Source organism: Helianthus annuus, chromosome 6 (assembly GCF_002127325.2).
Source record: "Helianthus annuus cultivar XRQ/B chromosome 6, HanXRQr2.0-SUNRISE, whole genome shotgun sequence".
NCBI classification, from domain to species: Eukaryota; Viridiplantae; Streptophyta; class Magnoliopsida; order Asterales; family Asteraceae; genus Helianthus; species Helianthus annuus.
Genome location: NC_035438.2, coordinates 57,057,424 through 57,129,512, shown reverse-complemented (window position 1 = coordinate 57,129,512; position 72,089 = coordinate 57,057,424). Strand labels below are relative to the sequence as shown.

The following is a 72,089-nucleotide window of genomic DNA, read 5'->3' as shown; positions in this document are numbered from 1 at the left end:
CAGTTGTGTGAGAGATAGAATTTCGTGAGAGCTTTAGGGTTTGGACGAAATTGAGTTTGTTAGGGTTTTGGATTGATTGTAATTCGTGAGATTGATAATCAATAGAAAACCCGGTTTGATTGAATTGCTGTTTCTGTTCATCTACTTGTTTTCTGCTTATTCTGATCAAGAGGATTCCGCACTCTTGATTGGAAAGACGATTCTGTGAAGATCCATACACATCAAGGGGACCTACAACTTGGGGAAGTTTGAAAAAACTGTCCCTAAGAAACATGTGGAGAAGAAACAGGTGAAAAAACCCGCGCGGGGTCGCGGTAAGGAGAAAACTGAGGGTTCTGTCGCCCCTCCTTTGGTGCCGCAGGCCGCAGGTATCTATCGTTCTTGTAACCGCAGATATACTGATTACGTGGTAGTATCTGACACCCTTGAGGGTTTGGGTGTTCCAGGTGGTGGCGCGGCTGCAGGTGGGGCTACTGCGGGTTCCACACTTGCTGGTGAGAAGAGGAAACCCGAGCAGAAAGTTGCTGGTGCTGGTGAGGTGAAACGTCAGAGGTTGCAGGCCAAAAGGTCCACTGGGCCGACGCAAAAGAAGCCTGCGGTCACTGCTGGTAAGTGTATAACTTTTGCAAGTGTTTTGTATGCACAACTTGTGTTCTGATAGTTATTGCTTTCTTTGTTTTGCAGAACCGCAAGATAAAGATTTTTCTATCTTTGACGCTCCTTCGTCTCCCCCGCGTACCACGGCTGCGGATGCGGGGGTATCGAAGGAATCTGCGACACCTTTTGGTAAGGTGGTGCCTGATCCGACCGTGCAGGCGGAGAAGACTGTGGAGAAGGTTGCGGCCCATATTTTTGATACCGTTGATTCCTCCAACAACCTGATATCTCCAAATGATGCTGATGATTTGGATTTGAGGTTTTCTGATGCTGGGAAACAAAAATCTGGTGCTGAGCCGTAGAAGTCTCCTGCTACTGAGAAGGTTTCTGGTTCTGCTTCTGGTGGTGCGGGTTATGATGGGCCTCCGATTCAGCCTGGGGAGTCAGAACTGGAGTATTATTACCGCACCTATACACAGGATCGGAGTACGAGCTATCACCGACCCCCCTGGACTGTTATGCAGGGGGATGATATTTCGAATGATCCTTCTGCTTGCAAGGAGATTCTGGGTGGCCTGGGCACCCCATTTGAAACTGATCGTGCCCGTTCCGCACCCCGTGAACTACGCATCAACCAACTTTCCACCATGCTTGTGGGAAGTTCCATAGTGGCGAATGCCATTTTGGAAGATTACAAGGTGTTGGGCCGCAGGGAGGAGGAAGCTGCACGCTTGCGGGCCGAGGCGGGGGAGTTGGTGAAGGTTGCTCGTGCGGGTGCAGAGCAGCTTGAAAAGGATAGGGCTGCTTTTGAAAAGCAGAAACAGACCGAGGAGTAGGCTGCGACTGCTGAGCTTAAACAAGATCGTACTCTTGCTAAGTTACTTTCTGGTGAACGCAAGAGTTGGAAAGTATCTTGGGCCAAACAGAATGAAACATTGTTTCGCGTTCGTCAGGAGTTGACGAATGCCAAGGCAGCGAATGCTGCTTTGGGCAAGGAGAAGGCCGCGGCCGAAGCGATTGCTGTTAAGGCCGTGGAGGCAGAGGCCCGGTTGGCAAAGGCGCTTGAAGGGGCCAAAGAGGCGAGGGCCCGTGCTGCAAAGGCTCTTGAAGAGGCCAAGGAGAGGGAGAGCCGTGCTTCTAAGGCTCTTGAAGAAGCGAATGCTGAGCGTACCCTTTTGAATCAGGTTGTTGGCAGCCTTCAGGTATGAGTTGTCTTTTCTGTTTGAACTTTCCTTCTGTCTTTCGAATATGTTTAATAATTTTGTACAAACTTTGTTTCTTGCTTTCGAAAGGCTGAGGTGCAGACTCGCGAGGCCCAGCTTGCGGAGACTACTGCCCGCATGACTGTAGCTGAAAAGTGGGCTAACGAGGCTGTCGAGGCTAGAGATGGGCTTACCTCTTTGTTTAACCAGCTTGAGACTGACCGTGAGTGGATGCGGTGTCACGGTATTGCACATGTAAGTATCTGGTGCCTTTACATTTACTTGAATTAGCACGTGATAATGTAATTGCCCTTTGGTGCAGATTGTTAAAGCTATCATGGACGCGCCTGAGACCGTAACTGGTATAGACTTGATTAAGCAGCGTGCCCGTGATGCTGGTTTTAAAGTTGGTTATAACCGCTGCATCGGCCATATAAGCGTCTTGTCTAAAGGCGGCTAGACTAATGAACGGTCCGGGTTTCGTGATGTGGACACCGAAGCGCTTCTTAAGGCGGCTGTTGCATCATTTTATGACATGTCGCTCTCTTCTGTTGAGAGGCTTGATGAATGCTTAGAGGCAGCGGACTATGTAGACCGGTTGCGGATGCTATATGCCGATGCGGAAGAGGAAAATACTGCTGGTGACGGCCAAGATGGCGCGGGTACCAGTGGTACAAAATAGGACTAGGTTGGCCTGCGTGCCCCTTTTTGTTTTCCTCTTTGTATATGTTAGAACTTCATGTAAATCCGTTGTGCACCACGTGGGTGCATGAATTTTTTGAATATAAAGTTTAACTGTTGCTCAATTTGTACAAGTGTTTTTACTTCTTGCATGTTTGAACGTGTGTATACGGAACTCTACCCGTTGTAAACGGGGTTGAGTATACTCTATACCTTTGTCGCATGAGTATTAGTCAATTCCGTCGTTTGCCCTGTTAGGGTTTAGGAACTGTGTAAGTTTTGTAAAAAACCCGTGTGTGTATCCGGCCGGATAGACACTTAATGTTTTGCCTTTGCTGGCCTATTACAATATTTGTGTGTGGTTAGCACTTTGTGTAGGTATCGCGAATGAAGATTTTGCCAATCTGTTTTTGCGGATACCGCAAAGTGGAACACGCATTTGTAATAGTAGTAACAAACAATATTGTATTGAATTGCTCGTTTATTTATTTGCAAATGGCCTGCGGCCCGATAGGTTACATGGAAATGTAAAGAACATGGCTTACATGTAGCAGCGTCTAAGCTGTTGTGCATTCCATGTGCGTGTGATAATTTCTCCTTCTAACGTTTGTAGTTTATACGCGCCTTTGCCCAAGACCTCTTTGATGAGGTAGGGTCCTTCCCACTTGGGGGCAAGTTTTCCTAGGCGCTCAGCGTTAGATGCTTCGTTATCGCGAAGGACGTAGTCTCCCGGGTTAAATGTACAAACCCGCACGCGTGAATTGTAGTATTTTTCAAGCTTGGTTTTGTACTTGGCCTCGTTGATGGCAGCGTTTTCGCGTCTTTCTTCTAGGAGGTCCAAGTCAAGTCTGCGTGCTTCATTGTTGGCTATTTTGTTGATAGCCAACATTCGAGGTGAAGGAAGACCTACTTCCGCAGGGATTACCGCTTCTGAGCCATAGACCAGGCTGAAGGGTGTCTCCCCGTTGCTTGTTTTTGGGCTTGTTCGGTGAGCCCATAAGATGCTTGAGAGTTCATCGACCCAGCCACGCCTGGTTGTTCCCAACCTTGCTTTGATGCCTTCGACTAAACTTTTATTGATACTCTCAACTTGGCCATTCCCTTGCGGGTGTGCCACGGAGGAGAATATGTGTTCAATATGTAGTTCTTCTAGCCATTTTTGAAATTCGTCAGCAGCAAAGTTGGTGTCGTCATCGGTAACGATGCACATTGGTAGACCGAAACGGCAGATGATGTGTTCCCAAATGAATTTCCTTGTTATCATAGCAGTGGTTGAGGCAAGTGGTTTTGCCTCTACCCATTTTGTGAAATAATCGACAGCCTACTATGATAAATTTGACCGCACCTGGTGCGTCTGGGAATGGTCCGACCACGTCAATTGCCCATTTTTGAAAGGGCCATGCGGTGGTGACCGAGATCAAGTTGTTCTTGGGGCGCAAGGTCTTGGGGGCATGCCGCTGACAATTAATACACTTGCGCAGTTCTTTGATGGCATCCAGGTGAATGCCGGCCAGTAATACCCAGCATTCATGATTTTAGCCACTACCATGCGTGGCGCTGCATGTATGCCGCACATTCCCTCGTGTATCTCTCTGATGAGGTATGTGGCATCTTGGGGGTCGACGCAGCGTAGGAGTGGGCCCAGGTATGATTTACGGTATAGGATACCATCTCCCATTTGATAATGGCACGCCTTGTTATTGCAACTTGCGTGCCTCTGACTTGCTTTCGGGAGTCACATCTGATTGCAAGTATGCAATGATTGGTGTCATCCAGGATGTTGTACCGTACTGGATGACATTGACTTGGCGCAGGGGTACTGAGGGATTCTGCAGAATTTCAATGCGTATCTCCTTTGCCAAGTGTTGGAAGCTGGTGGACGCGAGTTTTGACAGTGCATCCGCGGATTTGTTTTCACTTCTGTTGATATGACGGATATTGAAGGAAGTGAATTTTGATTTTAGTTGCAAGGCTTGCTCGAGGTAGAGGATCATGATATCCCCTTTTGCGGTATACTCACCGCGCACCTGCCCTGTAACTAACAAGGAGTCGACGTCTGCTTCCAGATGTTGTACGCCGAGCTTGACTGCTAGACGTAGCCCTGCCAATAGAACCTCATACTCTGCCTCGTTATTTGTGCTTTTGAAATCAAGGCGGATTGCATAGGTAAGCTCTTGGCCATCGGGGCTGACGAGTCACAGACCTGCGCCCGCACCTTCTTCATTGGACGCACCATTGGTAAAAAGTGCTCATATTTCTGAAGAAGGTGGTAGTGATGTAGGGTTTTGTTCTTCCTCGCATTCTTGGATGCTATTTGCCGGTACCTCGGCGACGAAATCTGCCAGGACCTGGCCTTTGATTGCGGAGCGCGGCTTGTAGTTTAGCGTGAGTGCGCCCAGCTCGATTGCCCATTTTGCTAACCTCCCAGAGATGTCATGTTTGGATAGGATCGGGTCGATTCTGTAGTTGGTTAACACCGTGATGACGTGATTTGCGAAGTAGCGTCACAACCGTCTTGATGCGTGTATTAGTGCTAGTACCAACTTTTCCATTGTTGAATATCTTGTTGCTGGGTCGTTGAGCATCTTGCTGATGTAGTAGATGGGTGTTTGAACTCCCTCCCGTTCCACTATTAGTACCGCACCCACCGCATTGTCTGTGGCGGATAGGTATAATATAAGTGGTTTGCGGTTAGAGTTGGGAGTTGTATCAAACACTCCTTCATTTCCCGGAAAGCATTTTCAGCCTCTGCGGTCCATTGGAATTGTTCTTTCTTTAGACAGTGTCGCAGGGTTTTGATGAAAGGATAAGACTTAGCTGCATGGTTAGCTAAGAATCTGTTTAGTGCGGCTAGCCTGCCGGCTAGTCGTTGCATCTCTTTCATTGTTGAAGGCGATGGCATGCGCTCGATCGACTGAACTTTTTCCGGGTTTACCTTGAATCCATCTTTGGTTACGATGAATCCAAGGAATTTGCCTTCTTCCATTCTAAACGAGCATTTCCCTGGATTGAGCTTCATATTGACGCTTCGCAGAGTTTGGAATGTTCTTTCGATATCAGTGAGCATGGTATCTTCTTCCATGCTCATGACGACTAGGTCGTCCATGTAGATTTCGACACTTTTGCTGATTTGCCTGCGGAAAGTGTCGTTCATAAGTTTTTGGTAGGTTGCGCCCGCGTTGCGCAACCCAAACGACATTTTTGTATAGCAGTAATTTCCGGTAGGGGTGCGGAATGCCGTTTTGTCTTTATACTCGATTGCCATTTGTTCCTGGTGGTAGCCTTTGTAACAATCGAGGAAGCACTTCCATCGAAATGGTGCGAGGTTATCGACCTTTTCGTTGATTTCCGGAAGTGCGTAACAATCCTTGGGACAGGCTTTGTTAAGGTCTTTGTAATCAACACACATGCGCCAGCCCCCGGATGGTTTTTCTACCGTGACCGGGTTGGACAACCAAGTCTGGTACTTAACTTCCCGCAGGATGCCTGCGGAGAGCAGTTCTTCGACCTGCTCATGCATCGCCTAGTTTTTTGCGGATCCAAGGTGGCGTTGTCCTTGGATCACCCGCTTGATACCTGGCAAGGTATTCAAGAAATGTTGCGCAATTTCGCGTGGGACCCCGGTCATGTATGCGGGTGCCCACGCAAAAATATCTTGATTCCTGAAGAGAAGCTGCTTTAGGTGCGATCTGGTGTTGGGGGACAAGGCGTGGCCCAACGTGACCTTTTGTTCTGGGTATCTTGCGTTGAGAACCCATTTTTCTGGTTGGTTGTTGGGGGTCGACCTTGCTATCTTGGTCGGACGCAGTTCGTCCGACGTCATAACTTCTCGGCGTGCATAGATTATCGCGACCCCTGTTTCGGTTGGGAAACCGATTGCAGAATGGGGTACGGACGTAATCATGTTGAAATCACCTTGGGATTCTCTCCCAAGGAGCACATCATATTTGGAAGTATGATATACAACCATGAAGTTTACCTCTTCTATTCGTGTGTGCCTTCCGCTGGTGAGGCGCACAGGAAACGTAATTTGGCCAAGGGGAAAGACAGTTTCCCCTGCGAACCCGGCCAACGGGTAATCCACTGCTTGCAACCGATCTTTGTCTTCCTAATCGAACTGGTTGAAGCACTGCTCGTATATGATATCCGAAGTACTGCCCGGGTCGATGAATAATCGCTCGGTGCAGTAATGAGCTAGTTGGCCTGTAATAACGACGGCGCCTCGGACTTTTGGGAAAACGACTTACTCGTCTTTCCAGTCATTGTCCGGTCTTCTCGCCGCCTTGCGCAGCCTTCCTTTGCCTCCGTTGATCATATGGGTTGAGGCCACATACATGGTCCTCTTCCCTGAGGAGGTGCCCTCGCCATGGGGGGTGATGCGTTTGGTGGCTTTTTACCCACCAGGCAACAGGTGTTGCAGCTTCCCCTCCTTTAGGGCTCGCTCAATCTCCAGTCGGAGACTGATGCAGTTGTTTGTTGTGTGGCCCGAGTCCTTGTGATACTCACAATAGAGAGTGAGATCTTGATTTTTCTTGGACTTCATTGGTTGGGCCGGTCGCAGGTACTGCACGTCCGTAAGAAGGACTTCGCTTGGCGACCTAGTGATCTCGGTCCAGTTGCGGTTCCGAGATTCTTTCTTTGATGCCCGGTTATCCCGTTGGGCGTTAATTGTTGCCCTTGCGTCAAACTGGTTGGTACGCGGGAAATAAGGTTTGGAATCGCTGCCGCGATTCCCTGTAACCCGGTTGCGCTTATTGTTGCGCTTGGGCTCGTAGCGGGAAGTTTGGCCTTCCGCTTGGGGCTGTGCCTTTGCGAGGTGCGGTTTAAGGGACTGCTGAGTCTGGGCGTATGTTTTGACCGCAGTCATGACATCTTCCCATTTCTTCGGCAAGCCGTCTTTGCCAGAGATAGTCATAACCATCTGTTCATCTCTGACCGCTTTGATGAAGTGGTTACGTGCCATTTGGTCAGCCACGTCGCCTATCTTCAGGCATTCTTTATTGTATCGGACGACGAATGCTTCGAGGGATTCGTCTTCCCTGCGCCAGATATTCATGACGTCCATCGAATCACGTTCGTGACGTCGCTGCTGGCTGAAATGTGCGAGGAACTTTGCATGTAATTCCTCAAATGAGGCCAGTGATCCTACTGGCAAAGAATCGAACCAAGCCCTGGCCAGACCCGTCAGGGTCTGGGGGAAAAATGACACCAGGTGGGCTCATCCCACCTGCCGTTGCCCCCTGCGCCCATGAAAATGTTCATGTGATCGTCCGGGTCGGACGAACCGTTGTATTTCCCAATGTTGAATGGGAATTTTGTGGTGGTGACATGGGCGTGTGCGATTCTTGGGGCGAATTTAGAGTTTTCGGCCGCGGCTCTTGGCCTGTAGGGTTTGTTCTCGGGGCGCTTTGCAGCGCGGATGTATGTGTTTCGGGGGTGAGTGGGAGGAGAATAGTTGCGTCCTCCCGGTCTGCTGCTAGTGGCATGAGCATCCCCGCAATATGTATGGTCGTCCGGGTCGGTACGGCCATATCCTTCGTGTTGGGGCTGCGGTCCCAGCCGACTTTGGATGCCGGAAACGCGGTGGACTGTGGATTGCCGCCTGTTATCGCCTTGGGGGCCAGGCGGCTTTGTATTGGGCCTCTGTTACGAGACCCATATGAGGAATCGTCCTCATTAATTGTGCGGACCTCACAGTAAGAGGATTCGCGGTCTTCCTGCCTGCTTCTGGAGGTTGTACGTGAGGGTGCCCTGCCGTCATATTGTAAAATACAAACCGCAGGTGTATGTGGTGCCGGGGTAGGCCCGGCTTGTACTTGCGGTTCAGCGCAAGCTCGGTTGTATGTTGCGGCCAGCAGGGCTGCCTGCTGGTCATACCAGGTGTGAGGGTCTATGTCCGAAGGGATCATAGATACGTACTGTGATAGGTCGTGTCCGAACGTTAGGGATGGACCCCTTTGCGTTGATGTGCCAATGTGGCCAGGATTTGGGATTGGAGGAGTGATCCTCGCAGTCCCTGAGTTGGTGGGGTTTAGGTTATCCCCAGTAGTGTTGTTCGGACGATCAGACATGATCTTTTGAGAGGGAGATGGATGGTTAAAAAAGTGCTAAGAGTAGCGGTGGGCGCTAATGATGAAACAATGGTTAACCGGGCAGGGTTAACACACTGATCTCTTCACAACTCTCTCACTACTACTACTATCATACTTTGCTTCCCAAGCAGACTACTGATTCTCACGCCGGAGAGTGGTAACAAGGAGCACCCCCCACCCCATCCTCCTTGTTGCGAGTCACGGTTTGTTTCCTTGTGCAGGCGATCCAGCCAGCGATCCTCGAGAGGAAGGGATTAACCCTTCTTGACGAGACCAGTGTGTTAACCCTGCCTGGTTAACCATTATTTCATCATCCCCTTATAATACTTTGCAAAATGCTTGAAATATAGCGCAGCCCTCAATACAAATATGATGAAACATTGAAAAATGCTAATCATGTGCTGTTGAAGAAAAGATTCTCTAAAGGGAACACACCGAAAGTCGAACCGTCATCTCTCTGCTGAATGGAAGTTCTGACCTGAGCTCTCACGGTTTCGCATTTAACCCTTTTACAGATATCATCTAGGTATACTCACCTGTAAGACTGAATATTGGGATCTGGATACGGGAGTACATTCAAGTGGTGGGACACGCGATTAAGTTTAAGTTCTTAAGACACTAATATCGTATCTCGAAGCAGTTGAACTTTGTGTGAAAATTTAAGTGGATCAATATACTGACAATCTAAGTGAATTGTTTAGAACTTAAAATGAAATAAAGCTTAACGGTGTTAGTGATTTGTCTCATAAACTGATACGATCCTCTTACACAAACTCACAAAAATATTGTCTGTAAATATTTCTTTACTGTATTTCATTTCTTTTATATGAAAAATCTCAAAAAGATTTTCAGTGTGTTTTGGCATAAAATTTTTGAAAAATTAAAAAATATTTTCGACAACTGGTGTTGAATAGCTGATTTTCAAAATTCCAAGTGCTAAACATGATGACATTTCGTGAAGGGAAGTTTATGTTTAAAAGGTTTTAAAATGATTAAATCATTCTTTCAAGTGGTTCATCAGAAAGAGATCTACAGGTGGTGTCTGTGATTGTCAAATCTTAAAATCATAAACCTATGGTTGTGGTAGAGACAATGCAGGTTTAAAATTTGAGAGAAAGCTAGGTTCCGATACCTTAAGATTCTGGAAGCCAGGTGACGATCCTGATGTCAAGCATAACTCGAAGGGGAGCCTGTACAAGCAAAGAGCCAGATACTGATCTAGTGAGCCAGGTTTCAATTCTGGAACTAAATGATCACACACGATGATGATGCTGATGAACTTAAGGAATCAAGAGATCTGATTAAGAGAATTGGAGAGAAGATAGAGCCATGTTCTGATCCTGATTCTGAAAAAGGCATGATTAAGAAGGGGAGTCTGTTTGGTGCTGATAGAAAAGAGAGCAGACAGACTGATAAAGACTGAAGATGCAAAGACTCGGCATACAGTAGACTCGTCAACATCTGAGGGGGAGTCTGTTGCTGCATACATCTGTCGACTTAGTCTTGTATCGAGTCTTGCATTGTTCATGGCACAAAATTCGAGGAAAATGATCAAAAAACTAATTCCGCATGAAAGTGATTAATTCCGCACGAAGGAGTCAAGTAGTAATTCCGTACGGAATTACTTATTTCCGTGTGAATGTATTTCCGTATGAAGCATGTTTCATACGGAATTAGTGTGCCTATATATAGTTCTAATCTCGTGTCAGTTGGTACGAAATTAACTAGAGTTTTTCCAACGGCGAAGCTCTGTCGAAGTGTCGTCTTGCTGTAATTGTGTTCCAGAAAACGACAGTTTAAGTGAAGATTTAGCTGAATTCATGCATTATGTCTGTTTCCGCCTTTCATAGTGTATAGAACGTCTCTGACCGACTCAATTTGGGTCCGACAACGATCCTACAACGTGATTATCATGTGAGGGCATTTATGCCTTTTTAATTTTTTACACCCAAATAAAAACCAATTTTTTTCAACTACAGGTCAACACATCCTGCATTTGCCCTAACCCACTTAAACTTCAGATCTGAACCTTCATCAAAATTCGATGTTTTAGATTATTTACATTGGTTAGTTTAGGGAATGGAGATGGGTTAAATGCACGGAAACAATGGAATGATAGAGATTTGCAGATGACTAAAACCACCATGAGGATAACAAAATGTTTGTTGTAGCGGCTGAGTAAATGGGTTTTATTTCTCTATTCTTTCTTCTTTATCTTTCCGGTGATGTTTGCCGGCGAGTCTTCCAGCCAAACGATGGTTATCGCCACCGGTGAAACGTCTTCAACCAGGGCCTCCGATCAACCATGTCGCTAGAAACTGCCTCTAGCTAGACCAACATCTGAAACCATCTTTATTATTATTATTGTTAAATAAATTGATAACTGAAATGTGTTGCCTTTTATTTTTTAGAGGAGCAAGTGGCGGCTATGTTAAGAAAGCTTTGAAACTGTTGTTCAATTTAGGTTTGGATGATGATAATAAGATGGGTTTGGTGGCTGAGGGTTGTTAAGATCTGGAACCGGTGGTCCTGGGGTTGGTTGGAGATTTGCTGGTGGGATTTAGCGGTGGTGGCGGCAGATTTGGTGGTGGTGGTGGTTTGGGTTGGTTGGTGAGGGGAGAGAGAGAACTGGGTGGTGGTGATGGTGAAAGAAGAAACGAGAAAGGGAAGATATGAAGTAGGTTTTTAAAATTAGGTTTTAATTTTTCTTTAAATAAGTTGGTAAAATGACTAAACTATCCTTAACTAATCAAACTTAACTGAAAATTTTAACCTAGTTAGTGTTAAAGGACGTACTGTGTAATGGGTTTTACAAATAAAAGATTGTGACTGTAATTATAGAAGTTAAAGGGTATCCATTGCAATTCGAGATAAACAGAAAGGACGAAAACTGTAATTTACCCATTAACTAATCTAAATACAACATAAACTTAACTAATAACTAATAACATAAACAACCCGGGATTAACACTATGTTCCCGAGTTTCATTTAACAGGGGGAGGAAAATGAATTAAGAGATAAAAGGAAGGAAAAGATGTGATTTTTTTGTGTTCCCGAGTTTAATAAAAAGTACAAATCAAATATTTTATGTGTTTCCCGAGTTAGGAGGAAAAGAAAAGAAAGGAACAATTTTACCATTATACCCTTTAAACATAAAACATTTTAAGTAACCTAAAATATGTCATGACATAGCGACTAATGTAAGGCTGAGCAAATGAGTTAACTCGACCCGGCCCGGATTAAACCCGAACCAACCCGAAACTGAAAATTATGAGAAAACCATAACCGAGGACTAGACCTGTATTAACTGTGTGAAAAAGTAACAACATTAATAACAAGAGTACGTTTTTACAAGGATTTTGAAGTTTCAAAAGAAATTATACTAATTGAATCTAACCGAAATGATTAATTTAAGAGTCTCATAACATAACACATTCCAACAAATTCCCTGCATTTCACTCAACATATTCCAATCTCCAATCATCTGGTCCAGCAATGAAACAGTGAACCACTTTAGATAGGTATACTGTTTGACCAACAAATTCGAATAACTGTGAAATAATGCAAGAACCACTATACGAAACAACAAATTAAAAGAGGAAACAAAGAAACCAAGTTATCAAAAAAGAAAAACTTTACTAGATAAGTTCAAACAAACAAGAAACAAATAAAAGGTCAAATAAACAAGAAACAAATAAAAAGGTCATAAACGTACTAAGTTATCAAACAAGAAAAACTTTACTAGATAAATGCATCCTTGAGTCCTTAATTACCTAAACCCATCATACCTCTCAGCAAACTCAACTGTATATTAGGAGAACAACTAAATAATGATCTCGCTTTAGCTTGATTCTCCACCAAATAATTGAAAGCCAGTGGTATTTCTTGAGGTTCCAAACCCATCAGTTCCAGTTCTTTAATAATTTCTTCACCTGTGTACTCGAGATGATGAACTCTTTCAAGTATTTTATTGCTTTCCTAAATAATTTTATTACCTTCAGCGATACCATTAGCTATGCTTCCAACACCATTCATAATCATTGAGGTTAAACCATCATCTTCTTGTTCGACTTTTCTTTTTCTACTCTTATATTTCTTTGCACTAGAAGACTGCTCGGGTAGAGAAGACGTAAGATCAACCACATGAACATCATCATCAAGATTGTATTGGCTCTTTAGAGTTGCATCATTGGCAACTAAGAATTCATCCAATTCTGGAGGTGTTTCTGTGTTAATGCCATCATCCTTCTGCAATCGGGCATTTCTTTCTTTAGCAGTTTCAGCTTGTGCACCTAATGCCCTATCCTTTGCAAATAGTTCTAGCATTTCATGATAGTTTGTGACTATCTTCGTCTTCAATGCTGCAGCTTTTGTCTTTGACTATTTAAAAAAATCAAAATAACTAGTAGTACAGACGATAATCTAAATATTGTAGTAAATAATTATAGCACTTACGTCTATTAATTTTTTCTAGACTTCATCCTTCACTTCAATTAGTTGAGTTTCAGGATTCCATGAGAACCCACTTAATGACGTTCCCTAAAACATATCATACCAGGCAGAAAAACGGTGTTTCAACGTCTTTAAACGATTCTTCAAATGAGCTTTGGTAAAAGTCATTTAAAGATTTGTGCTAAGCTCCGCAACCATATTTTTGTATGCTTGTGGAGTAAAATTTCCACCAATCCTATAACCATTGATCTCTTGCGTTATCATGGATTGTATGAATGCATTATCCATAGTTTCCGTCCACATCATGTTTTCTTTCTCACTGGTATTTTCACTGACGTCATGTTTGCTCATGATGAATTGCGATCTGCAAACGTAATAATAGTTAATAATACATTTTCAACAAGAATACATTATTAGAACAATTATAAACTTGCAATTGGTAAATGTAATATTATTTAATAATACAAAAACCAAATAACATAAATAATTTCAAACACCAATCATCAATACAATGTCAAAACAAACTACTATAATGTACTATTCTAAAATTGTTGGTGCGTATTCCGTATGTCCGCCACTGTGCTAATAGGCTAGTCAGAGCGTGTGTTGAAAATTGTATAGAATAGTACGAAAACGGACAAGGTTTTGTATGTAACAAAGTCCATTCGGACGGATGGAGTCCATCCAAACGAATGGACATACCTGATTCGTTCATTTACAGCTCATTCGTCCCTATAGGTTCTTTGATTGTTAAAGTTCTTCCGGACAGATGGAGTCCATCCGGACGGATGGACATGCGGTGTTCCGGACGGATGGGCTAATATCTATATACAGGGATGAGGTGTTCCTCATTTGGACAAGCTTTTGGTTCCCTGAGAGGAAATGTTGTCCAACTGGTTTCACGGGTATGTAACTTCAAACATTGAATATAAACCAGATTAAATTGACTTGTTCGGAGTCGATTCTACTTCTACTCCTTTCTTATCAATAATACTTCACCGAACTGGTTATCTCAGGACCAAAACTCCGTCAAACTTGTCGGATCCTGGAATCTTTGTTTTGTACTTTGACACGAACATGTGTTCCATCAACTGCCCCTATGCAATCCTTGAAAAAAGGATAAAATCTCTTTTTCTCTTGAATTTCTTTTAGGGACAATATCACCTTTAGGTTGTATAAATGACTTTTTAACGATAAAATCGCTCGCAGAACTCTATAGAAGCACCGACTAGTTGTTGATCTAGAACGGCAGTATATCCAAGAGGCTAACCTATTTCTCATGTTATTACGTGCAATATGCAAAAATCTTGCAACTTGTTCTTCAACGGACATTCATTGAGTAGCTTGAAGACCACAGTCATGCTTTAAGATATTGCACAATGTCATATAAGCTCTCACACTCATACGAATAAGTTCACGACATTTAGCACTGTTTGAAAGGTCACGTAACATCTCTTCTCTTATATATCGTCGTTGTAAAATTACATATCTAGCAGGTATATTAGCATGTTTTTTGGTAGACAGTCTATGTTGTGTAATGAAAGCTAGCAATAAGCAAATTAGTCCAGCTGCTTGCAAATGTCTAGCTCGCACAACATGAATTATACGGAGTATTTGATCATCCATAGAAAAGTCCCAAAATTCACTTTAAAAAGAAAAACAAAACATCTCTTTAACATAATGCATCATACAATTACATTGTATCGTACTAACTAGTCATACATACAATACATAGGACTTACAGAACATAGAGATGAGCAAAACCAAAAAACACACATAAAAAACATGTAGAAGCCTAACAAACACTTTTAAAATCTATGGATAGATATTTCGAACTCTAGAATGCATTGCCTTTAGGGATGTTCAAGGTCCGGTTTTGACGGTTTTTGTATCAAGTCGTGAACCAACCGTTAGTAACGGTGTTTTATTCTTAAAAACTGAAACCGAACCGTTCAAACTTAAAACCGAAACCAAATCGTTAGTAACGGTTTTTTATTCTTAAAGATTCCAATCATTTCTGGTCCACCAGAATAATCCCAACCATTCTAATTTTCCTTTTAGTACTCCATTATATTTCTCTACAAATTTGTCTCCAAAGAGACTGAGAGACCCATTTTTTTCTCTGTTAAAAACATTGTTTTTTTATGGAATGAGAGAAGGTGTTAATCAGAGACACGAGAACCAATTAATCTGAGAAGAACAGAAAAAAAAAATTACCCATTTGACTGTTTGTCTCTCTCCTTCTTGTGTGTTCTTACTAGGTGGGTAATCACAAATTTATAATCTTTCAATTCGGTGTTTTTGTTTTCTCATTTGAATTTCAATCCTTTAATTTGTATGTATTAAAGTTACAATCTTTATGTCTTTTTTGGGGTTTTTTAGATGATCAGTACATAGCTTTCGTTTTAATGAAGTGCGATAGTTGATCAGATGGATCTTTATTTAGATTTTGTTTTTGGGTCAAGATTTTGAAATTGGGTGTAGCTAAGAGAATCAAGATTCAAGAAAATGTTTTGATTGACATTTTGCAATTGCCCATTTGGGTGGATTATAAAAATCGTTTCTTTAAAAAAAAAACTATGGATTATCAATTACTAATTTTTCATAGAAACTACTGTATTCATATAAGTTTCTACGGTACAGTTCATGTTTCAGTGTGGTATATTAGTACCTTTTAACGGTGGTTCTGCGAGAGAGATCCGATGGCGGTGGCGAGTGGTGGTCGGAGTTTGGGTGGTGGTGTCAGAAGTCAGAGAGTGAAACTTGGGTGAAGAGAGATGGGAATGAAAAAGTTGCGCCAAAATTTATCTGTAAAATAACTGAAGGTGAGATTTATTAAATACGAGGGTAACTTAGTAATTGTCAAAATTTTCTCTCATAATCTTTCCAATTTTGGAGGATAATAATACGTACAAATTTTCTTCTCTTTTTCCTCCTTTTCCCTCCCCTCCCCTTCTTTCCTTAAAAAATCTCGGGAACATGATTTTTTTCATATTTTCATCTTTTTTCTTTCATCTTCCTCTGTTAAATGAGACTCAAGAAAATGGTGTAAATCTTCAAATAGGATGGTTCTGTTTAAGTCGCTAGTGAATTCTCATTACCATTTGACATTAGTGGATCTAGTTGAATGATGATATTATAACTACAATTTTTTCAACCGAAAGGAACTTGAGAACTTACAGAACGTCCAATTTGGACCACTCATTTTTTATATCTTAAAAACTAAAAATAAATAAAAATGGCACAAGGATAAAGTCTGAATTTTCTCTCTAGTTAAATATTTGATTGTATCATCTCAACTTTTATCTTTCTGGTTAAATAATTTGTTAATTTGTACATATATTTACATTAGTTCCCTCTTCCGTTATAAAATTTATTCATTTATACATATATGTATAGTGTGAGGTTCATTGAGGAACACTACAGCGGCGTTGGAACCGGCTCGTCGAACCCTAACTAGAATCTCTTAACCCTAAACCCTAAATCATAACCTCTAAACCCTAAAACTAAATCCTAAAGCTAAACCCTAAAACCATATCATTTTTCTCCATAGTTAAATAATTTGTTAATTTGTAGATATATGTACACTATCATTAGAACATGTATGTACATTATCAAATGATATTCAGAACAATTGGTTCCTTCAATGTACATATACGTGCTACACGCGTTTAAGTTATGACGCGTGTTGTTGATATTGTTGAAACGTTCGACTCCAATAAGTGTTTGACCTCGTTATAGAGTACGTTGTGCATCGACAAACGATGTCACAAGTGCGATTTCTTCCTCTTCGATCCAATGCACCATGTTCGGTTTTTTTTCTTTTTTTTTTTTTTTGTGTGTCGGTATGGGTGAAGAAGAATGGGAAAATATGGTTTGGGGTTAGGTATTTATAGGTAAAAAATGTATTTTTTTTTTTTAAATTTAGTTTTGCATACCTGCTACCCCCAACGGCTACATTGAACCAGCCAACCATGGCCCACCAAAATCAATCCCGAGCACTCTTGGGGCTACCCCCATGGCCCCCAGAATCAATCCCGAGCACTCTCGGGGCACCCACTAGACAAACGGAGTACTCCGAGAGTAACCCGAGTCCACCACCAATTCCAGAGAAAACCCAGTAACCCACCCGCCCGTAGACGCGACAGTGAAATTACCGGTAAAACCCGTTTGGCTCAAGGATCTAACCCAGGTTTCCCTAGGTCTCCTATCATTGACCACCAGTGCTTCACTCTGCACCAAGTGAGAGTTGAATATGCATCTCTAAAAAAAAATACAAGTTTTTCACTACTTGATCTAGAGACCATAGCAGTCTAACATATAGAGTGATTGGAAAAAGGTGGTTGTCCTGAATGTGGTCTTCCTCGTGTTCCTCATCATTGTCTACTCTATTATCCACTCAACTCAGGTGGTCCATTACATGTAGCCTAGAGTATCAATGATGTTTCTTAAGTATATATTTTTCTATGATGTTTTGTATTTTTCTTTTTTAATTATTCATTATTCAGTACAGTCACCCACCCAAAGCGTTAAACAAACACATATTTCATATAGCACAAAGTTGGTCAAAGGGGTGAGAAAGGTCATTCTTCATAGTCATTCAGATGTTCAACCAAACAACACTTTACTAGCTTAACACTTACTGGTTCAGAGTCTCTTACCCATTCGGACCTCTTACCTTTTACTAGTTCAGCACTTACCGAGGTTGCCAAACAACCCCTTAATTTCTAGAGTAAACAATTTCTTTATTCATCACATATCTTCTAACAGGTAAATGAACCGATTTTTAAAACACTTCAAAAGTGTTGTTTTTCAAGGATTTACAAACATTTCCAGTCCATTTGTCATGCTGTCATTGGCGGCCACAGCCCACACACCACAGCCAATGTTATCGATCCCCACCAGCCACCTCGGGTCGAGTGTCTGTCTACCTCCTATCATCGCCTACTTCCAGTCACCACTCATTGTCACTGCATTACCTAATTAAGAGTTGAGACCTACCACCACCCTTAATTATGACATAAATCTTTAATAAAATTGCTTTTGTTAATGACTTGACAATTTAGCATAAGATTGATACTTCTGTTTGCATTACTATAACCAAACAATGATCATCTCATTTCAAATCAAAACTATATTATAAAACTCATGATTTTAGTTGCGAAATTAAAATCACAATTCTATTGACATAGAAACAACAGAGAGATAGGTAGAAGCTTATAAAAGATCCATACATGCCTATGTTATTACATAGAAATCAACAGTAAACTTACAATATAAACCTACCTACATAAGAACAGCCATAAAACCTAACTGTACATTCAACCTATGGCCCTCTAGCTACTATAAATATGTACAAAAAGCAGCGATGAGCGTATTCCAGAACATTAAAAAATACACAAACCAACAATAACAATTATGGAATCAGATGTTAATGAGAGGTGGCACACTTACAGATTACAACACATGGTAGATGTGAGTTCATTCTTCCTCATCCTGATTGGTATCAAATTTCACCTCCACAGGATGCACTGGGGAAGTATCTGCAGTTACCACTTACGAGTTTTAGTGACAATACAATATCTACATTATGAGATTCTTGAAAATGATTTGCTTGATACTTCTTATCGAGTGTTACTGAAATTGTTGGTTGATTTCTTAAACTTATCTAATCTTCAGCATGGTTGTAAAAATCCTGACTAGCCTCCGATTAGTCGCCAATTAACATTAATCAGAAGTTCACCGATTAATGACCAATTAATCGCTAGGCGGTCAATGGCGTTTCTATTCTGGACAAATTTTGGCTAGATCCCGGCGAAATTTCGACCAAACCTTGTAAATTCCTGCCAATTACTTTAAAAAATTGGGTCGATGAGGGGTTAAAACATGTCTTCTTTTAAAAACTACATATAAAGAGGGGGGGGGGTGTATAACTAAAAATTACCTATAAAAATCCCAATCCAATTAATTCCGATTAATCTCTGTTAATCCTGATTAATCGCTAGTCGGTACACCACCGACCGACCAACGCCTACCGATTCTTACAACACTAATCTTGAGATTCTAGACTTAACTTGATGACATTACAATCTTAACACAATGCTTCTCCGCATGTAAACGTCCACAGTCACACCTTTAGTGGCACAAAAACTTGCACTTTGAATCGAAATTTCATGAAACTGGCTTTAATTTAGAGGGGTACAAGTAAATCAAATTTCAAACTATTAAATTATTCAAGTTTTGAATTTTTAAAGCTGAATTCGAATACGAATCATACTTGAAAAACTCGATTATAACTTGCATCCGATTCGAAATTAGATTCAGCTCAAATTCGAATTAACTCAATTCCATTCGAATACATCGCAAAAAAAAATATATATTTATTTTAATTCTATTTTCAAAACTACTACTACAACCTTGGTTTAAAAAAGTGGTAAGCGCACAAATACGATGAGGTCTAAAACCGAGGCGCAAAGCGCAAAAGCGGTGAGCTTTTCGTACGCAAGGCGCAAAGCGATTATATAAATTATTTTATATCCCATAGGTTTTTAGCATCCCCTACCTATGATTTAGCTATAATTAAGCTTTATATATGTTTCAAAATGACAAAACATAAACGTACAGCATAAAAAGCCTGTTAATCAACACTCATCTGCAAAAAACCAACCCATGTACAAAAGGCGCGCGCCTGACCTGCGCCTCAAGTCAAATTTTAGCCTAAAAAGCGTGCCTCACCTACGCCTTTTGTACACGGTGTGCCTTATGTCACACAAGGTGTTTTGGTTTGCGCCTTAGGTCGCCTCACGCCTAGCGCGCTTTTTTAAACAAAGGCTACAACTTGAAATTTTCTTAACAACAACAACAACAACCATACCCAGTAAATCCCACAAATAGCAGAACTATTGGTAGGGTCTGGGGGAGGTGGGATGTAGGCAAACCTTTCCTCTATCCTAAGAATAGAGAGGCTGCTTCCTAAGAGACCCCCGGCTCCAAAACAACCAACAGGCAGATAGACGAAAGATGGATAAGTAAATAGCGTAGCAGTAGTCAGGTAGATCATCAGCAAGCAACATATAGGCATAGATACAAGAAAATCATCATACGTTGGCCCACCTAAAGTGTAAAAGAAATCTAACCCCCCTTCCCAAGAGAAAGCTAGGACACGTCTATACCCTCACCTACAAGTCCTTAACCAGCCAAATCTTCAAAACTAATAAGCCATCAAAATGTCAAATGACCAAAATGATAATCGTAACATCCAAAATACAAATTTAAACCAGCCAAATGATCTTAAAAAATCAATATAAAGTGACAGAACCCCACATCAAAAACATTCAAAGTGACAACATCCAAATCAAAAGTTCATTCCAAGTGACCAAATGTTAAAACTTAGAAAACTTTTTAGAATCAAACTTTTCGCTATGTTTCCAAAAAGCGCCTACGCAACTAGGCACCGCTACATGCCAAGAATCATCTAAAACCCCTAAATAACCCAGAAATCAACCTAAACCCACGCAAAACAAGCCTAGAACATGTCTAAAACCCCTTAAAAAGATATTCTTTCCTATACGCCTGGCTGCGCCTAAGCTCCGGACTACGTCGAAGTGCGCGAAGATACTAACAACTCATATTCTAATTCACAATTTGAAAACAAAAACATCTAAGGTTCCAATATACAATTCCATAACTAACAAATCTAACACAATTCAAACCATTTATATTCAAACAGATTAAAAGAATAATATGAAACGAAACAAATCAACTACCTTCAATAAAATAAGCAGAAGAAGGCCAACCACGAGACGAACCAACCGCCATAGCCTCATCATCCGTCAAGGGATTCGCAACCTTCTTCAACACTTGAAACAAATCATGACGATGAGAAGGAGGAGGAGGCACCCAATACGACGATCCAGGAACAAACGGAAGCCAATCGGGAGCCGATTGCCGCACAATAATATTATGAATCGCATCTTCCAGCTTTCGTAGCCCTAAAACCTCCACATCTGATTCCGATTCCAGATCGATTTCGATCAGTTGTGATTTTCCGGGTCGGGTTGAGAAGCGGTTTGGTTTGAAGATTTGTAGGGAGGTTGATGGTGTGGTTCGGATTAGGGTTTGGGAGAGGAACCGAGCCATGGATTTTGGTGTGTGTGAATGGAGATTTTGGTTTTGGTGAATGATCAGTGGGATTGATTCATGTTGATGGATTGTGTATTTATAGAACAAGTTAAGAGTTCTTTTATTACCCCCCTCGGTTTTATATAAATTGACAACAAATTCAGCCTGAAATGAGAACTTGATCTAAGAGCATTCTCTCATTCAATCCATCAAATTATACATACATTCCACTAAAAAACAACTCATATATCAATATATTTTCACTAAAAACAAATATTTTTCTCTCTCCTTTTCAATTAAATAATATTATCATTACATTTTTTTCTTTCCTTCACTCACAACCACTTTCAATATATATTAAAAAAATTATACTGGGTGAACAGTGTCCCCCCAAATATACAGATGAACAGTAACATTTTCTCTCTCCTCCACTCACAACCATTTTTTATACCCTTTATAATATAAAAACTACCCCTCACATGTTTTGATGGTTTGGATGAGAATGCTCTAAGTCATTTGGAGGTTAAGTTAATGCTAGTGTGTAAATGACTAAATGGTGTAGATAACCGCATGGGCGCAGCTTAATTAGGGTGGGAGGGGCGGTTGACCCTCCGAACTTTTCGCTCAGTAGTGGAGAGTATGTAGTTTTCGTATAGAATATTTTTGGTAAATACGTTTTCGACCCCCCGATTCTATAGAAATTTTTGGGTATATTTTCGACCCCCTGTCAGAAATCTCAAGCTTCGCCACTGGATAACCGGGCTAGTAGCTTAGCGGTAAAGGTTGTTGATCCCATATAGAGATACCCAAATACTTAATATGGCAAGTGATTTCAACAAATAGGAAAATATTGTGCGAAACTAGAAATCAAACTTTCAAGAAACAACTTATAGAATTTTTCAAGTGTATTAATGACTTTGCAAAAACAAAGTTATTGGATATTACAAAATGAATACTCAAATAATTCTAAGTGAAGGGTAATGGAGTTTGTAGTGTGTGTATTGAATGCTAAGCACAACTCATTTAACCTCCTGGGTTGACATCTCTATTTATAGAGAGTCCAGATCTGAATAAACATTTGTTTATTCACTACTTGCTCTACACAAAGGGATATTTTGGCATATTCATTTAATCGGTTATTGCCAACTTGTTGCTTTTCGGGTTTGTGTCAGGGCTTATCTCGAAGGCAAGTAGGTACACCATAATTTCTGGTGATCAGACTTATCAGATTCTGATGATAAATACCAGATTTATCATCAGACTTCATAAGAAAGATCTTGTCCGATTGTCTTCTTTGTCTTGATCTTCTCTTGATGCTTAGTTGAAGATGTATCTTTCTTTTCTTCTTGTCAAGATATCATGTAGGCACCTTTTTAGTGATACTCCTTAACTGTATCTTCAGCTTTTGATCAGGATGATCATCTTTTTCTTCAATACTTACATTTAAAGTTTCTTAACAATTTCCCCCTAAGTATTGTAAGAAAAATAAACTACCTCATGACAGATGAACATACTTAAGAAAATTTCCCAAATAGTGGAAACAAAATTTGCAAATCAAACAAAGTACTTCTGTTTTGAAACAGATTACATAACAGTAAAATCAAAAACATGTTTCCAAAAAAATTTCACACGTTTGTGCACATCTCCTGACTTCAACTTTTTCTTGTAGGAGATGTATTTCTTGCAATTGTCATACATTCCCTTTTACCAGATCCTTGCTTGTATCCACTCATCAATCATCTGCTCAATCTCATGTCTTTCTTTTTCTTTGTTCTTCCCTCTCTTTTCAAGCTGCTCCTGCCTTTTGTTCATGCATTCCTTAATATATCTTAGTGTTTGGTTGGAGTACTTGCAGATGTCAACACTTCTAAACAGAGCCTTGTTGTTTTCAAAATCTCTGTATACAACATAATGGTTGTGTCTGTCTTTAATCTTGGGTAGTTCAATGATGTCTCCAGATCTTGCATCATCTTTTAGCTCTGAGGGAATTGAAGTGTCAGGTGCAGAAAGATAGACCTTCTTCTTATGCACATACTCATAGTTGATACACAAATCAAAGTCAGAAAAAGCTATTCTTTCAAATAACTTCATTCCTGCTTTTGATATGCTTATCAATGCTCTTCTGATAAACTGAGTGTTGCCTTTTTCCTTTTCATAATAGTTCTTCATAAACAAAATATCTAAAGGATGCAGCTTATCAGCAAGGTCTCCATCTATTACTTTCTGTTCTACACCATTTTCTCTGAGAAGAGTGTATCTATTTTGTACATATTATCCTCCAGCACCATCAGTCCCAATCTTCTCTTGATCTACTTTTATGATTCTTTTTATTGGATTTGAATTGGTGTAGTGGATACTCATTTCACCTCTTTCTAGCCTTTCTTCCCATATGCCCCTTCTGTAAGGACTTGGTGGTTTCTTCAGCACATCTTCTTCAGTCCAGTAATATTCCTTCAGGTTGTGTTCAGGGAATATCATGACATCCCTTTCAATCTCTTAAACCATGACTGTTTGAGTTTCAGAAATTTTTCTTTTTACAATTTGTGGTTGTCTTGAGGAGTGAGCTTCCTCTTCCCAATTCTTCATGGCTTGCTGGGTTATTTTTGTACTAATGATAGTGTCCCCAGATGAAGTTTGCTTTGGACCAGATTGAGGGATTTTTATGTTTAAATCAGAGATAAACATAGGTGGGCATGCTAACCTTTTTACCATTTCTTCTTTTGAGATTGCAGGAGGTGGATCCATTACAGTGGTTCCAGCTTCAGTGATTAGTGTGATAATTGGTTGCTGTCTGATGGGCTTGGGTACTTCCAGGTGAGATGCTTCAACAGGAATGGGCTTCATGATTTCTTGGGGGTCAAGTTTAGCTAGTCTGGCAATGTTGAATTGCATTCTCTTCATGAGAGATTGCACTTCACCCGCAAGTTTGGCATTGTTGGCTTCATTCTCCTATACTTTTGCAAATTCAGCTTGATTCTTCTCTTGCAGTGTAGCCCATCCTTTGACCAGATTCTCAAGGGCATCAGTGATGCTATTGTTGCTTGCCCATAGAATTGTAATTTCCTCCAGAACTTTGTTTGAGCTGCTTGATTGTCTTGACTCCACAACATTTGTGACTTGTGTTTTGATTTTCTCCATTTCTGTGAAAATCTTCTAAATTTCTGATGTAGGAATGCTGGTTTCTTGTGTCTTTTCTTTCTGTTTCTGCAGAGCTTTCGGAGCTTCAGTATTCTTCTCTGTTTGTGTCTTGATAAGCTCCACTGATTCTGATAAGGTCTTCAATTCAGCTCTTTGACCTTTTACTTCTGACAGCAGCAGATCAAGCTTCTCTTCTACTGGATTCTTCTTGCAGACATTTAGTACACTCTCCAGGACTTTTTGAAGATTTTCTTGTGTCATAGGTGGTTCAGGGATATTTGGAACAACAGATGCTCCTTCTAACACATCAGTTGCAAACACATTTGCAGCTGTTTTGGAAATGATTGGTGTACCTTTGGATTTACCAGAATCTGGTACATCCTTAGGCATGCCAGAACCATCTCCACCAGATATGAAAAACTCATTTTCACCCTGGATTTCCTTATGTCCTTGAATCATTCTAGTGAATGATTCTCCATAAGTTGTTGAGATAAACACATTATCTCTTCCCAGATTTCCTTGATCAGTTTCCTGGTCTCCATCTGTTGGGATCTCATCCTCTTCCTCATCATCTGATTCAGAGTTGAGATGAAATGAACTAGAAATATCTTCATCAACAACAGTTTTTCTAGGTTCAACTTTGTAAGATGTAGTAAGTGAATCTTCAGAGTTTGACCTATTTAATGAAGTGTTAACTAAAACTGTGTTTAAGAGAGAATCTGTACCAGCAACATGAGACTCTTCATATTGTAGAACTTCTGTATCTTGATGGGTTGTACCAGTAACATGTGATTCCTCATAGTGATGAACTTCAGTGTCTTGTTGGGTTGTACCAGCAACATATGATTCCTCATAATGTTGGACTTCAGTGTCTTGATGAGTTTCATATTCAAAGTGGAATCCAGCATCAGGATTCTGATGGCTTTCTTTAAGTTCTGGTTCTTCCCTGTTTTCTGATGAATTTCTGATCATCAGAATTCTTTTTTATTCACCAGGTCCTGATTCTGATGTCCAAGATTTTTGAACTTCTTCTTCTTCTGGTGAAGAAGAGCAGTCATACACTTCATTGGTGAGTGCATCTGATAGTGTGACAAGTTTGTTGAGGATCTCCTCATGTTTCAGTCTGTATGGTGAATCTGATGGAATTTGACTCAACATACTTTCTGGTAACACAGGAACATCCCTATCTGATGTCCACCCTTGACTAGCACTCTATGGCTTCATTATTGTTGAACTCCAAACATCTTCTAAGATAGGAATTTCTACATTCCTTTCAGTAAATGTTTCAGTAATGAAAATTGAAATGAACCTTGGATATGGTAAATGAGAAGAGATTTTCCCATTTCTTGTAAGATCGATCTCTTTATCAAGTTGAAGATTTATGTCCCATAATCAAATTTGAACCCTGTTATGAGTCCATACATGATTGACAGAATTGATTGGTTCACTTGATCAGCTCTTCCTATCTTTGAAGTGAGGCACTTGTTTAAAGTTTCCATCATGACTTGCCAGAATGCTGGCAATTCATTTCTTCTGATTTCACCAATTTTGGTGACCGTCTTGTTCTTATATCCTAGCTCAATGAAGAAACTTATGAGCTCCTCTTTTCTTGCGGTTTGAATGTAGTTACCAAAAACAGGAAGCTCAAGCCATTGTCTTACTCTTGCAAGGGTTAATGTCACAGAGGCATTTCCCCAAACATGAGCAGAGACTTGATTTTCCCCATCTTCACTGAAAGTGTGGATAAATTGCTGCAACAATCTCTCCGGTACTTCTCTTCCTTTAGCCAGTGCTCTTGAAATTGGACATCTAAGAGGAATTCCACCAGAAGTTGACATCTTTCATCATATTCAGCATGCTCTGTATTCATCAGTACACTGTTCTCCTTTATTGGCAAAAATTCTTCATCTTTAATAAATGGAACATCGTGTTGAATGATCAGAATATTGAGATTAACTTCTGCCATTGTTGAATTTTGAGAAATTTTGGCTTTTAAAAACATAGGGTTTTAGGGTTTAAGGCTTTTGTGAGGAAGAAGGTGAGTGATTGAAAATTTCTGCTAAGGTTGGCTTTTATAGTGAGGGTTTTAGCAGAGATTTAGTTGTTATGGGAGTTGAGAGGACATGGAACCTGAGTTGTAATAGCGGTTAATAGGTTATTAATTACCTTTATTACTGTTGGATCGTGTGATGTGAAGTTGGTTCAGAAAGTAACCGTTGGATCGTGGGTATCAAGGTAAAATTAATGGGTTTTTATCCGTGCAAACGTGGGTTTGATCATGAACTTGCATTTTCTTCAATCATTCCTTTTGTTAGAAAATAACTGTTTTTTATTGGAGAACACTAACGGCCACATGACACATTTCCTTTTGTGTGGGACCCATTTTTGAGAAATGATCCAATAATCTGCCTTTATATTCTTCCCCCTTTTTGAAAGTCAAAATTCATTTCTGATGACGTCATCAGAAATAAATCCCATTTTCTGATAAATTTGAACAAGTCTGGATTATTGTGTTTTCTGTTGACTTGTTAACAGAAGTCAACATAAGTCAATCAGAATAGTTCCCCCTTGACTAGTAAACATAAGTCAACAGAAGTCAACAGACTGAGAAGTTCCCCCTTGATAGAGTGTTCTAGTGCTTTTTTTTTTGAAATGAGAGGGAATGAGTAAAGGATCAGAAGTATGACTTACATATGGTTTTCTGGTAGTGTCCAAGTCTGTTGTTCTTTCTTCAAGGAATTTTTGTGAAAAAGTTTTAAATGATGAACGATGATGTATAGTTTTTCTAAAGTTTTCAACGGTTGTTTTCTCATTTTATCATTATCCGTCCTCTTTGAAGTTTCAACTTTCCAGAAAAAAAAAATTGATTTTTAACATCTTTTTGAGAAAAATGTTTTTATCAGATTTGAAGTTATTTTACCAGATTTCATCTTTATGTTATCAGAAACTTAAAGTTTTGTGACAAATGTTTTGTTTCTGATGAACACAAGTTGTTTTTGTGGTATTTAAGTTTTTTATTTTACCATATGACTTTACCCATTTTTGTTTTTCCTTCCCCCCAATCAATGAACCAGAAAACAAAAATTATAAAAGCATAATATATTAACTTTTAAACAAACAAACTAAACAAAAACAACCTAATCAAGTTCTATCTCTTCTCCATAGGTGATCTCATGGAATAACCAAAGAGGGGTCACTTCACAAGTGTTGTGGTCAGTTGGTATGAGCATAGTGTGTTTGATATTCTGTTGAAGCAGCACTTCTGCCCTGGGGAACCACGCAGGAATACCTCCAAAATCCAGCTGACTAGTGATTATCCTTGTCACACCCCAATCGATGGCGGAATCATTGGGAAGCGACACTAAGCGAATTAGATTGCTCAAGAGAATCCATAACGACTAATTTAGTGACAATATTTAACAAGTTCAATATCCCATACTATCAAACAAATATTCCAACAAAAGTCTTAACAGATTTCAAGTCTCTCAAACAAAACCAATCTGACAACTTAGATTATTAGGTGAGTTTCTAGCAATCCTATCCATTTGCAGCAAAACAATCCATCAACCTGTTACATACGTTAAAATAAAGTCAATACAATAATGTAAAGATGAGTACACAAGTTTGCATAAGTATAGTATTATAAGTGTTTATGCATAACCAGCATGTAACACGTAGAGGGGTGAATCAAGTAAGCTATCGACAATGATACAAGCTAACCAACATGACTACTAGTTGTGATATGCGCGATATGTGTTCACCACTGTGAGCACGTAAAGTAATAAATCCTTAACAACCCCTGACTAAACAGGTGCTGAGTCCAAATTATAGTACTATCGTTGCTAAGTGTGGTAGGGCAAGTAATCACTGTGTAAACATAGCAAACAACCATTCATCGAATCATGTATAACATGCAAGAGTGGTTAGCGTTTATAAAAGAGTTTAACCGTTGTGTGCGTCGTGTTTTGATAGAGAACGTATGTAACACCCAAAAGTGCGTTAAGCGAAAAAGGGTTCGTGTATACTCACAGTGCGTGCTTCACAAGTAAACACGGTCTGTAATGGATTGAAGGGAGCGTCGGATCAGCCTGCATATGGGGACAGAATGCGTAAGTCTTCCAAAGTGCTGAAATGGTCAAAATCGGAGTGTCGAGTGGGAAACAGAGGCTTCGCACGAAGCTGGTTCCTTCGTACGAAGGCGTGCCTTCGTAAGAAGGTGTGCCTTCGTATGAAGGGAGGCTTCGTACAAGTGTTGCTTCCGTTGTCCAAAATCGAATGTTCTTCGTTTCTTTCTTCGGGAAATCGAGTGTGCACCCCTCCAGCCTTAAGCTACTGTTTAAACTTAGAGCCAGAGAGGTCTTGTGAGCGTTGAGTCACTCGCGGAAAACTAGACTGGTATGTACGAAGGGTGCCTTCGTGCGAAGGCAGTACCTCCGTACGAAGCCATGGCTTCGTACAAGCCAGTCTGGCTTCGCACAAGCTTCTGTACAGCGTTTTTGAGCGTCCGGAGCTGTGTTTTCACCTGAATCGGATGTATTTTCTAGTCCTTTTCATGGCGGTTTCGACACCACTTCGTCCCACTATTCAGTGAACGAAATATATGTCACTTTTGGTCCGTTTTTGTGTAAAAATTGAGTTAAAAAGTGGTTTTAAAGGGTTTTCACTTGGATTGACACTTTATGAGTGTGAAATTTGCAGATTTCTAACTTAGGAAGCCGTAGCTAGGCCCAACACACTCGGTTAAGTGTAGATCTGTTGTAAAATAAGAAGATTTAATGAAAAAGATGAAGGTTTTCGTGAAAAAGATGAAGTTTAGATGAAAAGGATGTAGATCTTCATAAAAATTGAAGGTTTTTGTAAAAAGAAAGAAGTTTGGATGAAATCGGAGTGAATCTTGTGGAGAATCGTAGTGGAAAACGTTGTGATTCATGCAAAAATAGTAAATCTTACTTGGAAAATAGTGGGACAGCAATTCAGGAGCGTTTTTGGAGAGAATGGCAGCAAGTTAGAATGAATGAGGAGGGCTAGGTATTTATAGGAGAGGGCTGGAACCTTTGTTCGAAGCTGGCTACCTTCGTACGAAGGCAGAAGGCAGTGCCTTCGTACGAAGCTGCTGGCTTCGTTAGAAGGGACCAGTTTTGAGTACTTCGTTCTCGTTTCGTGTGTCGGTTGTTCATTTAATGCTTTTGTTGCGTTAGTTAGTTCTAGTACTTTAATTATCTTAGCGAGATATTAAGTGTCGGGTTGCGTTACATTTTAGAGCGATAAATCGAGTTGCGAGAGCGAGCGATTGAGTGTTTTAAGCGATTAACCAACACATATAACACATCTAACATATAATCACACAAAACACAAATAATATAAATAAATCCGCATTTCGAGTTTGCATTGAGTTAGCGTTGAGATGAGCATTTAAGTAATAAGCGTTTAAATGCGTTAAAATGCGTGTCAAAATATCGTTTAACCCATTGATAGTAATCGAATCTCAGAGTACAAGCGTTTACGATCGAAAACAATGATAAGGTTGGAACAACCAAAGAGTCGGGTTGTTACAGTCTCCCCTACTCTAGGGAATTTCGTCCCGAAATTAAGTAGTAGACGTAACAAAGAGTTGCGGATATTTAGCTTTCATATCACTATCAAGTTCCCAAGTGAACTCAGCGCCGCGTTCACCTTCCCATCTGACCTTGACTATGGGAATGCGACTGCGTCGAAGTTTTTTTGTTTCTCGATCCATGATTTCTACTGGCTTTTCCACAAAGTGCAGAGTCTCGTTTATTTGCAAGTCTTCAAGAGGTACATGAAGATTTTCTTCAGCTAGACACTTCTTGAGGTTTGAGACGTGGAAAGTCGGGTGTACGTTGCGGAGTTCAACTGGTAAGTCGAGTTGGTAGGCCACTTTACCAATTCTTTCCAGAATCTTAAAGGGACCCACGTATCGTGGCGCTAGTTTCCCTTTCTTGCCGAATCGGATCACCCCTTTCCAAGGTGAAACCTTTAAGAGGACGTGATCTCCAACTTCGAACTCTTGGGGCTTGCGGCGTTTATCGGCGTAGCTCTTTTGACGACTCCAATTCAGGAGATTGTCTCTTATTTGGAGAATCTTGTCTGGCGTTTCTTGTATTAACTCAGGACCGGTGATCTGTGCGTCTCCGATCTCTTGCCAAACAATGAGCGATCGACATTTTCTACCGTATAGTGCCTCAAAGGGTGCCATTTGAATACTAGCGTGATAACTGTTATTGTACGAGAATTCTACTAAAGGTAAATGTGAATCCCAATTACCACCAAAATCTATAACGCACGAACGAAGCGTGTCTTCGAGGGTGCGGATCATGCACTCAGTCTGGCCGTCGGTCTGGGGATGGAATGCGGTACTGATATTGAGAGTCGTACTGAGAGCGGATTGGAATGTCTCCCAGAGACATGAGGTAAAACGACCATCGCGGTCAGAGATGATGTCACGAGGCGTCCAACGTCGACAGATGACTTCGTCGGTATAGATTCGTGCTAATCCTTCAACCTTAAAGTCTTCTTGTATCGGAATGAAATGAGCAGATTTCGTAAGACGATCGACGATAACCCAAATGTTATCGTGACCAGAAGGCGTTCGGGGGAGTTTTGTAATAAAATCCATAGCTATACTTTCCCATTTCCACATCGGGATTGCGGGTTGTTCGAGTAAACTAGAGGGTCGTTGATGTTTGCCTTAACCTTCGAGCAAGTTAGGCATTTTGAAACATACAGAGCGATATCCCTTTTCATGCCTGGCCACCAATACCAAGAATGGAGGTCCTAGTACATCTTGTCGGCACCGGGGTGAATGGAGTATCGGGATTTGTAACCTTCAGTCATCAATATCTCCCTGAGGTTATTGCGACTAGGAATTCAAATACGGTCGAGATAGTGAAATATACCGTTAAATTTATTCACTAACTGAGCTTCGGCACCACACTTTTTCATTTCCTCTTTCAAGGTATCGTCAATGAAGCATGTGTGTTGCGCGTCGCGAATTAGGGTTTTGAGATCGTTCTGGGCTTGAACATTTTGGATACTATGCACATAGCATCGTCGACTGAGGGTATCGGCTATGACGTTTGCCTTACCTGGGTGGTAGCGTATCTCACAATCATAGTCGTTGAGAAGTTCAATCCATCTGCGTTGACGCATGTTCAGTTCTTTCTGGTTCAAGATATGTTGTAAGCTCTTATGGTCGGTGAAGATCATGGGTAGTGTAGTTCTTCTCGTGGACTTTGAGTTGTCGGGATACATACGCGATAACCTTGTCTCGTTGCATAAGAACACAAGCAAGGCCTAGGTTAGAAGCATCGCAATAAACAACGAAATTGTCGTTTTTGTCGGGAAGTGTGAGGATAGGAGCGTTGCAAAGCATACGCTTGAGAGTTTGAAAGGCTTCCTCCTGTTCGGAACCCCAAACAAAAGGTCTATCCTTATGAGTTAAAGCGGTGAGAGGCACGACGATTTTAGAAAAGTTGGCGATGAATCGACAGTAATAACCAGCCAATCCGAGAAATGAACGAATTTCGGATGGAGTCTTCAGCGTAATCCAACTCTTTACAACTTCTATTTTCGCGGGATCGACGTGGATTCCTTTACTATTAACGATGTGACCAAGGAATTGAACTTCCTCGAGCCAAAATTAGCACTTGGAGAACTTGGCGTAGAGGCGATTTCCTTGAAGAAGTTCGAGAACTAGACGAAGATGTCGCGTGTGTTCGGCTCTCGACTTCGAGTAGATAAGAATGTTATCAATAAACACAATGACGAAATGATCCAAAAAGGGTTTGCACACACGGTTCATCAAGTCCATGAAGACCGCTGGTGCGTTTGTGAGACCAAAAGGCATGACCACGAATTCACAATGGCCATAACGAGTACGAAATGTGGTTTTCAGGATGTCCTGCTCTTGTATACGCAACTTGTGATAGCCTGAACGTAAATTGATCTCCGAGAGACACATAGCGCCTTGGAGTTGATCAAATAAATCGTCGATTCTGGGTAGCAAGTAGCGGTTCTTGATAGTAAGCTTGTTAAGTTCCTGATAATCGATGCACATTCGGAACGATCCATCATTCTTCTTCACAAAAAGAACGGGTGCGCCCCATGGTGATGTGCTCGGGCGTACAAAGCCTTTATCAAGCAATTCCTGAAGTTGGCTTGATAGCTCGAGCATTTTGGATGGGGCAAGGCGATAGGGAGCTTTATGCAACAGGTGTAGCACCTGGGACTAAATCAATACGGAAATCGATATCATGAGTAGGGGGTAAACCAGGTAAATCGTCGGGAAAAACTTTAGGAAAATCACAAACAACTGGAACGTCCTTCACGGTTTTCTTCTTGTTCACTGGCACTACAATATGTGCTAGGAAAGCGGTGTATTCCTTGCGTAAGTACTTGCTCGCTTGGATACACGACATAAGCTTCAATTCTTTTGAGATTACTTCACCGTAAACATGTAATTGATCACCGTTTGGAAGAGAGAAACGAATCATCTTCTCGAAACAAACAACTTCAGCACGATTCTCACGAAGAAAATACATGCCTACTATGATGTCAAAGCTACCTAATTGCATAGGTATGAGATTGATTAGGAAAACGTGACTGTTAAGTTCAAGAGTACAATCACGGAGAATGGAGTTGACGGTAACGGTTCTTCCGGTGGCGACTTCTACATCGAATGTCCTAGGGAGTTTGGCGCGTTCACATTTTAAAAGCTTTTCGAATTCAAACGATACAAAACAGTTATCGGCTCCAGTATCAAATAAGCATGAAGCATAAATACTGTTGACAAGGAACGTACCGTTGACAACACTGTTGTCATTCTTAGCCTGGCGGAGGTTGATGTTGAAAGTTCTCCCGCGAGCAGCTTGAGGTTGTTGCTGTTGCTGCGGCTGCTGCTGCTGCTGTTGCTGTGGCTACTGCTTCTGTGGTGGTGGTTGCTGCTGCGGCTCTTGTTTCACAACACACTGTGCGCAGACATTGGCGAAGTGGTTTGGGTCACCACAAGTGTAGCAAACACGAGCATGAACAGCTGGCGCTTGCAGGGCCTGAGTGACTAGAGCAGAGCGGGGTGGTGCTGGCGGTGCTGTGATGGCTTGAGGAGCTTGCTGACGAGGGCCAGTGCGACAGTTAGCTGTGAAGTGCCCATAGATGTTGCAATTGATATAGAAATGACAGTTTGCCTCAACTGGATGGTGATAGGTTCAAGTAGGGCACAGTGGGTGATTCCTAGTGTACGCACGCTTAGAAGGCGGTGCGTTGGGAGCAGCAATCTGACAGGGCTGAGTGTTAAGCGGTGTCGTGACTACCGCGTTGTTCTTGCTGGAGTTTATTCGCTTGTGATTCTGGTGGGTAGACTTGGAGGCTTGAGAGAGTGCGGTATCATCAGCACCTGGTATTGCAGTAGCTGGGTTGAGACTCTTGGTCGAGGTTTTGAATACACCAGCCAAGACTCGCTTGTCATTGATCTCTGCTGCGAGCTGATAAGTTTCCTCAATAGTTGCAGGTTTCACTGCTTGAACAAAGTTAACGACACAATCAGGGAGAGCACGAATGTACTTCTTGATAGCTTTCTCAGGAGTGTCCACTTGACTTGGACAGATGATGCTCAATTGCTTGAAACGAGCGGTGAGACCAGCATTATCACCTCCAACTTGCTTGATGTTCCAGAATTCGTTTTCTAGCTTCTGGACTTCGTGATGAGGGCAAAATTCCTTCATCATGAGCTCCTTTAGCTCCTCCCATACGAGACCATAGGCTGCATTATTTCCGCGCCTGTTGCGCTTGGCGGTCCACCAGTCAAGTGCCCTTGACTGAAATACACCAGTGGCGTTGACAGTGTGTAGATTCTCTGGACATCCGCTTTGTCGGAAAGTAACTTCGATTGCATCAAACCATTGAAACATCTTACTGGGTCCATCTTCACCAGTAAAGGACATAGGACCACAGGCTTTAAACTGCTTGAAGCTGAACGGAGTTTTCGGCGAGTCATTCTTGGAATCAACAGAAGATGTACTACTGACAACATTAATTTCACTGTCAATTTGAGGGATCACCTTGGCCATTTCCTTGGCCACGAGAGAGGCGATTCGTTTGTCAGCATTGTTCCTTTGAACAGTTCGGCGAGTGTGGGATCCAAAGGATGACGTCTACCATTAGACGAGATTCGATTATATTAGATTTGTTTGAAAAGTTTAGCATTTTATACAACATATTTATTGTTATTATTATTCACATAAGTCACAAAATCACATAATCACGTAGGCAAGTAACCCCATAAGCACGTAAACACATAAGCACATAAGCACGTATTAGCACATAATGCACATAAGCACATATTTTGCACGTATTCACCTTCTCTAAATTGTGGGTAGCGAATGCGAGATAGCGTCGAGTAAGCGAAAGATAGCTTATAAGAATTCTTAGTTTATCTACGATTAGTTACTGTTTTAGATTATGAGGGCAGTGTAAGTTGTGCGTATAAAGCGGAAAGGGAAAAGAGGAAAATCAATAAAGCGTAAAATCTCCATAATGAAAACACATAAACACAATAAACTCGATTACTCGTAAAATCGACAATTGCAGGCTTAAAACAAAATAGAGTGTCTTGGGTGTTGAGACATCGACTACCCAAAGTGATTCCACTATTCCCAACAAGTTCGAGTACACGCTTTGGGACTAAATCAATACGGAAATCGATAGGGAGCTTTTGCAAGAGGTGTAGCACCTGGGACTAAATCAATACGGAAATCGATATCATGAGTAGGGGGTAAACCAGGTAAATCGTCGGGAAAAACTTTAGGAAAATCACAAACAACTGGAACGTCCTTCACGGTTTTCTTCTCATTCACTGGCACTACAATATGGGCTAGGAAAGCGGTGTATTCCTTGCGTAAGTACTTGCTCGCTTGGATACACGACATAAGCTTCAATTCTTTCGAGATTACTTCACCGTAAACATGTAATTGATCACCGTTTGGAAGAGAGAAATGAATCGTCTTCTCGAAACAAACAACTTTAGCACGATTCTCACGAAGAAAATCCATGCCTACTATGATGTCAAAGCTACCTAATTGCATAGGTATGAGATTGATCAGGAAAACGTGACTGATAAGTTCAAGAGTACAATCACGTAGAACGGAGTTGACGGTTACGGTTCTTCCGGTGGCGACTTCTACATCGAATGTCCTTGGGAGTTTGGCGCGTTCACATTTTAAAAGCTTTTCGAATTCAAACGATACAAAACAGTTATCGGCTCCAGTATCAAATAAGCATGAAGCATAAATACTGTTGACAAGGAACGTACCGTTGACAACATTGTTGTCATTCTTAGCCTGGCGGAGGTTGATGTTGAAAGTTCTCTCGCGAGCAGCTTGAGGTTGTTGCTATTGCTGCGGCTGCTGCTGCTGTTGTTGTGGCTACTGCTTCTGTGGTGGTGGTTGCTGTTGCGGCTCTTGTTTCACAACACACTGTGGGCAGACATTGGCGAAGTGGTTTGGGTCACCACGAGTGTAGCAAACACGGGCATGAACAGCTGGCGCTTGCAGGGCCTGAGTAACTAGAGCAGAGCGGGGTGGTGCTGGCGGTGCTGTGATGGCTTGAGGAGCTTGCTGACGAGGGCCAGTGCGACAGCTAGCTGTGAAGTGCCCATAGATGTTGCAATTGACACAGAAATGACAATTTGCCTCAACTGGATGGTGATAGGTTCAAGTAGGGCACAGTGGGTGATTCCCAGTGTACGCACGCTTAGCAGGCGGTGCGTTGGGAGCGGCAATCTAAGAGGGCTGAGTGTTGAGCGGTGTCGTGACTACCTCGTTGTTCTTGCTGGAGTTTCTTCGCTTGTGATTCTGGCGGGTAGACTTGGAGGCTTGAGAGAGTGTGGTATCATCAGCACCTGGTATTGCAGTAGCTTGGTTGAGACTCTTGGTCGAGGTTTTGAATACACCAGCCAAGACTCGCTTGTCATTGATCTCTACTGCGAGCTGATAAGTTTCCTCAATAGTTGCAAGTTTCACTGCTTGAACAAAGTTAGCGACACAGTCAGGGAGAGCACGAATGTACTTCTTGATAGCTTTCTCAGGAGTGTCCACTTGACTTGGACAGATGATGCTCAATTGCTTGAAACGAGCAGTGAGACCAGCGTTATCACCTCCAACTTGCTTGATGTTCCAGAATTCGTTTTCTAGCTTCTGGACTTCGTGATGAGGGCAAAATTCCTTCATCATGAGCTCCTTTAGCTCCTCCCATGCGAGACCATAGGCTGCATCATTTCCGCGCCTGTTGCGCTTGGCGGTCCACCAGTCAAGTGTCCTTGACTGAAATACACCAGTGGTGTTGACAGTGTGTAGATTCTCTGGACATCCGCTTTGTCGGAAAGTAACTTCGATTGCATCAAACCATTGAAACATCTTACTGGGTCCATCTTCACCAGTAAAGGACATAGGACCATAGGCTTTGAACTGCTTGAAGCTGAACGGAGTTTTCGGCGCGTCATTCTTGGAATCAACAGAAGATGTACTACTGACAACATTTTTTTCACTGTCGATTTGAGGGATCACCTTGGCCATTTCCTTGGCCACGAGAGAGGCGATTCGTTTGTCAGCATTGTTCCTTTGAACAGTTCGGCGAGTGTGGGATCCAAAGGGTGACATCTGCCATTAGACGAGATTCGATTATATTGGATTTGTTTGAAAAGTTTAGCGTTTTATACAACATATTTATTATTATTATTATTCACATAAGTCACAAAATCACATAATCACGTAGGCAAGTAACCCCATAAGCACGTAAACACATAAGCACAAAAGCACGTATTAGCACATAATGCACATAAGCACATATTTTTCACGTATTCACCTTCTCTAAATTGCGGGTAGGGAATGCGAGATAGCGTCGAGTAAGCGAAAGATAGCGTATAAGAATTCTTAGTTTATCTGCGATTAGTTCGTGTTTTAGATTGTGAGGGCAGTGTAAGTTGTGCGTATAAAGCGGAAAGGGAAAAGCAGAAAATCAATAAAGCGTAAAATCTCCATAATGAAAACACATAAACACAATAAACTCGATTACTCGTAAAATCGACAATTGCAGGCTTAAAACAAAATAGAGTGACTTGGGTGTTGAGACATCGACTACCCAAAGTGATTCCACCATTCCCAACAAGATCGAGTACACGCTTTGGCCTAATAGACTATGCTCTCACAGTAATACGGCGAACGACACTCATCCTTCCAGTTACTATGTGCACTGAGTCGTTGGAACAATCGAGACTTTGGTGAGATCTTTAAAAATCAAGTTAGGGTGTGGAACGGGTTATTAAGATGCGGGTTTCACCCCTAACTTAACAACTTCGCTCCTAGTTGTGGTGGCTCTCACCGAATGAATTCGGGAGTTCCACTAGATAGAGAGATGGATATTTTCGTCGAGATGTAGATTTCACTCCTAACTTAATGAAAGATTCTCGTGCTGAGAGTAATGCACGGAGTGAGTGATTCTATCGAGAGTTCTTGGTTTTCACACCTAATCTCGACACGATCACTCGTTGGTGTTATGCGAATGTTCGAGTATGTACATTGTGTTAGCCTTAGGAAAGGCATTTAATACTTACTTGCCCTAGGAAAGGCTTCCTTCATACGAAGCTACCTTCCTATGAAGGTGTAATCATTGTGAGTACGTAAGAAGCCACAAGTGGGTTCGTTCGAAGGTATATCAGGTGGGTTTGTTCAGGAATATAACATGTGGGTTCGTACGAAGCCCCAAGTGGATTCGAACGAAGGTGGTCTGTTTGGTACTTAGACTATAGACTAGGCCTGTTTACACGACTCGACCAAATTCCCTATAGTTATGGCTCTGATACCAATCTGTCACACCCCAACCGATGGCGGAATCATTGAGGCGCGACACTAAGCGAATCAGATTGCTCAAGAGAATCCATAACGACTAATTTAGTGACAATATTTAACAAGTTCAATATCCCATACTATCAAACAAATATTCCATCAAAAGTTATAACAGATTTCAAGTCTCTCAAACAAAATTAATCCGACAACTTAGATTTTTAGGTGAGTTTCTAGTAATCTATCCATTTGCAGCAAAACAATCCATCAACCTGTTACATACGTTAAAATAAAGTCAATACAATAATGTAAAGGTGAGTACACAAGTTTGCATAAGTATAGTATTAAAAGCGTTTACGCATAATCAGCATGTAACACGTAGAGGGGTGAATCAAGTAAGCTATCAACAATGATACAAGCTAACCAACATGACTGCGAGTTGTGATGTGCGTAATACGTGTTCACCACTGTGAGCACGTAAAGTAATAAATCCTTAATAACCCCTAACTAAACAGGTGCTGAGTCCAAACTATAGTACTATCGTTGCTAAGGGTGGTAGGGCAAGCAATCACTATGTAAACATAGCAAACAACCATTCATCGAATCACGTATAACATGCAAGAGCGGTTAGCGTTTATAAAAGAGTTTAAGCCTTGTGTGCGTCGTGTTTTGATAGAGAACGTATGTAACACCCAAAAGTGCGTTAAGCGAAAAAGGGTTCGTGTATACTCACAGTGCGTGCTTCACAAGTAAACACGGTCTGGAATGGATTGAAGGGAGCGTCGGATCAGCCTGCGTGCGGGGACAAAATGCGTAAGTCTTCCAAAGTGCTGAAACGGTCAAAATCGGAGTGTCGGGTGGGAAACAGAGGCTTCGTACGAAGTTGGTTCCTTCGTAGGGAGGCTTCGTACAAGTGTTGCTTCCATTGTCAAAAATCGAGTGTTCTTCGCGTCTTTCTTCGGGAAATTGAGTGTTCATCCCTCCAGCCTTAAGTTACTATTTAAACTTAGAGCCGGAGAGGTCTTGTGAGCGTTGAGTCACTCGCGGAAAACTGGACTGGTATGTACGAAGGGTGCCTTCGTATGAAGCCATGGCTTCGTACAAGTGATGTGCATTAGGTGTAATGTATATTAGGTGTATATTTTAAGCCCTTTCTACACTTTTTAGCCAAGTTTTAAATTTATAAACACGATATTCACTAACACTAAACACACATATGGGCAAGTGCACCCATCGTGGACGTAGTATAGTGTTGGTAAGATACCGAGGTCGTCCAAGGACACAAGAGCTTTTAGTACCGGTTTATCCTCAACGTCTAATCAAATTAAAATGTTAGAAAAAGGTTTTTAAACTAGGAAAATAAAACTAACTAAAATGCTGAAAAGTAAAATAAAAAATAAAAACAGATAGACAAGATGAATCACTTGGATCCGACTCGTGTGTAGTGTAACCTTTGATTATTTTCGCACTTTTGCACTTGTTTAAGAGATTATCTTAGTTATTGTAGTAGGCCTCTCTTTTGAAGGTGACGTTACCCTCAAGCCAGTAGTTTGAGTCAGCAAGGATACAATCCTAAAGGGTCGTATTATTGAAAGATAATTAATTAAGTTATTAATGCATAATGTGGTAGGCCCCTCTTTTGAAGGCGACGTTACCCTCGGCTAAGTAGTCTGAGTCAGCAGAGATACAGTCCTAAGTAGCCGGGTTAAAGTTTTAATAGTAGTTTAACTTATGAGGGGGTCAAAGAGTTTGGACCCCCGCCATCCAATACCGTTGGGTATTGAAGATGGTCCTACTAAATTTGACCCAGGTCCTTTGCAGGATCTATACACTGAACAATGGCAAGACTCTTACCAAACCGTTCCCTTAACCCCCGACCAGGTAGCCAACATACCTCCATATAGACCGAGGAGATATGAATGGTGAAAATCTTTTAATTTATATAGACAGTAAAATAATGCCAAGACACCACGGACAAACGATAAGGAAGAATCACCTTCAACATAAGAAACTAGTAATTAAAGTCATTAATACAAAACCAATTAAAAAGTGCAAAAGATTAAAAATAAAAAGTATTACACTAAACACTTGTCTTCACCAAGTGATGTATGAGACTTAGGCAAACATGGCCTTTGATTGTCAAGAACTCTTACGATCAATCTTGGATCCCGAGATGACTCACACACTCTATGATGGACAATGGATGATGGTGGTGGATGATGGTGTTGTGATGGTGGTGGGTGGTGGGTGAAGTGTGAGAGAGGTGGTGTGTCAAGGGATGAGTTGCAAGAGCTCCAAACACTCCTATTTATAGGCTGAACAGAAGCTCGGGCATGGCCCCGTGTCCGCTGGACACGGCCCCATGCCCATCCTACTCTCTTTCTTCATTAAATGCATTTTCATTAAATGCACTTTTCTCTGCATTAGTTGACCACGCCCCCGTGTCCGCTGAGCACGACCCCATGTGCAGAAGCATATCTGTACTATCAAGATTTGCCTGGATTCCGCGAATCTTATAGTTGACCATGGCCCCGTGCCCACTGAGCACGGCCCCGTGGTGGGCGATGGAAGCTTCTACCACTTTGTCTTTTCTGCTGACATTTGGGCACGCCCCCGTGCTCACTGAGCACGGGGCGTGTTCAGCCTTCTGTCTTCTTGTTTTGCTTGGTAAGATGCTGTCGGGAGGTCCGGAATGCCACATTTGTTCCTTTTCTTGTATTTATGTTAGATTTAGCTGTCTTTTTGCTTCTTTTGTTCATTTGAGCTCATTTAATCCTGAAAATACAAAAGGAAGACAAAAGCATACTTTTTCCAACATTAGTACTAAAAAAGGGTTAGTTTTATGCCACAATTGATGTAATTTATATGTTGCATTTTGTGCACATCAACAAGCCAGTCTGGCTTCGCACAAGCTTCTGTTCAGCGTTTTTGAGCGTCCGGAGCTGTGTTTTTGCCTGAATCGGATGTATTTTCGAGTCCTTTTCATGGTGGTTTCGACACCACTTCGTCCCACTATTCAGTGAATGAAATATATGTCGGTTTTGGTCCGTTTTTGTGTAAAAACCGAGTTAAAAAGTGGTTTTAAAGGGTTTTCACTTGGATTGATACTTTGTGAGTGTGAAATCTACAGATTTCTAACTTGGGAAACCGTAGCTAGGCCCAATACACTCGGTTAGGTATAGATCCGTTGTAAAATAAGAAGATTTGATGAAAAAGATGAAGGTTTTGATGAAAAAGATGAAGCTTAGAGGAAAAGGATGTAGATCTTCATAAAAATTAAAGGTTTTTGTAAAAAGAAAGAAGTTTGGATGAAATCGGAGTGAATCTTGTGGAAAATTGTAGTGGAAAACATTGTGATTCATGCAAAATCAATAAATCTTACTTGGAAAATAGCGGGACAACAATTCGGAAGCGTTTTTGGAGAGAATGGCAGCAAGTTAGAATGAATGGGGAGGGCTAGGTATTTATAGGAGAGGGCTGGAACCTTTGTTCGAAGCTGGCTGCCTTCTTACGAAGCTGTTGGCTTCGTTAGAAGGGACCAATTTTGAGTACTTTGTTCTCGTTTCGTGTGTCGGTTGTTCGTTTAATGCGTTTTGTTGCGTTACTTAGTTCTAGTACTTTAAGTATCTTAGCGAGATATTAAGTGTCGGGTTGCGTTGCGTTTTAGAGCGATAAATCGAGTTGCGAAAGCGAGCGTTTGAGTGTTTTAAGCGATTGACCAACACATATAACACAACTAACATATAATCACACAAAACACAAATAATATAAATAAATCCGCATTTCGAGTTTGCGTTGAGTTAGCGTTGAGATGAGCATTTAAGTAATAAGCGTTTAAATGCGTTAAAATGCGATAACAAATGCGTGTCAAAATATCGTTTAACCCATTGATAGTAATCGAATCTCAGAGTACAAGCGTTTACGATCGAAAACAATGATAAGGTAGGAACAACCAAAGAGTCGGGTTGTTACAATCCTCATCAGAAAACGATGATAAACCAAGAAAGGCCTGTTGGACCATAGGTTTCTCATAAGATCTTTCATTATATAATTAGAGAAATTATAAGGATGTCCTGTACAAGCGCATGTATAGGTTCCATCAACCTGTAGGAGACTTCGTGATGGTTAAAGATTTTCTTTGAAAAGCATGCCCCCATTTGAGTTACCAAGGACTGCCACGGCTTGATGAAGCCTGTTTTTCTGATTGGCCTGTTTGGATTAACCATGTTGTACCCCATTTTTTGTAGGGTTTCATCTACCTGTGCTCTTGTAAAGAGGACAACGTCGTTGTCATCATAAAAGTTTAAAACTCTTCTGATGATGTCCTCAGTTACAACGATAGGTGTGTTGAGCACCACACTTCCGATGGAAGTTAAACCCCTTCCCTCATGCAACAGCAGTGTTGCATTTCTCTAGAACATCTGTAAGATGTCTGGGTAGACCATGATGTAAGCTGAAAGGGCGTAGCCAGCTTGACATGAGCATGTTTAGGATGACTTGGCATCCCTCCCATGCAGGACCATCAAAGTTGGTCCTCAGCCTGAGGTTGTGATACAGGTGGCGAGGAAGTGGAAAAAGATCAGCACCAATGCCTTTCGTTTTTTGTTGAAAGAAGTGGAGAAGATGGTAAGTTTTTCTAGGGTTTTTCTTGGATGAAAGTGACAGACTAAGCTTAAAGTGGTAGTTATTTATAGAAAAAGTTAAATTTGCCTTAAATGACATCTACCTACTTTAGATTTTGTATCTCCATTTTCTTTGTCATTAAATTTCTCTGTCAGGAGGCCAAGAGAATAAATGATATAAAATCTCTTGCATTAGTGGTTTAGGCGGCCATTTCGATAATTTATCATGATTATCTTCCTATATATCACTTCTATCCCCTTAATATTGATTAAATGTAATGAATAAAGGAGAGAGAATTAACTATCATTAACGAGTTCACAGAAGCCTTTTGTCCATGACGTTATCACCCCTATTCTAAAGAGATAAAATTTTGATTACCCTAGTCTAAAGAGATAAAATTTGCAGTTTATAAAATAGAGAAAATGAAAGAAAAATAAAGAATACAGATGTAAACGAACAAAATTTACAAAATCAATGAGAAATGATGACTACAAATGGACTTTGTGCATGCATGTGAAAAGATAAAGAAAAATTTGATATTTTATGTTTCATCAGAAATTCTGTTGACTTGGTCAATTTCTGATGACTTACCAGATTTTCTGGTGAATTGTGAATTTTCTTGATAGATTATCAGAATTTTCACCAAAAATCTGATCAGATGTTTGTATATCAGATTTTTCTTTATTTTGTGACCCAGTTTCTATTTGTTCAATTTCCATGTTGACCATTCCCAATTTGCTGATCAGAAAATTGTGTCTATTTTCATCTAAAGGTTTAGTGAAAATATCAGCAAACTAATTTTCTGTTGGAACAAAATACATTTCTATGTTACCTTTTTCAACATGATCTTTCATGAAGTGATATCTGACATCAGTGTGTTTTGTTCTTGAGTGATGCACTGGATATGAGGTTATTGCAATGGCACTCATAGAATCACACAAAATTGGAATTTTTGTCATATTAACTCCATAATCTTTCAGTTGAGTTTGCATCCACAGAACTTGTGAACAGCAGCTTGCTGCTGCTACATATTCTGATTCTGCTGTAGATGTGGCAACACAGTTTTGCTTTTTGCTTGCCCAACATACTAATTTTTCTCCCAACATTTGTCAGGCACCAGATGTGCTTTTTCTGTCAAGTTTACATCCTGCATGGTCTGCATCTGTGTATGCAATTAGTTCTAAATTTGTGTTCTTAGGATACCATAGGCCAAGATTTGAAGTTTCTTTTAGATATTTGAAAACTCTTTTGACAGCTTTCATGTGGGATTCTTTAGGATTACATTGATACCTTGCCAGAAAATAGGTAGAAAACATTATATCTGGTCTACTGGCTGTTAGGTAAAGTAGTGACCCATCATTCCCTTATAGGTAAAGTAGTGACCTAACATTATATCTGGTCTACTGGCTGTTAGGTAAAGTAGTGACCTATCTTTTGACAGCTTTCATGTGGGATTCTTTAGGATTACATTGATATCTATAGGCTTTCCTTCAATATCAGAATCTAGTTTGTTTCCAGTGGCCATGGGAGTTTTTGAAGATGAACAGTTTTCTAATGAATACTTTTTCAGAATAGTTCTGACATACTTTGATTGACTCAAAAATATGCCATCACTTTGTTGTTTAACTTGTAAACCAAGGAAAAAGGTTAATTCACCCATCATGCTCATTTCAAAGTGATTGGTCATGAGTTTCTCAAACTTTTTGCAGAATTTGTCATTTGTGGATCCAAATATTATGTCATCAACATAAATTTGGACCAAAAGTATGTGCCCCTTGTATGTTTTTAGAAAGAGGGTTGTGTCAATAGTACCTTTGGTGAAGCTAGAATTGATTAAGAAGTTTAATACTGTTTCATACCATGCTCTTGCAGCTTGCTTCAATCCATACAAGGTTTTGTTTAGTTTATAAACATGATTTGGATATTGAGGATCAACAAAGCCTTCTGGTTGATGCACATACACTTCTTCTTCAATTTCACCATTTAAGAATGCAGACTTTACATCCATCTGATAAACTTTTATGTTATTTGAGGCAGCATAAGCCAGATCTTGTCTTATGCTTAAAAATCCGGCATAAAGACATTCATGAGCTGTTGCAGATCTTGTCTTAACACCTACTTCAAGGTCACCAATGATGTCAGCAAGTGAGTGTCCCCTAATCTATCTCAAGTTGTTATGTGAACTTGTACTTACTGATGGATTTGAAGCTTCCCCCTGATCTATGACCTCATTGTTATCAAGAGGATCAGAATTTTGTTGTTCAATAACATTTTCTGGAGAGATACCAGAATTCTGATCATTTTGTTCAATTTTTGGTGGAGGTTCCAGATCATCTACAGGGTTAGTACATGGCATATTTTTGTTTGATATGTTCAGTATATGGTCATGTTCTAATAGTTCTTCAGTTAGCTTGTTAAGAAGATTTTCAGAATTTTCAGGTTGTTTTGACAAGCTTATATCCTTTAAAATTTCATCAGAAATCTTGTTTCTGATGAGTCATCAAAAGACACATATAAGCTTTCTCTTATTGTCCTTGTGTTTAAAAGATATATTCTATAAGCTTTTGAGGAAATTGAGTAACCAAGAAAAATTCATTTTTCTGCTTTTCTGTCGAACTTTTCCAGACAATCAAAATCATTAAAGATAAAACAATTACAACCAAAGGTGTGTAAAAATTTGATACTTGGGACCCTATGGTTGATAATGTGATATGGAGTTTTCTGATGTCTTTTGTTAATGATAGATCTGTTTTGTGTAAAGCATGCATTTGATATAGCTTCAGCCAAAAAATATGTGGGCAATCTGACATAAGCAAGCATGGTTCTTGTTGCTTCTACCAGAGTCCTGTTTCTTCTTTCTACAACTCCATTTTTGTAACATCCTCATGAAATTTCCGTTACCCATTCCTAAAATATACATTAAGGAACCCTAATTGGAACCCCCAAGTAGCACGATGCGGCTCGAAACGGAAAAACGGACGAAACCAGCACCAGGGCCCCCTAAACTTCAAGGGGGGATCCCCTAATTGATCTGTGCCTCGCGAAACTAATTTAGAACACGTATTATTCGTGTTTGACAAGTTTCAAGGCAATAAACGACACAAGGCTACCCTAGCCTAAAAGGCTCGTCGTCGCGCCACGCGACAGGATCAGGTGAGGCTGGCGCGACATGCGAGGGAGACCAAAAATTAGCTATAAATCCCAGGGGTTGGCACTTAAATAGTTTGCTTATTTCGACGATAAAATTCGTTTCCTATGTTGATACTTACTTTGTTTCTTTCCAATTTACAATCAAAATCTCGAAATTCTGCAGCAATATCAGGGTAATAACTCGATCACTGCTACGGTACTATATCTGATCGATTAAAACCGATCCGATAGATGTTTAATTGCTGCCGATACTCGGCTATACTTTGTCATTCGTCGTGAGGGTTTCGATCTCGTGATTACCGTAAATGTTGTATTAAGTTACTAACCTAATTCGGTTGCATTGTATATTTAATCAGGTTTACTAGCTTAACCAGTAGGCAAGCTTTGACAGTTTAAACCTGCAATGTGAGCCCATTCTCTTTTTCTCATAGTTTGTGAGTCATTCTTCTTTTTATCAAATTGCTTTCAAAATCCTACTTGTTTTCAAAGTTGTAATTACAGTGATTAAGTCTTTGTAATCTACAATTACTGCCGATATGTGGGGTTTTGTATACACTACTTGATAAGCTTCACCATTGGACAACGGGTTAGCCAATGGTGATATGACCATAGTCATAGATCCGGTCGAGTAACAAATACCGATTCAGGGTAATTGGTTGATATAAACATTGTAATAGCTCTTAACACTGTATATTATAACAATGTGCCTTTTGAATAAATTGAATGCACTCGCCAGTATTTTTCGCTGATCAAATCTTTTAAAACATGTTTCAGGTAATTTACTGTGAAGAAAGAAAAAGTGTCGCGAAGCACTTCAGCTTAAATAAAGTGGCTCAGTAAATTAGAAATAAAACATGTTTTCTGTAATTGGATGATTTCCCCAGTGAAACTCATTTCCTGTAAACACGGGGTTTACCCCACAGTTAATAATAAAATAATTCGGTGTTTTTTTAAACTCTGATATTATTTTCCTGACACCCGGTCCTGATGTAAACTCCGCTGCCAAATAATAAACAACGGTACCATGGTTTTCTGTCTCACGACGCCCGAACCAAGGAAACGGGTCGAGGGCTGTGACAATTTTGTTGTGGAGTTCTTGGAGCAAAAAAATCATGAGATATTCCTTTACTTACAAGGAAAGTATCAAGTTTTGCATTTTTGAATTTTGTTCCATTATCAGATCTGATTCTTCTTACTGGTAATTTCAACAGATTTTCAGTTTTTCTGATGAAATTAATGATCAGATCTAGGGTTTCATTTTTCTTTCTTAAAAATCCAACCCATGTGTATCTTGAATAGTCATCTACAATGACCAAAATGTATTTCTTACCAAAAAAGTTGGCACTTTGTACAGGTCCACAAAGGTCCATGTGCAAAAGTTCCAAGTTTTCAGAAATTGAAGATTCTGAAACTATTTTATGTGAGCCTCTCTTTGATTTGCCAAGCTCACATACTTCACATATCTTATCCTTTTCGGATGATATGTATGGTAAGCCTTTTACCAGATTCCTGTTTGTCAGTTGGTTTATTGTTTTGAAATTTAAGTGAGCAAGCCTTTTATGCCATAACTGTGGATGCATAATTGTGGATGCTCAATTTCTTCTCTGAAATCAAAGTAGTAGATGGAGTTTCTAATACTTTTCCCACTTAAATATATTTTGTTATCATCCAAACCAACCAAGAGACATTTTTCAGGTAAAAAGGTTACCTAGAAGCCTCTATCACAAAATTGCCCACAACTAAGTAGATTGTTGATGTGCACAAAATGCAACATATAAATTACATCAATTGTGGCATAAAACTAACCCTTTTTTAGTACTAATGTTGGAAAAAGTATGTTTTTGTCTTCCTTTTGTATTTTCAGGATTAAATGAGCTCAAATGAACAAAAGAAGCAAAAAGGCAACTAAATCTAACATAAATACAAGAAAAGGGACAAACATGGCATGCCCGACCCCCCCGACAGCATCCCCCCAAGCAAAACAAGAGAACAGAAGGCTGAACACGCCCCGTGCTCAGTGAGCACGGGGGCGTGCCCAAGTGTCAGCAGAAAAGACAAAGTTGTAGAAGCTTCTATCGCCCACCACGGGGCCGTGCTCAGCGGACACGGGGCTGTGGTCAACTATAAGATTCACAGAATCCAGGCAAATCTTGATAGTACAGATACGCTTCTGCACACGGGGTCGTTCTCAGCGGACACGGGGGCGTGGTCAACTAATGCAGACAAACTGCAATTAATGAAGAAAGAGAAAAGGATGGACACGGGGCCGTGCCCAACGGACACGGGGCCGTGCCCGAGCTTCTGTTCAGCCTATAAATAGGAGTGCTTGGATCACTTGCAACTCATCCCTTGGCACACCACCTCTCTCACACTTCACCCACCACCCACCACCATCACAACACCATCATCCACCACCATCATCCATTGTCCATCATAGAGTGTGTAAGTCGTCTCGGGATCCAAGATTGATCGTAAGAGTTCTTGACAATCAAAGGCCATGTTTGCCTAAGTCTCTTACATCACTTGGTGAAGACAAGTGTTTAGTGTAATACTTTTTAGTTTTAATCTTTTCTCACTTTTTATTTGGTTATGTATTAATGACTTTAATAACTAGTTTCTTATGTTGAAGGTGATTTTTCCTTATCGTTTATCCGTGGTATCTTGGCATTTTTTTACTGTCTATATAAAATAAAAGAATTTCACCATTCATATCTCCATGGTCTATATGGAGATATGTTGGCTACCTGGTCGGGGGTTAAGGGAACGGTTTGGTAAGAGTCTTGCCATTGTTCAGTGTATAGATCCTGCAAAGGACCTGGGTCAAATTTAGTAGGACCTCCTTCAATACCCACCGGTATTGGATGGCGGGGGTCCAAACTCTTTGATCCCCTCATAAGTTAAACTACTATTAAAACTTTAACCCGACTACTTAGGACTGTATCCCTGCTGACTCAGACTACTTAGCCGAGGGTAACGTCACCTTTAAAAGAGGGGCCTACCACATTATGCATTAATAACTTAATTAATTATCTTTCAATAATCCGACCCTTTAGGATTGTATCCTTGCTGACTCAAACTACTGGGTTGAGGGTAACGTCACCTTCAAAAGAGGGGCCTACTACAATAACTAAGATAATCTCTTAAAATGTGCAAAAGTGCGGAAATAATCAAAGGTTACACTACACACGAGTCGGATCCAAGTGATTCATCTTGTCTATCTGGTTTTATTTTTATTTTATTTTTCAACATTTTAGTTAGTTTTATTTTTCTAGTTTAAAAACCTTTTTTTCTAACTTATTGATTTGATTAGACGTTGAGGATAAACTGGTACTAAAAGCTCTTGTGTCCTTGGACGACCTCGGTATCTTACCAACACTATACTACGTCCACGATGGGTGCACTTGCCCATATGTGTGTTTAGTGTTAGTAAATATCGTGTTTTATAAATTTAAAACTTGGCTAAAAAGTGTAAAAGGGCTTAAAATATACACCTAAAATATACCACACTTCACGCACATCAAGTTTTTAGCGCCGTTGCCGGGGACACAAGAATTTTAAGAAAGTTAGGAATCAACGGCCTAATCGTTTTTTCTAAATTTTTCTTTTCTTTTTAGGATTTTCTTAATTTTTCAGCTTCTGCAGAACTCAGCACGGGCCGTGCCTGCTGAACACGCCTCGTGCCCAATCATTGGAACTGACAATCCTGTTTTAAGTCAGACAGTAAGCTGAACACGGGGTCGTGCCCACTCAACACGCCCCCGTGCCCAATATTCAGTTACTGAAAACAGAACCGTAAGATCCCCACGGTTGGTAATTTCTGACACAAACATGAGCGATACTGTTACTTTTTACTTTCTACTTTCGGCACCCTTATGGTATGTGGTGTCAAATATGTGGAGGCTCTCATAAAGAATTAGAATGTTATTTTCTAAATTATAAGCCCCACTATATAGACCCATTGTTTTCCTGAAGCCATAAGAAAGGCGAAAGTAAAAATAATCCCTATCTCTCCCTCGAATGCACTCAACCGGACCTTCTAGGAGAAATGCTTCTTGATGAACTATTTCAATTAGAAGATCTAATTCTTAATTGGTTAAAAGAACTTAAGATGGATTTTATTAATTCATCTCAAGACGATACCAAAGAAGAATTGTTGGGATCGCATTCAAACAACTCCGATGTTCCCAATATTATCTCCAACTCTAGCGAGGACTTGATCGATAGTCGTCCCTGTGCCGATTGTGCCGTGAAGGACTCTCCATCGACTTCGTTCGGTGCATACATAGACCTGAGCGATTCGGCATACACCTTCTTTAACGAGAGCCCGGGAAAGGGTTGGACTTGTCCACCTACATTTAGCATAGGAATCACCCTCACCGACAACCTCTTGCGTTCTCGTCTTAATCTAGAGCAATTAAGGTATCTTAGGCACTTTGGGGTTGTCCCATCTAGTAAAGAACCACCCGATATGGATAAATTCCTTAAAAAAATTAGACAAACTTCATAAACAGCCTTTCGACACGGGGCCGTGCCCAGTCAACACGCCCCCGTGTCCACCAAAAGATTCCCTTCTGACTTTTTGTCAGAATACGGACAAAATGTGTCAGGATTTTGCCTGCACACGGGGCCGTGTCCAGCATGCTGTCGTTTTCTATAAATGCAGCCAAGAATCCTGCACATTTGGACCATCCAGGGACAGAGATTTGAGAGGATCTTCTCACATACCATCCTAGGTATTTTCTAAAAGAAGGTTCTAACAACCATCTTGTCCTTTCCTCTTTTATCTATTGCCTTCTTCTTCATCTTTCTTGCTCCAAAACCTCCATTAAAGCTTGAGATTCCAAGCTTTATTGTGATGTTTTTTGAGTTTTGTTCAAGGAATCTTGTTAAAAATAAGTTGTATAACATTGTTTTAAGTTATTATTGCTAAAAAATGCTTCATAAGTTGGAAAAATAATTTGAAACTTCGAGATTCCTTGTTCCAAAAATCTGCAGAAAGGTGAACACGGGGTCGTGCTCATTGAGCACGGGGCCGTGTCCAATTTACTGTTTCACCGAAATAAGCTATTTCTGGTTTGTTTTCGTGGAATGTCAAGTCAAAACAGTGGAACCTCTTCTGCACATTCCAGAAACAGTTGAAGAGAGAGAAGGTCTTCAATTGAAGCTACTCTCGTACGCTACGTCATGGCATTTCGGGAAGCTCTTGATGAGATGACTTCGGTAGAGGAGGTCCTGATAGATCGTATAAATTATCTTACGGTGGGGCTGAAAAACAGTTTTCAAGAAATTAACCTCTTGCACCAAAGGTTAAACATTCTTGTAACACCTCCCATGGAACCAATCCTCCCTCAAGAGGATTGGAACCTAGCACTTGAAGTCAACAATCCTACCGGATGGGACGACATTCTAGCGGAACCTCCACTTGAAGATTTACAAGAAGTCCCGGTGGAAGTTGCACCCCCTCAAACTGATGCCAATGAGCCCGCCTTTCTCCTCCCAAGGGAGATAGAGGAATGGCTCGCCGACGTGTGAGGAACCCATGCCCGGAGAAAGAAGTTCTTCAAAGCCGCATCCAACCGAGAGAATTATCTCTTCGGAAATTTTGCTAATTAGAATAACTTTTAGGCTAGAACTTCTTGGTTTAAGCTTCTTGTGCTTCGTTTAACTTACTTATCTAAATTATTAACTTTTTAGGATTATGTAGTTCTCTCTATGACTTAAATGAAATGATGGTTTTAGTTAAATTGGTGTTTGGATGATGTTGTAATGGATAAAACACACTCGGGATGGTGAAGGATAACAAGGGAAACTTGCACCAGCGCCCCATGCACGAAAACAACGCCATCCGACAAATTTTTCTTCGTTACAGCAAGTTCAGCACAGGCCGTGCCCGCCCAACACGGCCCCGTGCTGCACACTCTGCAGAAAATGCCCAGTTCAGGTAACTGGACACAGGGCGTGCTCACTGAACACGCCCCCCGTGTCCAGGCTTCTGTTTCTTTTTACAAACTTTTGTTACTGGCATTTGAACACGGGGTCGTGCCCGGACACCACGGGGCCGTGTCCAAACGCCCAGTAACATAAAATTTTGCTTTTTCACACCTTTTTACACATTCAATCAACCTAAAAACTTATTTTTTGAGACACATTGAGGACAATGTGTAATTTAAGTGTGGGGGGCATGCTAAAACTTTAAATCTTGCAAATCCTAATTAACAAGCCTTACACAAAACTCTATTGGAACCGCTAATCACCCAATTTTTTTTCAAAAATTTTCATTTTTTTTACTTGTCTAGGTTTAAGTTGGGAATTTCAAGATTCTAAAAATCTTATATTTTTACAAATTTACAACCGATAGCGTCGTGATAAAAAGAACTAACATAAGAAAATTATGAAACGGCATGACAAACTTAGTTAAAATTTGATTATATATACTTGATCACATAAAAACCCATTCCCACAAAAGTGAGTTTTGAGCCTTTATTGAGCATACAAATACATATCTTTAAACTAAATGCTCATTTTTCGTTTCTTGTGTGAATAGCCGCTTGGTTCTTACAACTCTAGAACTTGCCACGACGATACATTCCCGGTCCTTACCAACTTAAACCCGAGTAAGTAAATGATGGAGGCATTAGGACTAACCCTTTTTATTTCTACATCATTATTTTTTTTTCTTTTTTACCACCTACCCAAAATCCCCCTAGTTAATCCCTTTGAGCCTAAACCTTTTCATTTCTTAACCCAATTTAAAAACCCTTTACCCACCTAAACCCTTTTTCATTTTAAACCCTTTCTTTTAGTAACAAAGCTCGGTTTTTCTTATGACTTGAAAAAAAAATGATGAGGATGAAGTCAAAGAAATAAACAAACAAGTTTATCAAAAACAACTTTGTTTGAAAGAAATGCTTCATCAAAATAAAAAGTTTTGAAAAATAACGAGTCTTATGAAAACCGACGCTTTTTACGCTTTTCGCATTTTTACTAACAACTAACCCAACCACCCACCTTTAGCCCAAGCCTAACCCTTCACCCAAAAAGTCCTCTTGATATTTATAAAGGTGTATAGTTAAAAAGGAGGAGGATTGATTGCTTGGCAAGCTTATGGTAGGAGTAAGTTCCATGCCGCTCTCGAGTGATTCACTAAAAATACACCTTCGGCCGAGTGTTGAGTGATCCCCCGTGAGGTATGTGAACTTGTATATAAATGGAATTTTAAAAAGGCATGTTATGCCCTAATAAGTAATTTATCTTATGAAACGTTTTTAATAAATCATGACGAATAGGATTGTAAATAAATAAGAATAAAACTTAATAAAGAATCTTGGAAATCTCGACACTCTATGACAAGCCCAAAAACCTTCTCTTCTACCCATTCCATTTGGGAGTGTAAAGCCACATTATAAAGAGTTTTGCTTGAGGACAAGCAAAGATTCAAGTGTGGGGGTATTTGATGTGCACAAAATGCAACATATAAGTTACATCAATTGTGGCATAAAACTAACCCTTTTTTAGTACTAATGTTGGAAAAAGTATGTTTTTGTCTTCCTTTTGTATTTTCAGGACTAAATGAGCACAAATGAACAATAGAAGCAAAAAGGCAACTAAATCTAACATAAATACAAGAAAAGGGACAAACGTGGCATGCCCAACCCCCCCCCCCCCCGGACAGCATCCTCCCAAGCAAAGCAAAACAAGAGAACAGAAGGCTGAACACGCCCCGTGCTCAGTGAGCACGGGGGCGTGCCCAAGTGTCAGCAGAAAAGACAAAGTTGTAGAAGCTTCTATCGCCCACCACGGGGTCGTGCTCAGCGGACACGGGGCCGTGGTCAACTATAATATTCGCAGAATCCAGGCAAATCTTGATAGTACAGATACGCTTCTGCACACGGGGTCCTGCTCAGCGGACACGGTGGCATGGTCAACTAATGCAGACAAACTGCAATTAATGAAGAAAGAGAAAAGGATGGACACGGGGCCGTGCCCAACGGACACGGGGCCGCGCCCGAGCTTCTGTTCAACCTATAAATAGGAGTGCTTGGATCACTTGCAACTCATCCCTTGGCACACCACCTCTCTCACACTTCACCCACCACCATCACCACACCATCATCCATTGTCCATCATAGAGTGTGTGAGTCGTCTCGGGATCCAAGATTGATCGTAAGAGTTCTTGACAATCAAAGGCAATGTTTGCCTAAGACTCTTACATCACTTGGTGAAGACAAGTGTTTAGTGTAATGCTTTTTATTTTTAATCTTTTCGCACTTTTTATTTTGTTATGTATTAATGACTTTAATAACTAGTTTCTTATGTTGAAGGTGATTCTTCCTTATCGTTTGTCCGTGGTGTCATTATTTTACTGTCTATATAAAACAAAAGATTTTCACCATTCATATCTCCACGGTCTATATGGAGATATGTTGGCTACCTGTAGGATCGTTTACCGACCCGGACGAGTCGATCAGAAGAGTTTTTATCCAAAACAAGAGGCAGAAACTAATGTTTCGGTGCAATTTCAGCCGTATTCACTTTAAACTGTTGTTTTTATTGACCTGCAATCAGTTTACAAGCCTGACAACACTTCGGCAGCACTTCGTGGCTCACTGGAAGAAAACACACACTTAAGACCTATGATTTCGCTCCAAGTGACATCCCTATTTATAGATCTAGCTATTCCGCTCGAACACGTACAAGCGGAATCACTATCAAGTAAGTTGGAGCGGAATCAGACTTAAGACATTTCGGGCGGAATCATGATGTTAAGGGGTTTCGCTCGAAATGACATCTTGACATTTCGAGCGGAATCACCTTCAAATACAGAATTCTTGGATTCCGTGCCCTATTCTATCCAACTCTAGACAAGACTCGATACAAGACGTAGGCGACAGACGGATGCACCAACAAACTCCCCCTCGGATGTTAACGGAATCTTCAGTGTCGAGTCTTCGGTTGTCAACCTTCAGTCTTTATCAGTCGTCGATCTTCTTTGAAATATTTGTCGCTGCAAGAATTCTCACTATCTATTTTTTCTCTTCAATCTCTCTCTCGTGAATGCAGTTCTCGAATCAGCACTGGCTTTAACTGCTTTCTCAACTTTGTCTTCAGACTCCCCCTCTCAATCTGCTGAGACTGTAGTCTGGAATTCACAAATTCATGATCATTTCCTAGCTCATATCCTGCAAATCTCTACCTAACACATAAGTTTCTTCAAAGATTAAATCTTTAAACTTTAAGAAACATTCAATAATGATTTATACTTTGAAAACCAATTGTAATCATAACTTCTTCACACACTCTCTCCCAAACCTGTTCATCAAGTTTAGCACTTGGAATTTTAAACATCAGCTTTTCAACACCAGTTGTCGAAAATATTTTTGGATTTTACAAAATTTATGCTAAAACACACTTAAAATCTTTTTGGATTTTCTGAAAGAAACTAAGTGCAGTAAAGAAACTATTTATAGACAATATTTTTGTGAGTTTGTGCAAGAGGACCATATCAGTTTTTGAGACAAATCACTAACACCGTTAAGCTTGATTTCATTTTAAGTTCTAAACAATTCATCTATATTGTCAGTATACTGGTCCATTTAAATTTTCACACAAAGTTCAACTGTTTCGAGATACGTGATTAATGTCTTAAGGACTTAAACTTATTCGCGTGTCCCGCCACTTGAATATACTCCCGTATCCAGATCCCAATATTCAGTCTTACTGGTGAGTATACCACAGATGATATCTGTAAAGAGGTTAAATTGCGAGGGCCGTGAGAGCTCAGGTCGATACTTCCGTATACGCAGAGAGATGACGGCTTCGACTTTTTGGTGTGTCCCCTTTAGAGGATCTTTTCTTCAACAGCAATGATTATCAATTTTATTGTTTCCTCATTTTTTCTGAGGGCTGTGCTATATTTGAAGCATTTGCAGAAAGTATTATTCGGGGACTAGGTCAGAATTTCCATTCAGCAAAAGTCCCGGAATAATACCCCAGATATCACTGAGTATAAAGACCTAGTATCTCAGAAAGAGGGACCTTTCAAACGAGATTTCGGGGGTTACCCATATATCTAAGAAATGTTACCCACGAGATAAGCAAGTTTTAAATTTAGGTTTATATCTCGTTATAATCTACTAAATGAGCGAAAACCTACTGACATGTCCGCAGTGAGATCGTTTATCACATTTTACTTTACATTTCTTTAGCGTGTTGTGATAGTCCACTGATGTACTATCATTTCCTCTTTTATGCAACAAAAACTCATTTTTCATTTTATCATGTTTTTGGCTTTTTCAAATTTTCTAATGTTTTTGGATTTTCTGAAAAATTCTTACTCCCCCTAAAATTCAAAAACATTTAATAAAATATGAAACCAAACTGTACAGAAATGTGACAACTGATATCAAATCGCACCAATTCTCCATTCACCTGGCATAAACAATCAGAACTCCCCCTCACAACAAACTATTTTCCCATTATGATTTCAAAACACTTAAGTTTGTTTTAACCAGAATGGTTTTTTTCGGAAAATTAGTTTTGTTGATCAGCCATTTGTAGGTTTGGGGTTCACTTCATCACGTTGTTTACCAAAACTTTTGAATAGATAGTTACATCAAGTTCAATTTAATGACCTTGATTAACCACTTGTAAGAACGATGGTTAAACCACTTGTAATTCTCAACCATTTGTAAGATCAACTATCAAAGATTTTCAACCAATTACCATCTGTTGGTTGAATTCTCAAGGTGCCGATTCCTACACCACACTTACCAACCTGGGAGTTCCGGCAATTCACACTTCTCATTTTAAATTTCAAAAACATTTACAGAAATGATGCCGATTCATGCTCCGCGATTACCAACTTGGGAGCTCCGGCAAGTCAGGTTTCTATTCAATGAAGAATATATCCACCCAAGCCTGACCAGCCTTGGGTGTAACTTTTTCAGTCTCATTTGGGGTTATATCTTTCCTTTTCAATTGATAAAATTCCTTAACCCCTTTAGCCTTCCCTTCAATCATTTTTCCAAAAATATTTTTCACAGCAGGGTTAAAGGCCTTTTCAATATCCAATTCTTTCTTTTTAGGAAAGAATTGGTTTGAAATTTCAACTTTTCCGATTTTAGATTTCAAATTTTTAGCACTTAGTGGCGGAAAATTCACATCATCCACTATCGGAACTTTCTTCTCATCTTTCACAACAACCTGCGGCTCCTCTGTCTTTGTGGAGACAGATTCATCACCAGAACTGTTTCCTGAACCCTTAACAACCCATTTTTTATTTTTCAAATTATCTTTCCTTTTAAGACATTCTTTGAACATTCTCCCACTTCAAAGGTTGAATTTTCAAAGCCTGTAAAATTTTTGGTTGTAAGTTCTGTAGGATCAGTTTTGACCTCTCGAGTGAGTCAATCAGAGCTAGTGCTTACTGAAAATGTGGCGGAAACACATTTTCAGCATGATACAAAGAAAAACGTAACAGAATGGAGTAGAAACAGAAGATTCACACTTAAAATACTTTTTCTTCACTTGATAACGCTTGTCGTACGGACAGCAGTTCGACGTGGAGTTCCAGAAGACGTTACAAATGAAGAACACACCGGGGGTATATATAGAGTTCTTGGTCCGCTCATGTGACATGTCCACAAGAGCGGTCCAGACAACAAAGCTGGTTCGCTTTTGTGGACACATGCCACAAAAGCGGACCTACAACATTACAATCATAAAATTACACTTTTACCCCCTGTACTAATACAAAATGACCTATCTGGACCCTATACATTAAACTATCATTACAAAGATGCAGGCTTTAGACATTGTGCATCAACAAACTCCCCTTGGATGAAGCCGCAGTCTTTGTCTTGAATGTAGGTCTTCAGATAGCTTTGAATTTCTCTTCCTTCGGTTTTGGCTTTCTTCCCAGCGCAACCCTGATCTTCTCATTCTCTTTCTTCCTCACTTTCTCTTCCTTCTCTTGTTGCTTCATAAACTTTCCTCTATTTTCTTCCATCTTTTGATTCTCACATTCACGTTCACGCTTTGATTTCTTCTTCATCTTCTCTTCTAAAGACCACCACGAAGATTTCCACTTGTTTTCAGAGTTGATTCCTTTCTGAACACACAGTGATACAACACGTTGAAACTGAAGAGCTTGCTCTTTATCTGCTGGAGAGTAACGAATCTTGTGAATGAATAGACATTCAATGTCTTTCGCTGAACAATTAACTAACCACATCGGGTCGTAAACATGAATATCCCTCAGTTCTCCACCAGCTCTGTACGTGATTATTGCTTTGGTCGTCCTACAACTGTAAACCCAATCAATAAAGCCTTTATAAAATTCCTGCTCCATTTCTGGCATCGGAATTGTCTTCATTGTACGCGGAGGCTTCACATTCAGAATAATTTCTACAGCTCCAGTTTCCGGATCAATTCTCTGAACACGTCTTGGATGATGAGGCTTCCACTTTCGAAATGGATTTAATTGTTCATACTTGATGTAGCCCCACATCGCGGTATCATTCTGTCTCACCTTGTACTCCAAGACTCTCACCTTTGCTAATTCATCAACGTCCCACCACGGTAATGACATTATATCATATAAACGTGCAAAATACTGGACGCCATATTCTCTTCGAATAGCATAAGCGTTAACTTGCGGAAGAAAACCCCAACTAATAATATCGCCAAGCGAAACATTTCGATCTCGTTGGAAGAACTTCAGCGGCCTCTTGAATTTTCTTTCATGAGAATCTTTAAACCATTTAGAACGATCAATTTATTCAGCTTTCGGTTGACCTTCTTTATCAACATTAGTTTGGCCTTCCTGCCCAGCTTCTTTCCTCAAACATTCAAACACATTATCATTCACCGCTTCAGTCACTTTCTGACGTAATTCATCTCTATTCTCAGCAGCAAAGAACTCCATTAACGTTGGAAGTTTTGAAGTATCTTCAGGAACCTCTTCATTATCTGAACATTCTTCAACCTCAACTCTATCGTAGATATCAGCATCTTCAACATAATCATACTTATAATCTTGCTGTTTATTGATATCAAACCATTCTAAGTCCTCTTCAAAGTCAAAGGGAATTTCAGGGTTTACATCTTTAAGCATCTCTTTATACGCATCTAGACTCATAAACAAAGGCTCATGATGCTCTACAATCTGTGTCTTACTCGACTCCCCCTTTCTCTCAGCTTCACCACTTTCTTCATTGACTGTGTCGTTTAACAGATCTTCAACGACTTTTTCTTTTGAGGCATCAGTCACTCTAACACCTGAACCTCCTGCTGCATCATCATCATCATTACCTTTAGAGCTGTGACTGCTCGCAGAATAAACAAACTCATCCTCATCATCATCTTCATCATCCTCTTCATCTTCGCCACCAATTAATTTAGGCGATGGAATTTCTTCTTCGACTATGCCAGGAACTGCAGATATAGGCTCAGGATTATCTATCACCATCGAAGGTACAATAGACATTTCAGAACTTCCTTCCACCCCTTTACCCTTATCTTTCATCTGCCTTTCTAATTCTGCTTTACGTTCTGCACAAAGGTCTTCTAACTTCAACTCTTCATATTTCTGTTCCACTGATGTCTCTAACATACTTTCCACAACTCTATTCAGCATGTAGAACTTATGTTCATGTAGCGCTTTAGCAGCCATAAGTTCTTTATTCTTCAACTTATAGTACTCATTTTCACTCTCTCGACGATTCTTCTCCTCTTCTAATTCAGACACTCGAACTTTCAAAACGTCGATTTCCGTCTGATCAACTTCAATTTTCAGTGTCAACACTTTGTTTTCACCTTCCAACCTCTGCACCCTACCAGCAAGAGTCTTTTCTCTATCAGCAATCTTTTTGCATTCAGCCGCCAACTTTTTATTCTCTGCTATCACATCCTCAATTCTCTTTTCCAATTTCAACACTTGCGAATTGTTTGCAAAGTCGAAATCAACATCTAGCAGATTATCTTGCGGTATCGGAAGACCTCTACTTGAAGAACTAGGTTGTGCTTGGATGAGTGGAGATGTGCCAAAGAGATCTTGCGAAGTATAATATGGTTGATGTGGTGGTGGTGTTGATTGAAAAATAGGAGATGGTTGTCGTTGTGGAGTATGTTGTCTGGGTGGTGTTGAGTGTGATGGAGGAGTAGGTTGTCTTGGTGATTGTTGTGGTGTTGGTTGTCTGGGAGGATATTGATGTATTGGAGATTGTGGAGGTGTTGGTTGACGTGGAGGTGTTGGTTGACGTGGAGGTGTTGGTTGACTTTGAATGATCTTCTGAGGGCGCTTTGACACTTTAATCTTTGGCGTAGCTTTCTTTCGTTCAGCAGCTTTCTTTTTACCTCTCGGAGTAGATTGTGACACTGAAACATGCTCCGGAGAAGGTACATAAGGTGCATCTTCTTTCTCTTCCCTCTTCCTCTTTCTAATCAACTTCTCCTGTTCTACCTCTTCTCTCATTCGTCTTTCACGTTCTTTAGCATCTATCACTTCATATTCAGATGAACTAGAAGAACTAGTAGTATCTTTATCAACGTCGTCACCTTCAACATCATCTAACACTTTCTCTTTTTCCTTTTGAACATCAGAAGTAACCGTTTCCACAACATTATCAACAAAATATGCTTCTGTTGTAAACAAATCTGTCTCAATTACAATGTTTTCAGCACCAGTTGTCTCTTGTTCACTTTCAACATTCATCTCAGGAACATCTTCATCAGACTCATCAACTAACATTGTTTGCGCTTTCTTCTTTTGTATCTTCTTCGGTTTTGACGAAGAACCTTCACCTTCAGCTACAGGAGTTGCAAATCTACGTCTACGTCCTGACTCCTTTACATACCACTCGTTCTTGGTTGATTTGAAACTCTGAAGTATTCTCAACTCTACAGCATACAATGCCTCTTTCATTTCCTCTTGATTTCTCCAATTCTGATGATTTTCCGGATCAGGATCCACATAGTTCGCATCTCTAAGCAATCCAAAATTTTCAATCACTAGATCAGGCTCTGGATGATTAGGATGATACTTGACCAGGTTCTTCAAAGTGTTGTTAGACATGTGAGCTTGAACAAGAAGATCACCCTTAATGTTTCTATCAATTCCAGGGTATGCACGATCAATCATCATTTGTACAAAACGCGGATACCTCCAGGTTCTAACATCCGACGTGAGATTCTCCACCATATAATGAAAAACTATGTGTGAAAAGTTGTATTTCTTATTCAACACCAACGCTGTTAACATGTTCATTTGGTAATCCCTCATCTGGTCGAAACTACCCTTTGTGTGGCTCAATGAAATCAGAATACAATGAATTAAGAACTTGAAAGATTTCTGAAATTTCGACTTCAAGTAGTTCCCGGTGTTCAAAGCACCTCTGTATCCCATTCTCAGCATACATCCCTTTACCAAACGTTCCGGAAATTTTTGTGGGGTAGTTGGCCTTGTCAGGAAAATTCATCACTTCGCGAACTAACGCTTCAGTCACCAGAATAGTCTCCAACTTTCCATCCACTTCTACCACTGACGATATCACCTTGCTTGCCTCATCATACTTTGCGTTTATCCAAAATCGACTAATATGTGATCTATATAACGGTCTTTGGTCAATCATTGCTTTCTTCACTGGAATACGATTCATATAATCCAAAATACTGCTGAATTCTGACAATAAAGGACACTTTTCCACATCTAAATCAATGCAACTGTTGTGTACTGGATCGAATAACACATTTGGAGATGCCTGCATAATAACAACAGAAATCAAGACTTAGGAAAAATTTCACATTTTTAACACTGACTAAAAAGCGAACCTACACAGTACATTAAAAGCGAACCAAACACTTCACAACCCTATAGGCGAACCACTGTAATGACTAAAAAGCGGTCCTACATAGAAAATTACACAAAAGCGAACCGTCCCTAGCCACATAAGCGAATCAACAGTTTACTGCCTTAAAAGCGGACCTGATATTGTACATATGAGCGGCCCTGAAAGATTTCATAAGAGCGGACCTAAAATGGTTCTTATAAGCGGTCCTACAGATGTCATATAAGCGATCCTGAACTACATGACTGTAAAAGCGGTCCTCATATCAAAACATGTAAAAACAGCTTAAAACCTAAAATTGATTTCAAAATCACAATCTACACAGAATTCCGAGAATAGAGGTATCTTTCGATTTTGTTATACTTGACTAAATCACCCTAGATCTGGAACTGAAACTAAGCAATACCGACAACATACATCAAACACTCAAATTACTGCAATTATCATGTAATACCACTCTTAATATCATCATACGACACTGAAACAACAAGCAATACCATAGATATGACAGTTAAACATGATCTATTCAACCAAAACATGCCGACAAGCAGATTTAAGCTGAACAGAGATCAAATGGAATGAGAACTTACCTTGCCCATGATGTAATCAGTAGAAATCTATCAAAATCAAGTGAAAACAGGGCTCAATCAGCAGTAAATCACGATGAACAAGACGAACATGTGAGATTGCTCGAAATCGCCTCAGAGAGAATGACGGATAAGCGAGCCAAGAAATGACAGAAAAAGCGGACCCTGTACCTTTTATATGGGGTCTGGACCGCTTATACGACATGTTCTCATGAGCGGACCATCTTGTTACTATGACAGAAAAGCGAACCGATGGTGACATAAAAGCGAACCTGTCTCTAATATTTCAAAAATTCATTTTTAATCATTTTTCCAACTTTTTCGATTTCACACGCTGACACCCAGTTGACCAAGTCCAAGTTAATGACCCTGGACAACTGTTTGACCTACCAAGTCCAAGTTAATGGCCCTGGATGATCATTTTTATGAAGTACTTTGTCGTTTTGTTTTGTTTTTGAAAAAAAACACAGTTCAAATTAATGAACTTTTCAACGTTTCAAACATTTGCACATTTTATCTTTCAAACATCATACCAGATCTTTGTTTGCAATCACAGCTTACCCAACCCTCATCAGACACTGACATGATCTGCACACAGGCTTTGATCTTTCAATCCCCAGTATCAGTTGTCTAAAATAAAATGAGAAAAGAAAATCTTTTTGGGTTTAAAGCTGTACAAACTGAAATATATACACACAATATTTTTTCGAGCGTGTTAAGGGATCATATCAGCTGCCGACAGAACACAAGCACCGTTAAGCTTATTTCATTTTAAGCATTAAGCAATTCGCGTTGATTGTCGGTATATTGGTCCATTTTAAATTCTCGCAAAACTTTCAATCTGTTCGGGATACGTGATTAGTGTTTTAGAGACTTAAACGTTAACGTGTGTTACCACCTCAGTATATACTCCCATATCCGGATCCCAGTATTCAGTCTTACAGGTGAATATACCACGGCTGATATCTGTTGGGGGTAGATGCGAAACCGTGAGAGCTCAGGTCAGAACTTCCGTTCAGCAAAGAGATGACGGCTCGACTTTTCGGTGGGTCCCCTTTAGAGGATCTTTTGCATTTCAACAGCAGCGACTATCAATTTTATTGTTTCATCAGCATGCTGAGGGTGAAGCTTATGTTTCAAAGCTTTTTGCGTAAAGTATTATCCGGGGACTAGGTCAGTATTTCCATACAACAGAAGTCCCGGGATAATACCCCAGATATCACCGAGCATAAAGACCTAGTATCTCAGAATACGGGACCTTTCAAACAGGATTTCAGGGGTTACCTATATATCCTGGAGGTGTTCCCCACGAAAACGCAAGTTAAATTTAGTTTATATCCCAAACTGATCTACTAATTCTGTAAGAACCTACCGGCACATCTTTAGCGAGACTGCTTAATTGCATTTAAACATTACATATCTCTAGCGTACTGTGCCTGTCTAGCTGATGTACTATCATTTCCCCTATACTACACAGCTCTTTTTGCTTTTTTTAATGTTTTTGGATTTTTATGGTTTTATCATGTTTTTGTATTTTTCTGCGAATATCTCCCCCTAAAACTAAAACATATTTTTGTGTTTTTGTTTTTAACGAAAAGCAGGAAAAATACAACTATACAAACAAAAATTGACAACCCGATACAGTTCAAGTCAGATCGCCGCCCAATTCGGCTTCACACTCGATAACCCTCCCAGATTGCAGATTTTTCATCCCATTTAACCTTAAAAGATAATAAAATCTCTTTTTATCAAACGGTTTTGTGTAAAAATCAGCTTTCTGATCATCGGTGCCCACATGTTCAATCCGTATTAATTTCTTTTCGTGACAATCTCGAATAAAATGGTGACGGATTTCAATGTGTTTTGTTTTCGAATGGTGAACCGGATTTTTAGTAACATTTATGGCCGCTTCATTGTCCACAAATATCGGAGTATCCAAGAATTGCAGACCGAAGTCGCGCATCTGCTGTTGGATCCAGAGGATCTGCGAGCAACAGCTAGAGGCTGAGACGTACTCAGCCTCACACGTGGAGAGCGCGACTGCAGTTTGCTTCTTGCACTGCCAGGTAACGAGCCGAGTTCCAAAGAACTGGCACCCAGCAGTGGTGGACTTTGCGTTCTGCTTACAGCTACCAAAATCTGAATCAGCGAAACCAGATAAGGTAAAATCACCCGAACGAGGGTACCACAAGCCGATGCTTGGGCAACCCTTCAAATACCGTAAGATGCGTTTGACGATCGTCAGGTGTGATTGTTTCGGATTCGACTGATATCGTGCACACAGACATGTCGGGTACATGATGTCGGGACGGGAAGCTGTGAGGTACATTAAAGACCCAATAATCGATCGGTATAACGTTTCATCCATCTTCACTCCCTGTTCATCCGGACAAATACCATGGTTCTGTGCAAGGGGGGTTGATGCAGGACTGCAATCTGTCATATCAAACTTGTCTAGCACGTCCTTTACATACTTTGACTGGTGAATGAAGATTCCGTCGGGCATTTGTTCTACCTGCAGCCCGAGGAAGAACTTCATCTCCCCCATCAAACACATTTCAAACTTCTTCTTCATTACTCTCTCAAACTCTTTACACAAATTGTCGTTGGTGGAACCGAAAATTATATCATCATCGTAGATCTGCACGATCAGCAAGTGTCCTGCTTCTTCTTTTGTAAACAAGGTATTGTCTACTGTTCCTCTTGTGAACCCGTTGTCCAGCAAGTAGGTCAAGAGAGTCTCGTACCAGGCTCTCGGGGCCTGGTGTAGACCGTATAATGCTTTATCCAATAAGAACACCTTGTCTTTGTTTAGTGGATCTGCAAACCCCGGTGGTTGCCCCACGTAAACTTCTTCTTGAATCTTGCCATACAGAAAAGCTGATTTAACATCGAGTTGATAGACTTTGAAATCTTTCCAGGATGCAAACGCTAGAAAGATACGAATAACTTCAAGCCTTGCGACCGGCGCGTAAACCTCATCATAGTCTATACCCTCCTGTTGGCTGAAGCCTTGAACCACTAGACGTGCTTTGTTCCTCACCACGACTCCTCTATCGTCACGTTTACATTTAAACACCCATTTTGTCTTTATCAACTTCTGATTCTTCGGCAGATCGACCAGTCTCCAGACGCCCAGTTTCTCAAATTGTTGCAGCTCTTCCTGCATTGCATTAACCCAGCTGTCTTCGGTCAACGCTTCTTTGTAAGTCCTGGGCTCTATCTGCGAAATAAAACATTTGAGTGAGACTTCTTTCTGCATATCAGCAATATCTGAATAAAAACATGTAAAAGCTTGGTCTATCTGATGTCTCGTCTTGACACCACTCTGTAGATCGCCGATAATTTGTTCTGAAGGGTGGTAAGACAGTGTCCGTGGCATCACAGTATCAGGCACCACAACTTCCGATTCCAGATTTAAAATGTCGAGATCAACGATTTGATCAACAGCCTCCTCTGATGTCTCATTTGGTTCCTCGTCAAAGGTAGGAGCGGGTTCCTCCTCTGAGTCGTCAGAAACGTCAAACGACGGAGCTGGTTCCTCTGGTTCTTCTGGCGGTATATGAACGGTTCCACTCGGTCCAGCTTCATCATCGTGAGTACCCACGGTGGGCGTAGGAACATCTAGCGGTCTAGATTCCGTCTCTTGCAACTGACTTTGCTGATACAAGTACATTAGAGCAAGTTCCTCCTCACTCGGCTCGGACGACAAATGAAACGATTCCCAGAGTTTGTCGTAGTCGAACAGGAATCTTTGTCCGGGAAGTTGTTGCGACGGCGTGTGCTTCTGACAATCCACATGATGGACCTGAATTACTTTCCCCAGACACGGTACAAACACCCTTTTTAACGGGCTGGCGTAACCTACGAAAAATCCTTCATTCGCTTTTGCTCCGAATTTACCATCAACATCTATGAAAGTACACGGAGAGCCAAAAGGTTCCAAAAACTCAAGATTTGGCTTATAGCGATGCAGCAACTCGAAACAAGTCTTTTTATATTTCTTCACTGTCAGAACTCTATTCAGTGTATAGCAAGCCGCTGACACTGCTTCACTCCAGAAGAAAATCGGAAGCTTTGAATCTGCCAACATAGTACGTGCGGTCTCGATCAGGGTTCTATTCTTTCGTTCAGCCACACCATTCTGTTGTGGTGTGTACGGCGCACTGAATTCATGTAGTATCCCCTTCTCGTTGCAGAACTCGTACATTTTGTTATTCTTGAACTCTGTTCCGTTATCACTCCGAATTCTTCTGATCGGCAGCTTGTACACCGTCTCCATCTTTTTGAATAAAACCATCAAAGCATCGAATGTTTCGTCCTTCTTTTCCAAACAAACAACCCATGAAAACCTTGTATAATCATCCGTAACCACCAAACAGTAAGAATCTCCACTGATGCTTTTGACGTTGACCGACCCGAAGAGATCCATATGCAATCTCTCAAGAGGTAACCGGATGGTGTTGAGCATCTTTAGCAGATGAGACTTCCGTACCTGTTTACCTTTCTTACACGCAACACAATCGTCAGGTAAATGAAAATTTTTAACATTCACACCTTCTACCAAATCGTTGTGCACAAGAAAATTCATTTTACGAACGTGTATATGACCCATTTTTTTGTGCCACATAATTGACTCTTTCTCAGTTGCATTAGATTTTGTCACAAAACATTGTTTTTGAGGAGTTGTTGGTGTTGCAGTGCTCATGTCTAAAATGTAAAGATCATTAACCCTATGGGCACGCAACAGCACCAACTCATCAGGGACTTTAAACCCTGGCTTTTAAACCAAACACTCTGTTTTTGTAAAATGTACGCTAAAGTCTTTGTCGCAAATTTGTGAAATACTTAACAAATTGTTCGTCAATTCAACAATATAATTCACTTTGTCAAAAGATATGATGCCGTTTGTGAGCTTTCCCTGACCAACAATCCTGCCACCTTGGTTACCAGCAAATCCAACGTAGCTTCCATTAATTGATTTGACATCATATAATAGAGCTAAGGATCCCGTCATATGTCTCGACGCTCCGCTGTCCATTATCCACCTGGATAGCACAGACTTGGACAGCTCCTGCAATCAGCACACAAACACATCAGTTAAACAATGATGCCCACGACTTTTTGGCTTCCGACACTGAACCAAAAACTACATGTGACAACTGTGTTCTGTAAGCACCGTATAATGTAAAACAATGTTGGTTATCAATAAAACAATACGCTTTGGTGTTATTATATGTGTTCTTGTGTTTAATGATTTTACAATTTGATTCGATTTCGACTTCAAGCTTTAGATCACCTTCTGGAAGGTTATACGCAAACTGGTGCTTAAACGCAATCAGTTTAACGCAACGTACACTCCGGAACTGTGACGCAAGCTAAACATACCCTAAATATCCCTTACATAACTTAGAAATAAGTTTCGAAGGATTTGGTATGGCAAAAACATGACTATTTGAATTAAAGAACTATTTACAACAAAACTGCGAAACGAACGTTGGTGACCGCCCGGATAATATTTAAATCCAGAAGATATTCTGTTATGATTTGAAATTTTATTTTTAATCAGGTTCATTTTGAAAAATAAATTAAAACACTTAAGAACGTTCTTTTCAAGTTTAAGCGCGTACCGCGTGTTTCTGCGCAACACAGTGCTTATACTGCAAAACGCGGACAACGCAGCCAGTCTCAGCAACTGAAATTTATTTCAGTAATATTTTGGCGAGTTTATTTTTATAGAATAATAAAAATAAATTGGAACGCCATAAACCGGGATTTAAACACTAGATAAAATACCCGGTATCCAGTTAAACACCTGTTTTTTTCTATTATACCATCGAATTTACACTTTACCCCCCCCTTCTAATTTATGGTCACAATATATGGGGACCCCACCAAAATTTTTCCAAGATCTTTCATGATCTAATTTGATCTTGCTTGATTCTTTTTATGCCAAGTGTTGTTGCATGATATCTTTTTAGATCTTGCATATCCTTATTAAATCCTACAAGATCATTTCAAGCTCACACTACACTCCATCTCCTTCTCTCCTCCCTCCCCAAAACCGTAAGCACCACCACCCTCACCATTTTCATTTCTACAACTTTGTTCTTCAAGATTTAACCCCATTCCAAGCCAATTTCAAGTTGGTATGAAGGTCTAAAGAAGTTTCCAAGGTATTTTCAAGTGATTTCAAGCTCCATATCATCAAAATCTCATCAACAACCTACTTGAATCTTGAAGGTATAACATTATGTTTAAATCATACTTTTGATTCCTGGTTGTTCTTGACGATTAAAGTTTCTCTTAAATCTTGGGATTTTCACTAAACTTGAAATCTAAAATGAAATGGGTCTTGAAACAAATAAAAATGGTGATGTATATATGTATGTATAAACCGTATATATATATATATGTGTGTGTGTGAGTCTTGCAGTTCGATTTCTTGTTAAATACTTGTCTATGTTGTTACATGTTCTTGAAGGATGATAAAAGTGCAAGTATTTGGTGATTTATGTATGATATGTTAAATACACATTACATCAGCAAATACATCTGAATATCACATATTTTATGCATCTAAACCCATATAAAAAGATGATGAAATGTTAGTGTGCTTTAGGCACTTGTACATGTGAATATATGTTGATTTAGAGCTCAAAAAGTGATAAAAAAAATGGTTGTATGACAAAACTGAATTTGAACAGATTATAAGCACTAAAAATGACCCTATTTGATGTATTATAATGGCACAAAACTTTGACGTAGGTTTGGTAGCGTTGCATGTTGTACATATAGCTTAAAAAGTGGTAAAATATGCGAAAGTTGCATGATTTATATGCTCTATTTAAGACCTGCACTATTGTGAGTATAACCATTATTTTATTCAGTAAATAACATGTGTTATGTTAAAATTTCAAGTCGTTTCGATTTGGGATGGTTCGGGTAACGTTTGATGCAAAACTATGCGGTAAAACGGTTAAAAATCGCCTTTTCGGAGGATTTTTATTAAACTATTTTTGATCAGTAACCAAACTGATATTTTTGAAATAAAAACAAGTATTTTAACTTATACTAAGTTTACTTGGTGTTCGGTTAGTCATACGTGACTTCCGACGCTCAAAAATGTTACCGGAACGCTAAAATAAGTGTTTTTTTTTACGTAACTATAATGGGTTATTCATGAGTAAATTTTATGTGTTACAATGTGCTATGTGTTTATAATATGTGTATGATGACATGATAATACTTGACATGATTACTTGTTTTACGCTAAAGTACATATACGTGAATATACCAAAATAATCAAAAATAAGAACTTTTCGACGAATCGCAAAGTTATGTGAAAATTCCAAGTAATCGGAGAAACTTCGTCATTTTTATGAATTTTGTTTATTAAATCATTCTTATTTAATTTAGGACAATTAAATAATTTGAGGGATTGTGTTAGCAAAAAGAAACGCACCCAAAGGTGAGTACATAGACCCCTCTTTTACTGTTTTCCAAACATTTTGGGGTGAAACACATGTGCCTACTTGTTACTTTCGTGCTTTCTTGTTTTCACATCATATGCTTGCTATGTTCTTTAGTACGCTTATAGTACATGATTTCATTACATTGTTTTGCTATGTATGTTAACTTAGCATGCTAGCACATTGATTTACATTACATTGTTTTGCTATATATGTTTACATAACATATTAGCACATTGTTTTACATGACTTTTCTGCTTTGTATGTTTACTTAGCATACTTAGTACATTGTTTTCACATAACTTGTTTACATTTGGTATGACATTTGGTTTGCATAAACGGTTCTTTACTACATTCATTAACATTAGCTACGCCGCTCGGTAGTAAGTAATGGTACCATAGGACTTGACAAATCCCGTTCCTGACACCCTAGGTTTGTTTGGGTGAAAGGAATGACTGAATCCGTGAACATTTTACTTTGATAACCTTTACTCTAAGGTTATCCTGCTGTCTCAAGGCTTGAATGTAATGCGTTAACTTACCACATAAATGTTTGTATCAATAAAACAAGTTTTCTACTTGGCAAAACATAACTTTTTGATTTATTCAAAATACTTTGTTTTGTTCCCTTTTACTTATGGTTAAGTATTCTCATTTTGTTACTTACCATACATAACTTTTGTTTACACATAACTACATAACTACATTTTGGACTTTTAAACATTGACAATGGTTTAGACAAGAACATTTGATGATTGGTTTGAACATGAACTATATGCTTTGGTGGTTTGTTTAAGTGACTTAAGTAACGATATGTGTGTAGTATGCTACAAGCATGGTGGATACGCCGCTGGTACTTCCTATATATAAGTGCTTGTATTGTACTACATGTCATAGCGTTATTTAAATCATTTAGTTTGGACTTATACATTTTTACACAAATAATGCATTTTTCACAAGACTTCGTTTTACAAAAACAACTTGCTTTATACAACTTATTTTACTTGGTTATTCTTTAACCATACATCATTCTTTTATTTATACATATCATCAAATTTTATCGCTTTTCAAATGATTTACAAAACAAAACATTTTACAAGGTTCATGACTAACTTTTATTAAACACTTTTCTTAAACTTATAAGTCATGAATCCTATTTTCACAAAACCTATGTTACTCGCCGGCATTTTTATGCTGACGTACCTATTTTCACATGTGTTTCAGGAGATGATGCATAGGATTGATCAAGATACACATAGGCGGACTTGGGCCTTAGTGACAATAAAAGATGCAAGACTAGTTAATTATGTTATACTTATTTGTTTGTTAAGACATTGAAACTCTTTTAATCAATAAAACAATATTTCAATTTTCCATGTGTTATGAAACAATGATTCTGTTACAACACTCCCCGACGATTCCGCCACGTTTTGTTGTTTTACGTGGTCGGGGTGTGACAGAAAAGTTGGTATCAGAGCTCATGGTTATAGGGAATTAGGTTATTAGTAATGCTTTGACCTAGACTATAACCTTCCTAGGACCCTAACGCGAGTTTACTTGCGTTTAGTCATAAAAAAAATATCGTCACTTATCCTTAGGTGACAACCACAACAAGAACATAAATTTGATCCGCTTTGAAAACTAATCATCTGTTCTAGGATGATGGATTACTAGGTTTTGAACCCTTTGTTATAAGGTTTTGAACCCTTCCAGTTTAACTCATATTTGGCTTAGTGCCTTTCGAGTTTTCAAAATCCCGTCAAAGTTTGGGTCTAAATGATGTGAACACGTGCAAACTGGAAGAGTGAATGCCTGTACTCTGAGTTTTCTGTCTAAGGCTAGAGTGTTCGTACAAATCCGCAGTATCGGACCAGTCACTCTTACCTGGGAACTCTTGGGGTGAGTGTTCACTTATAGGCGAGCATATCATCAGCGATACATTATTATGACCCGCTTACTTTGACTCTTCACCATCTCATTTGTTTGCCTTAGGTAACAAACAAATGATCGCAATTTCTATGCGTTGTCATTTTGTTTTGATCACCCGATAACCTTTCACTTGTTTCTTCCTATGTCTTTCATTTTCTTCTAGAATGTCTCTTTATCTCAGCAACGTTCAGATGTCCGAGCAAACAGCAAGAGTTTGCCCAGCTGCAGCAACACCAAATCAAGCTGGCAACAATCCTACACAAGCTCGTTCTTGCTACAACTGTGGCGAGATGGGCCATTTCCGAAGGGATTGCCCAAAGCATGCTAATGCAAATCTGACCCTTGG

At 40.1% G+C, this 72,089-nt stretch overlaps 1 protein-coding gene across 2 annotated transcripts; it reads right to left on the bottom strand.

The window, feature by feature from the left end:
• Positions 1-12,435: 12,435 nt before the first annotated feature.
• Positions 12,436-21,283, bottom strand: LOC110908785. Of its 2 annotated transcripts, XR_004861398.1 has the most exons (4): positions 20,792-21,283; positions 15,697-18,568; positions 13,029-13,389; positions 12,436-12,953 (listed from the first exon to the last, which is right to left on the bottom strand). XR_004861398.1 is itself a non-coding variant. In XM_022153760.2 (2 exons), the coding sequence occupies exons 1-2, from the start codon at positions 21,162-21,164 to the stop codon at positions 18,507-18,509; spliced, it is 435 nt and encodes a 144-aa protein (XP_022009452.1). In that variant the 5' UTR covers positions 21,165-21,240; the 3' UTR covers positions 18,178-18,506. The 2 variants fall into 2 exon arrangements, 1 of the variants encoding a protein (XP_022009452.1); XM_022153760.2 differs by lacking the exons at positions 12,436-12,953; positions 13,029-13,389 and having other exon boundaries at positions 18,178-18,568; positions 20,792-21,240.
• Between the last annotated feature and the right edge of the window lie 50,806 nt (positions 21,284-72,089).

Excerpts from the sequence above, each read along its gene's own strand:
- LOC110908785 (XM_022153760.2), bottom strand. The coding sequence starts at position 21,164 with ATGGCTCGGTTCCTCTCCCAAACCCTAATCCGAACCACACCATCAACC. Across the intron at positions 18,569-20,791 it reads TTCTGCTTATTTTATTGAAG|ATACTTCCCCAGTGCATCCT; the intron begins GTAGTTGATTTG and ends TGGTAACTGCAG.